The following is a 69,736-nucleotide window of genomic DNA, read 5'->3' on the forward strand; positions in this document are numbered from 1 at the left end:
GAGATCATAAAATAATATAATATGTATAAATGGTGTAAATATATATATATATATATATATATATATATATATATATATATATATATATATATTCATACTTTACTTTTTAAACTTTTATAATTATATAAATTTATTCAATATTTATTTATTATAAGGTACAAAAATAATAAGCATCCGTTTGATGGATAAAATAAAGAACATATATTTATTATATCATATATAAATCAAGTATTTGATAAATCAACAAGATAAAATAAAATATTTTTAAATTTTATCATATTATATCTTAATTTGTAATTATAATTATTATCTTGAATATGCGTAAGATTAAAAGCCAACATCTTATAAGAATAATAATTTACTTAATTGTCTTATTAAATATAACTTAAAACATACAAATTTTGATATTAAATTTAAAATTAAAATATTAAAAATTAATTTTAAAAAATATATTTGATTTATTACAAGAGTAGTTTTGTCATTATATATTATCTAATAAATTATTGTTCAAAATTATAAAATTTTGCATATTAATTTAAATTTTAAAAATGAATATCATTATTTACAAGAGTAGTTTTTTCATTTACATATAATATATATATCATATCTTTATTGAGCTTATCCAACAAATAAAAGATAATTATTTATTTATCCATGATATTTATTATTAAATTAAAATTATTTATTTAGTAGAGTCAATGTATTTTTTAAAAAAAAATAAAATTCATTCACTAGTTATTTAATTTTTTTAAATTGTTAATTTATAATTTTTAAAGTATTGTGTAAGTTTATTTGAAAAAAATAGTATATAATTGTTTCAAATAATGATAACTTTTTTGAACTAATTCACACTAATAATTTTATCATTTAAATATAATATATTATATCATGTCATGTCATGATGGTGTATGTTCTAAATACATGACTTGATAAAATAATATTAGACTATTTGTTATCACGTGAGCATCAAATACATAATAAGATAATGTTTATCTTGTTTATATCTTGCATATTTAACGGGGCTTGCGGTAGTCCATCAAGACTAGATGCTTTAAAATTTTCTATTTTACATTAAAGTAATGTTAACACAACATCTAGTATTCTCTATGATTTATTTATGAGACTAAAATTTTAAGAGAAGTATAATAAGAGAAAAATGATACACCAATTGATATATTTATATAAAAATACTTGATTTTTGTACAATTCATATATTATTTATGGAACAATGTTATATATAACTATTACTTAAATTGAAAGAAGTTATTCAAAATTAAGATTAATAAAATATTATTTAAGACTAATAATGTATCAACAAAGATTAAACAAACTAACTTTCATATCAAAAAGTTAAGCGAACTCAATTACAATAATTTATAAAATAATTTTGCATGGCAAAAAGCCCAAAAATAAACAGATTAAATATATAAAATTTATTGAAATATTACTATTATATTAAAAAAATCTTCATTGAAATATAATAGTAACATGTTCTTCACTCAACCAATAGTCATTTTATGACCCACATTTAAATTTCTAATAAAATGTGTTAAATTAACTTATTTTATGGTGATTTTGTGAATTACTTTATGAAAAAGTTACTTAAAGATAAAAACCATAGTTACAAAAATAAACATACTTTCACATGTTCCAAATTTAAAGTGAAGATCCTACATGATGATAAACTAAACATTGTTGTATAGAAGAATCCCTTTAAAATAGTTATATAGGATTTTTATCCAAATTTCTATTTGTCTTCATAGGTAGCAACAAAACTCAAAGAGAGGTCACAAAACTCAAAGAGAGGTCACAAGGAAGGTTGAGTGTAAGGAGACATTTACCGGGCTGCTTGTTAGGTCATGCCCCCTACTTGACAACACAATATATAGATACCTGCCCTTATTTCTCCAAGAAAAGAAGAGGGTATATATACTATAAATTCTTTTATTATTTTTTATAGGAAAAATATTACTAAGTTATTGGTTAGGTTAGTTTCTTTAAGTTTAAATTCGAGATATCTTTTAAAATTCGTTTGATTAAAAAAAATATTATATCGATTTTAATTAGTCTATCAATCGAATTATTTATGAACACTTAATTAGTCGATGTTAATGTGCATATATTATTATGGTCTCAAATAAAAATAAAAATAAATAAATCATTGATGTATTTAGTTTAAATGTTAGACTAAATATATTAATTCTCTTTGATGAATTTTTGTTTATATTTGAGATCGAATGAAATATTATTAAATAGACTTTGGTTTAATTTTTAATAGCTAACTTAAATTAATGATGATGGTTTCCAAGCATGTACATTATTTGACAATGTGAGACTTAAATACAACTTTATTAATAATAAATAGTGTTAAATTTTGTATTAGGTCTAGCTCTATTTGTAAAATGAAGAATGCATATGTTTATAAATTTATTTTAAACTTCATTTATTTTCAACAATGAACTTGTTTTTTTCTTCAGAATATATTTCTTCAATTTTATTTTTACAAAACCTATTTATATGGTAGAATGTTCAATTCTATATGGACTTTTTTCATGTTTTATATTTTTCAAAGTGAGATTTTTTTTCTTCTTTCGAAATACACCTCTCACACAGGTTTGGTGCATGAATAAACGAATGATAAATCAATAGATATTTTTTTTGACAACAATGGATTATCTTTGGTTTGGACCTTACTCATCTTTTGAAAATAGAGTTGTAAAGTGATAATTATAATTTTTATGAACATTTTTGAAACACTATCTCGTGTAACTTACCTTGAATGTCACTCAAGTTAAGATGCAAATTAATTGCCTTAAAACCGTAAAAGATAGATACAAATTAATTAGCTGGATTAATTTCCAAGAAAGATTTGGTAAAATAAGGAATCACCCCTTACTTGCAATTCTTTATTTTGGAGATTGCTTCTTTTCTTTATTTTAATCCGGTGAATATTACCTTTAAAGATAGGTACATCTATTCTATTAATTATATCAAACTTAAAATTCTAAATAATAATAATAATAATAATAATAATAATAATAATAATAATAATAATAATAATAAAGATGATTCGTTTAGGATCATTGGAGGCAACTACACAAAGACGGTTTTTGGTCATGATGTATGATTGTTGATAGTGACTCCACTCCCGATGAGAGTATCGATTTACACTCTGACATTCAAGTCAGTAAGAGTTGAAGGAAATGAGAAGTAATGAATGAATACACACTTTATTTATGAATGTGTGACTCTTTATATAGTAGTTCCTCGTAGATGAGTAACATTGGTGCAATTATGCTATTGTGGGTTGTCCGATGCAAAAAAGCGGATCACTTTCTGATTACCAATGAAACGCAAAAAAAACGGATTAGCTTTTGATTACCAATGAGCCATTATGATTGAATAGGGATAATTTGACACTTAAAATTGATGTTCGACCCCCAAAAATGCAAATACTTCAATATTTTTAATGAGTTGAATTAAAACCTAATAAGAGGCACTTGATAGACTACACAGCCGAAAAAAATTAACATAACTAATTTTAATTAATTGTGGACAAATTATTCATAATTTTCTAATAACAACCTAGAAATTACCTTCAAAATAACAAATTTTGCAAGGGAAGTTAGAAGGAAGAAGCAATGGGATATATAGTTTATGCTAATGAAAACACATGTGTCTTACATAATAACATTGTGAAACTTAATTATAAACAATTTCCATAACCAAAAATCCATTTCTTTTTTTTTTACTAATAGCCAAAACACCTATAAGGTCTAATTCAGCCACACTGTTCAATAGACGATAGGAGACAAGCAACATAGAAAAATGTTCACTTTTTTATATATTTTTTAAACAGTCAAAGCTAATTATATTTAGTTATTATATTAATATTTTCCTCCTTTACATATTTATGAATTTAGATTTGTAAGTTATATTAGCGAACCTATATAAAGATGTATTTTACATTAATTATGTTATAATTTTTCACATTATTATTTTAAGTTATATATATATATATATTTTATAATTATTTATCTCTTTTTTAAAGTCAACCATGATTCTCAACATGATAAAAAAGGAGATGATTATAATTATTACTTAAAGAAAATTTCAATATCCAATGACTCTCTTTCTTTCAATTTTTTTTTTCATAAGAAAATTTTAATAGTCTTTTATACATTTTGCACAATATTAAAAGAGAAACATTCTAATTTGCGGAAGTGGTGATATTTTTTATAATTGTAATATTTGAAAATGAAATTTACAAAAGAATTTAAATGATACGTTGTGTTACTTTAAAGAGTGGAAATTTTTGTGTCTCAGTTTGGTACTCACAATATATTTATGTTTTGTATTATCCTTTGGTGTATTATTGGTTTAGTGCTCAAACACACATAATTAGTTCTTTTCAAATGATGTAAGATACCAAATATTTGTTCAAGGTTATTATGCTCCCTCAAATTTAGGGGTATGCTTCTTTGATATTTAGTTATTATTGGATTTTTTATATGTTTCTACCATATGGTAGTTCAACATTTTATCTTTGTTTGTATGCTTGGTTAAACATTATTAATTTTTTGTGCTTTTACCTATGGTAATAAATCAATTATCATTCTCTTTGATTTTCTATTCTATGTCTCTTATAAATTTCTCTTAGTACTTCCATCTTAAGGTGGTTAAGCTTTTTTAGCTAAATTTGACATTTGAAGATCAACTTTCTTGTTTAGCCAATTTTTATTCTTTATTGTAATTTTTTCCATTAGTTACATTGTATTTTCTTCTTTCTTTCTTGTATTGTATTGTTCTTCTCAAATTGAAAATATTATTACGAATTTCCAACTTACAGAGACATATATATTGTTATATTTAGTTAAATATGATTTAAGATAATCATAAGTTAATTATGATTAGATAAAATGTATTTATAAAATTAACTTAAGATACTATATCGGTATCCTATATCATAACTTCACACTACCGTGTCAAATTTTTATATTTTCTTTGATTATTTTTCTCTTTTTTAAACTAAACCATAACTCTTAATAAATTTCTCCAATTTTTTAACCATTAACTTAAACCGGTTGAACTATCCACTCTCGTGTACCCTTTTATCATTATAAATAATATCCATGTTGATATATGGAGAATAAAATAAAATAAATACAAAACAATTCAATCATTGTTGATGCCATTGGACTTAGAATCCTATGCAAATTTTGTGGTGCACGCATACGATAAATTCGTGTTGTACAACACTTCATACTTAAGTTTTTTGTTTTTTTTTACAGTTCATAGTTAATGGAAAAGGAGACAAATAAAATAAAATAAAATAAAATAAAATAAAATAAAATAAAATAAATCGATGAATTCCAAAACTATTCTCTCTCCGTAATTTATTATTTTATCATTGTGATATTAAGAAAAATGAAGTATGAATAAATTTGTTAAAAAAATAGATTACTTTTACATAATTGCCTTTGTAATTATTAATATAATAAGAGAGAAAAAACATTCTATTTTCTAATGATAAATTAAGTATTTTTGTAAGAAAAATATTAATACATATTAAATTTTGTGACAAATATTATATTAAGAGACAAAAAATAAAAAAATCTTATAATGAGAGACGAAATACTACTATCTACTATACAAACTATAGGAGTAAAATATATTATGATAAAAATAATGACAATGTTACAAGGCTAGTCTTCTTCGAACAGTAACATTGCCACCATGTGACTTAGCAGTGGTAAAATTGGAAACATATATAATATAGCACTTCAAAATATTATATTAAGGTTGATGCATAAACATTTTATAAAAGAATTCGTATTATGTAGTTGTATTTTATTTATTTATTGTAATGCATAGAGGATGGGCCATTAAGAAATCCATCACTTGAAGCCAATATAATGTGACCCAAAAATCCTCGTAAATATGGGCTTCAATCCAAATTCACATATTTAGATGACAATTACAATAATTGAGAAAAAAAAAAAAAAAACAAAGATGGCACTTGCAATAATTAAGCATAATTTCAAATGATCTTGATTTTGTAGAATAAGATTCACGGTGGAGTAATTATGTTTAATTTTTTCTTACTCCAAAGACAAGTATGATGTAAAAAATTTACCAATAACTTTAAAACTTAATTTTAGTAAAAAAGAAAAATTCAAAAATTAATGTAAAGTTTTTTTGGGTCATATGTACAAACATGGTTGCCGATAACAATTGGTGTGGTTTGAAGCTGATGTATATTGTGTATTATATGTATGCTTAGATAATTTACTTGGCAAATGAAATTAAAATAATCCTAGGGGATGAAATCTAAACTAGTTTGTGTTTTTAAATTATGTTTATTAATTAAATGCCACATGAAATTAAAATAAATCTAAAATAATAAAATAATTCACCTTAGCATGTCATGTCAATAAATTCACATGAACAAAGTTAAATGAGAGATCAAAAATTGAAAAATATGATATTATACGATAAAATCCAAACCTTTTTACAGGAATTAGAACAAAATAATCGACCTATAATACAAAGTTCTCAACAATTTATTATCAACATAAAAATGGACAATATAGGTCATTAAGTTTTGACCATGAACAAAGATATGTATTCTCATATGCCGTTGCACTATAGGCATGGGCTTTGTTAATTCAACCCCCTAATTTTGACATTGTCACCCCCTAGCTAAAGTTTTATTTAGCAACAGATCACTACAAAGAAATTCCTTTTTTGCCATGGTATAATAATCACAACTATGTGATCTGTAAAGTCTAACTCAATTGATAAATGTCAAAATTATTAGATTGAATATCATGTTTCGAATTCGAATCATAGATTTCGCAGTTCTATACAAATTTATTTACCATTTTATCTATAGAAAAAAAAAACTAACCACAACTATGTGAAGAATAAGGATTTTAAATACACCACCATGTCTATGTCTAAATACAAAATATACCAAGACACCAAAAGTATATAACTAGGTAAAAAAGTCAATCATTATTCGACGAGTGAACTAATTAATGTTATGATCAAATTTTTTAATGGAGATAATATGACATTATTATCTTGCTCAAGAAGGTAGATTCTCTTGAAATACAATTCAATAATATTAAAAATAGTGCTTCAAAGCGGTTTCTCGAAACAAAAACTCTTGATGTTGTGATTTTGTTGTTTGAGTGCAATATTTTTCAGTTTTTCCGTCTTGGTCTATTGCAGATTTCATTTAATGACTTTGACGTTGTCACTGTTATGAATTCAGATGCATAAATATTTCAGACACTTAAATTTTATCATATTTATAGACATATTGTCGTTTTACGCTATTAATTTGAATGTTGTAAATTTATTCATAAATTCATCATTTTTACTTTTAGTAAATTTGAGTTTATATTGTATGGATGCATTCTACAATATACAATATATAAGAATAAATAAAGATCATTCTTTTAATAAAAAAAATACTATGAATTAATATTCAAGTTGAGTGACTCAACCAACTTTTCTATGATAGGTTGGACCTATTTGAAGTTTCTTGTGTAATGCCACAACAAACATTTATATTACACCTACATATTTTTTATTTTAACCCTTCAATTAATTTTTCAGAGAAATAGACTCTAATAATATGAAGTTCAATTAAGAAGAAATCAAAATCTAATAAACGGTCATCTCAATTTGGATTCAAACTCGAATACTATCAATATTTTAACTAAGAGTACATTTAAAGGTTGAGACTCACCATAAATATTATAGTTGAATTAATTATGGAATCATGATTATTTGTCCCTCATTATTGAAAGTTTTGGCCACATGATCTAAATTGGTAAATTAAATAATTGTTAAATTGTAATTTTTTTTTGACCTTGTACTTGAAGTATATAGAGCAAGCTCTTGTTTGACATGCCAACCAAAAACAAATTAAAGTATTAGATTTATATAGACCAACTAAAGAAAGTGTAAAGAAATGAGTACATTCTTCTTTTGTATCAACATATGGAAAATCTGAAAAAGTGAAGAAGTAATAAGAAAGATATGATGTGCTAGCTTGATGATCTTGATCAAAGACATAACATTAATAAAGCAATGAGAAAACATATATAAAAGAGGGCTTAGAATCAATCCAAGTAGAAAAGGGACAATAGGAGTAACAAAAGTAAACTCTCACCAAATATATAGATATTGTTGATGAGTAATAATTACGTAGAAAGTTAGGTTATAAAGCAAAAGCTCAAGGTGGAAAAAAAAAACGTATAAGATGGCAACAATAAAAAAAAAAAGAGAAAAGAAAAGAAAAGAGGGAAGAAAAGGAAAAGTTCTATTGAGCCAATTGAATGAATAGTTTTATGTATCTTGACTTTATCTTGTAGATTTTCCTTTTACGGTTTGTTAATCTTTATTTTCAGTTATTGTCCCTCGTCTTTATTATATTTCAAATTAAGAGATTATTATATATTCATTAGAGGATGGATTAAATAATTAAAATTATTGTAATATTATGAAGGAAACAACAAAGACAATACATAACCTAAAATTTTAAGTGTTTCTTGAATTTAATCCATCAAAATTTATTTTAAAATAAGAAAAATATTGAAAAGTCCTTAAAAATAGAAAATATTAAAAAAATTATATTTGAAATCAAATTTTGAGTTCGGAAGTCGATTATGCGTAGGGAAGATATTAACACCTACGACATCCGTTAAAATAAGGTTACCTAAAATTAGTTGTGCAAAAATAATGTTGGCTTATATAAATTAATTTTTCCTTTTTAAAATACAAATATAATTTTTTATGAAAAGAATTTAATCATAAAAGTATATTTAAATCATGGAGGAAAAAAGAAAATTTTATTATTATGCTTGACAACATTACAATCTTACTCCTACGTATCTCCCGATGCGATGGAGAAATCAAAACTATATAGTTTTTAGATAGAAAATGCTGATGTGTTGATTGACTTTAAATAAATTGTGTTTTATTGTTGATAAAAAAAATATCGTTTTGATAAAAAAAAAAAGAAGAGTTGTTTGATTTGAATAATTATTTAAAAAAAAAAGAGTGTTAAGACTATAAGTTGTACAACTTGTGTCTCAAAAACTCAAAGAGTTAAAAGATGTTCCGTCTAGTTAATCCTTTAAAGAATATCTTTTACTATTTTCGATTTTAGAATTGAGTTTTAAAGCCACCAAGTGGTACAACTTGTGCCTTAACAACTCAAAGATTAAAAAGATGTCACATATAATTAATCTAATATTTATTTATTGTGAATTTTTTAATTATAAAAAATAAACAAACACACAAATAGAGAAGTAAGTTTCATTGTTAAGATAGAGAGAGTGAGAGAGAACAAACACACAAAAAATAATCACGAAAGAGGAGTTGCCAACGGTGGTGGTTCGTCAAGGGTCAAAGTTGACGATGGTGGCTGAGTGGAATCACTAGCACTCGTGGTGGAGGTTCGTCGGAGGTCAAAGTTAATAGGGGTGATTGTGTGAACGCTCTAACGATAGTGCTCGTGGTGGTGGTTTACGGAGATTGATTTGATGATGGTTTCTTAAGGATTTGCAAAGGATGATGAATATGGTGATGTGTGGCTCATGTTCTCTCTAACTCTCTACATTTTAAGAAGCTGGTGGTTTTCTTTGTTGATCTTAGAAGTAAAGAAGAACTCTCTTTCCTCTATTCTAATTTTTTAGGAAAATAAAACTCTCTCTAACTCTTTATTTTTTATTCTCAATTTATAGACTACAAGGATGAATCGTTGCGTCAATGAGATAAATTGAGTTCCGGTTTCTTCTATTGTTTTGCATAAATTATAGAGTGACAAGTGAAGATGAGACTTCTATTTTTTTGGTGGAGTGCAAAGTTGGTGAAGATGCGACTTTTACTTTTTGATGGAGTACAAATTTTTATTTGTTTGTTATTTATTGTTACTTTTTTTATATTTTTATTTTTTATATTTTTATGATGTAAATTGGACACTTTGTTAAAACATCAATGAGAATGTGAACTCAATTATTGGAATAGTTTTGAGTTTAATTTTTATTTATTTTTTTGAAAACTTTTTAGTACAATAAAATGTGATCGTAAGTATATAAGATTAAAGACATTATTACGACGTATTATTTTTTGAATTTTTTTAAATGGCCGGACAAAATTGAAATACTACAATAACGTTGTTATTAATATTGAAGTTTCTCTAAATCTAACGGGTGAAATAATCAATAGGTAGACAATATTCTAGAAACATAGCTTACTTTTGAGGATGATGAATATGTGAATGAAAAAATTGAGGTTGAACAAAATGATTTCCCAAGTTCCTGATAACAATGTTCTTCGGGTTGTGCATAATGATATTGAGAATTTAAATTCTAATTGAGTTAACATTTGCGATCTATGTTCTTCTCATCTTGACCCCCACATTATTAAAAGTTTGGATCAATATATTTCTTTCACCGTGCAACACAATGATGTAGATTTTGGTATGACCTTTGTTTATGTGTCCACAAATTGCATTGCTAGGAGATCTTTGTGGTCTCAAATTACTAAAGAACAAAGTCAATACAATATTTCTTGGTCTTTCATTAGTGATTTCAATACTATTTTGGGAGTTCAGGAGTTTAGAGAATATAATTCCCCTTCTAGGTTGTCTATAGAAGATTTTCAAAATTGGACTAATGTCAACTCTCACATTCATTTTCCAACTAATGGTCATTTTCCAACTAATGGTGCTCAATATACTTGGTCTAATGGTAGAAGAAGTCGCACTCATACTGAAAAGAGATTAGATAGAGTGGTTTGCAATCATATATGGTTGGATTTTTGGTATATTAGCTCTTGTCTTATTCTCAAGAAAGCTAATTCTAATCATTATCCCATAATATTAGAATTTCATAACAATGAAACTAAAGATATATTTTAGGATTGAGGCAGTACTTCGTGTATACTTAGGATTGTTCCCCAAATATATTTTATTTTATTTTTAATATTATTTTAGAGTGTTGTAAATGATAGATGATTAACTTAAGGATCAATATAGTTGTGATGTCAGGTTAATCATGTGATATTTTTACACTCTATTTTTAATTAAAACAAAATTATATATACTCACTTCATCTAATATACAGCCTCATTTGACCATATTTTATAGATTAAAAAAAGATAATCAATTAAGGGAATACATATTTATTTTATTCAATAATCTTTATTACCTATTGATGTATTTCATTATCATAAATATAAAACTGAGACTAATAAACTGAAAATAATATCCATATAATATTATCACTTAATGTTTTGTTGGAATAATGTTTTGTTGTTGCAAATGTAATATTTATTAATTATAGGACAAAAATAGTATCACTTAATCTCTTCGTCTCATTTTAAAAATTTTATTTATTAATTTTATTTGTCTTAAATTATTTGTTATTTTATAATACTAATATAATATTAATTAATTATTTTAATAATATATTTTTATTTACTGTATCTCAACTCATCAAACGTCTTAACTAACTGCAATTAATGAGGATATTTGGATAAATAAAACAAATTTATCAATGAAATCAACAAAATGATATTTAAAAAAAAATTACAAATAACTTCAATTAAATATTTAATAGTGAGGCGGTTGAAGTAATAACTTTTTTCAGATATATCTATTACAAAATTTATCATTGGATTTTTGTTGTTGATAAATGACATTAATTTTAACCTTTTATTTCTAGTGATATATCAAATGCTTTTAAATTTACATAAAAAATTTCTGAAATGATATATATGTATATATAAAGTAAAAAATTATTAAGAAATGTAATTTTAAAATACAATAACATTAATGTTATCCTTTGTGATATATATATCAAGTAAAAAGTTACTAAACAATGTAATTTTAAGATAAAATAACATTAGTGTCATCCTTTTCAGAAGTAACTAAAATAATTTTATCACTATGCTATGGTATTTAATATGCTTATAATAAAATTTGTTTTGAAGTAAAAACTACTACTCATAAATTCAAGATAGTCTATAAACTATGGAAAGTCATTAAGGATCACAAACTAATGTTGAATACTAAGTAGAGGCCATTCTAAATCAAAATTCTACATATTCCTCTAGTTGATTTCTTTCTCCACAAGATTGGTACAAATTAATATTGATGTTATTAGTCCGAATAATAATTTTTGGAGAATTAGTGCATGTTGAGGTGTTGTCTTAACTATTTATGCCTAGCACTTCAATTTGCTCTTAAAATTAGTTTTTGCAATATTGTGGTTGAAAGAGATTCCCTTCAAATGGTTGGAACAATGAATAACTCTTGTTGGTTGTTTACTTAGTTTTAACCGTGTGATAGTATCCAAAATGGAACTCTAAATCTCATAAAACTCGCAAGTGTCACAACTCATACTACTAGCTATCACACGAAACTTAATGATCTATGTCTATGTCATTAAAGAACAATACAACTAGGATGTTGATCACGAATACATGTTAACTCATAAATTTAGTCACCCAAATCAATCAAATCTACATTTTGGTCTGACATATTTAAGTTCAGGTCCAATTCAGATCAACCAATTCAAATCTAACAAAGTTTAGTTCAGATAGCAGATTTAACATTTTTGAATATACGAATCCAACCTGTTAACATGATATATATACAATTTTTATTAGTTGTTGTATTTAATTTAGTGATTAGTTATTAATTTAGTTGTTTTATGTTTTTTTTAAATGTATTTTAAGTATTTAATGATTTGTTGTGAATATTAATTTATTCAACTATATTAAAATTTTAATTACGTTATTTAAAAATTAAAAAACTACTTTTTCTAAAGACTCGCGAACTCAACACAGTTAATGATCAAGTGATTTAATTCAAGTTTCGTATAAAAATTACACTGAAAATTCAACTTGATCATTTCAGACTTAATTAGATCAAAATCAATCTAAATTGTGTAAATCCCTAAGCAACAATGTTATCTTTATTCACGTGGTGTGATTAGCTTAATCGGCAAAGAGATTCTAGACATATATATTGACCCACGCACAACATATTGAAAGTAAATCATAAATTTGACAAATTACATGCTCCCACGAACAAATGTGATTGACAAATGTTCCTTGTGTTTATTCCAATTTCCCAAAATAGAAACAAAACCGATTTAACAATTTTTTATTTTTACTTTTTTTTAGTGAAAACTTGTTTTAATCTTGCTTTAATTGCAGTTTTGGTCTTTCTATTTTAGCTGAATCGCAAAAGTAGCTTCTCATTTTGTTTCTCCTCAGTTTTGGTCCCTAAAATTCTATTTTGGTCTAAAACTTGATGAAATTTCATTTTTTAAAGCTGTACTACACCATTTATATATGATCATAGATTTCACGTACAATTGTTGCAAATGAGATATTGAGACATAGTGTGACTTAAATAAATGCAAAAACAATGAAATTTCATCAAGTTTTGGATCAAAATTTTGTTTGAGGGACCAAAACTGGAGAGAAACAAAATGAGGGGACTACTTTCGCGATTCAACTAAAATAGAGGGACAAAAACTGCAATTAAGCCTTGAATCTTTGAAAAAAATTGAGACATCTAATTTAATTTATGAGAAAAAAATGTATTTTTTTATTTTTTGAAAAAATTAAATAGAAAAAAGAAAAAAATAAAAAATAAGATTATTATTTTATACAGCTTCTTTGTGAAAAAAAGAAATTAATTTATATGTATCGATAATGTGAAATCATTTTCTACTGTTATCCAATAAAAATAATCGATTTTTACATATCAATTTAAATCCTGATTATTACAGCTTCTTTGTGAAAAGAAACAGTTTTTTTTTAAAGTTTTCATTTAGAGAAATTTGATTTTTAAATTTTTTTATGTAGGTTTTTAATTTTAATTTAATTAAAATGTATTAAGATGATGTATAAAAAATGTCAATTCTTATTGGACGACAATATAAAATAATTTTTCAATGTTAGATTATATAAATTAAACTCTATGTATATTTATAAATTGACATAAATGTTATTGACTGAAACTTAGAAAATATAAAGAGGATAAAAATATAGTATTTGTAGTTTATTAAATTGAAACATTTTCTTTGATTGACACAAAATTTACTTTATATATTTATTATCTTTACTTTTATTTTAATATTTTATAATATTTTATTGATTGCAAATGTTTATTTTAATTTATTTTCATTCTTTTTATTATTTTTTAATTGTTTTCTTAATGTCGTTTTATAAATACACATATGTCTTTTTTATCATAATTTCTTTTTATTTTCTCTTATACCACACTACTCCATAATCAACTATTTTTTTAATTATTTTTCTCTCCTTTGTTTTTTTTCTTCTTTCCTCCTTCTCGAGATTAAAGTGTCCTTGTTTAATCTTTTTAGAGACTAAAAAATTATAGTTATTTTTCTCAACAACAAAAATTGTATTTTACGTTTTTTTTCTGAGACGAAATTGAGTTTTTGCTTTTTCTTTTGTTATTTTACAATGAACTTAGATAAACTTATACATAATTTTTAACAATGTTTTTACTTTTATTTTTTTCATCTTGATTTTTGCATTTACATTCCTTTTCTTAGTTGTTAGTTTTATTTTGTTCATGTTAGATTTTATCCTTATAAAATTGAGTTGAAATTTTAAATTATTAATGCATTTATTGTATTATACAAATTTATAAATCATAATTTTTCAAATATTATTTTAATATAAAATAAACTCATACTAGTTACGAGTCGAACTTACGAGTTAAATTTACATAAACAAAATTTACATAAAGTCTCCATTTGTCCAACCTTGAATCCAACTACATAACTCTCTATTTATGGAAGAATAATCTTAACTAAACACATAAGTCGTAACCAATAGTAACTAATTACCCTTCTAATCTAAATTTAACAAATTGACCACAGCATAATCTGTGCATATGAAGTATCTTACCAACCATTCTCCTCCTAGCAAATATACTCCTCTTAAAATAAATTATTAAATACAGTATTAATCATATTAGTTAATTAAATTGATTAAACTAATTTATTAGTTAAACTAATTTATTATTAGTTAAACTAATTCATCTAACTAACTAGTATAATTAATATTGTATCTAACAAATTCTAATTAAGTAGTTTAATGTGTGAATGGGTGTGTTTATATAATAAAAATTTAACTTAACAGCAATCATTCATAAAATTAAACACATCAATTAATTAAGCACATTTTTCTTAAGACACATCATTATAATAAAATAAACAATGACCAGAAAAGAATGTCCAAAGTAAGCTACCTATAGCTAGTATAGTAGTATTAAATTGCCATGATTAATATCTTAGATTAATTAAATATAACTTGTGCTTCTAAAAAGTGTTATGTCTTCTTGTATTACTCATTGGGTGATACAACTTATTATAGGATCTATTGCTTTGCTGGCTTATGGTTTCCTACTTTTGTTCCAAAATGTTCCTACAAAACATAAAGATAAGGGCCATCAAATTAAATTCTAAAGAAAGCAAGGGATTATATACGGTACATTTATCTTTTTGTTTCATATTTATTTATTTATTTCAGATTAGCAATTTTTTCACTAATATACCATTATTTATTCTTAACTATAAGATGCTCTTCATATTTTTTTTTTGGTTCTTTTTTATAAAATTTATTTTAAAATTTTAACTGTATTAATTATTTTTTTATTAATTTACCTTTAATTATGTGACGTTTTTGCTGTAATATATAATAAGCATTACAATAAAAACATAAACTAATTATCTCTCTTCAACTTTCTTAATTCTTGTGGGTTAATTATTCGATAAAATTTTATATATAGAAACATAGATAATATATTTTAATTTATCTAATTACTTCCGTATTTACTATATTTATAAGATAATTTTTTTTATCAAATAATCAAATGATTAGACTCACACACTTAAGTACGGAGAATCTTGAGTTCAAATTCAATCACCTACATATTAATGTTCATACTATTTATAAAAATATTTTAGTAAATGAAGTTAACTTTATTATATAAACTAATACACAAATCAGTAATATTTAGAATAAATTTTCATTTTAGTCTTAAAAAATCTGTGAGACCAAATTCACTTTCCAATACAAATAAATCAACTTTTAGTCAAGGAGAAAAGTAATTCGAAACAACTTAATTCATGCTTCAAACAACTTATTTTTAGAAACAAAATTTATGAACTAAATTGTCTCCATTGATTTTTTTCAAAGACTAAAAATCATTTTTATTTTCTCAAAAATTAATAAAATTGGATCTTGCATTTTTTTCTTAGAGACTAAAACGAATCTTAATATAAACTAAGTCTTAATATGAATATTTTTTTTAATAAATGTGCACTTAATATAAATAAAGAGAGTACTTACTAGTTAATTAGAATTTAGAACTATATGTTGATGTTGATAGAAAGAAGTATATCATTAGTGATAGGAAAAGGCTTGTATCAAACGTTATGCCATAGAATCTACAATTCTGTTAAAGAAAAAGAAGAAAAAAGAGAGAGAACTAAAGAGAGAGAAAAAAATACTCAAAGATAAGGAACTTTGGTTCTTTTTTTGGTGTATTTATAAGCAATGATGGTTGTGATGAGTGAAAACACTTTTACAGAAACTAGAAGAAGAAGAAGAAGAAGAAGAAGAGAGAAAGAAAATGTCACCAGTTGGATTACCACCAGGTTTCAGATTTCATCCTACTGATGAAGAGCTTGTCAACTATTATCTAAAGAGAAAAATCAGTGGTCAAGAAATTGAACTTGATATCATTCCTGAAGTTGATCTTTACAAATGTGAACCTTGGGAATTAGCAGGTATTTTTTTTTTGAATATTAGGTTTTAGTCTCTGAAAATATAGGACGATGTCACTTTCATCTGTCTCAACCGAAAACTTAAATTAGTCATTGAAACGTCAAAATAGTTCTTGAAAGATAAAACTTATTATCATAAAAATTCTTGAAATATACAACTTACTGTCAAAATAGTATATGACCATTATAACGTCAGGAACTAAACTGATTGAAGTTTTGATATTTCGAGGACTAATTTGAATTTTCGAATGAGTTAGGGACTAAAGTGACAGTGTCCTACACTTTTAGAGACTAAAATGATAGTTTACCTATTAATTAATGCATTCAAACAATTTTTATTTTTTATGTTTTTAATATCATGCTAATAATCTAGTTATGAAATAAGAAGTTCTTATATCAAAGACCTAGGTGCAAGTTCTTTTATTAAACATGGATTTAGAGTCTTATTTACAAACTTGAAAATTTTGTCAAATTTCATAGTCATAAACTTTAAGGCTTCGTTAGCTTTACCCTTGTGCCGCTCCCATGGTTTTAAATTGCAGTTACATTACAAATTTTGATATTATAGTAAAATGTAGACAAATGCAGTCGATACATCGACAATTACACTTGCGATGTTGTTACAGAGACCTGCAAAATCTTTATACATATTTCTTTTTTGGTATGTATAGAGAAATCATTTTTACCAAGTAGAGATCCAGAGTGGTACTTTTTTGGACCAAGAGACAGAAAATACCCTAATGGATTCAGAACAAATAGAGCAACAAGAGCAGGATACTGGAAATCTACTGGAAAAGATAGAAGAGTTTCATGCCAAAGTAGACCTATTGGTATGAAGAAGACTTTGGTTTACTATAGAGGTAGAGCTCCTCAAGGAATTAGAACTGATTGGGTTATGCATGAATATCGCCTCGACGACAAAGATTGTGAAGACAACTCCGGATTACAGGTATATTAGTATTACAACCTATGCATATATACTTTGTGTGTGACTTGGATCCTTTGCAGTCAGCTTTACGGTGCAGTTGGACGTTAGATTGGAGAAATTTCTCTTTTTTAATCTAACAGTCAATAGTTGACTTGAACGTAAAGCTAACTGCATAAAATCCGTTTTGGTGTGTGGTGTGTGATGCTCTTAATGCTTAAACAACCAAATATGATTGAGAAAAGACAGAATATGGGAGAGATGAACAATTGCCCTTAGCTATGGTTGTAAATTGCAGTTACAACGTGATTTTTTTGAAGATCTCTGCAACTGCATTGCAACTGTAACTGTGATCTTATTGATTGCATTTATCCGAATTTACATAATATTAAATGCACGCAATGCAACCACAATTTAAAATTATGTTCATAAAAATTCTTGTGTGAATGCAAAAAGTTAAACATAACCAATAAAAACGTCAAACAAATCACATTGTTAATTGAAAAAGACTATTAAAGTCCTTGTTGAAATTATTATTTTAGTATTGTTGCAAATATTTCATCAGTTATGTATAATGAGTATATTATGATCACATACTGTAGTTGCATTGTGTTTGTTTTTTCCAAGATATGTGACTAGCTTTTCTCTTGTAATTCTTAAATTGTTAGTTACTCAATGATTAAGTGTTAGATTTATATAGTTGATAGCTATGATTATGAAACACCGACGTTTCAGATTAAATGTGTATTTAGTGTCCAACATAATCAGTTTCTTAACCGACACATGTAGTTACATTCAATCACTTCTATTTTGTTAATTTATTGTCGGTCTACATATCAGTGTCAGTGCTAATGCCGTGTTAGGTTAGTGATTCATATGTTGATACACTTTAACAGTTTTAGCAACTAATGCAGGAATGTAAGTTAAGAATTGTAGGTGATGAAAAATCATGAATATGAGGAATTAATTAAGGTTCCAAAAGCTTTACAATTCACATTCACGTTCACATTACATTCACATCTTATATATAAAAGCAAATGTTTTTGTTGTACTTGTACTTAAAACTAGTCTTTGGTGCCCACCAGACCCTTTACCTACTTTCAGAACACTCTTCTGTTTTTGTGTATATGCACACTTGTCACCATGATCTGAAAAAGCATCCAAACAAAAGCAATTGTCATTATTGTTTTCAGCTTCCTCTTTCATGCATTAGTTTCCACATTCCATGATCACTTATAATCAGACTCACACAACTATAGAAACACAACTAAAGAGCCTCTTTGTATTGACTTATTTGAACTTATTTACTAGCATAAGCACGTGTGAGACTATTTTAAAAAGTTTATAAAACAGATTATGACATGTTCATAAATAGAATTCGAAACTAGAGAATTTAAATCTTATTTGGATTGACTAAGTTGAGTTTATGTATTGACATAAAGACTTACACGAGACTATTTTGAAGAACTTTCGTTATTGAAATTTCCATTAGTTGTTTTCAGTTTATTTTCATAATCTCGAATACAATTTATAGCTTATATGAAATCAAAGGGACTTTATTTTATCTTTCGTTATTGAAACAGCTTATACATAGATACTTAAATAATAAGCAATTATACTATAACTGCTTAATTAAGCTATTTATCAAAATATGACTTTAATAAACTATGAAAGAGTTTGTTATAACTTGAACAATAGAAGAACGTGGAAACTGCATGGTGTGCATGTAAAGCCTCAACTTTTTTAAGTACTAGTTTTTTATATTCCTTCTTTTTCTCTGTTTCTCTCTGTCTCTCTCTCTTCTATCATGCATATTACTTTATATTTTTTTTTATTATAAGGTACTCTATAAACGTATGTCTGACATATTCTTTACTTGTGTTCCTCTAATATCTCTAAATGACAAAGTTCTATATATTCTTTTTGTTAATGTAATAATGAGACAAAAGTCTTATCCTCCTTATGATCCAAATATATCACTTTCTTAATTAAAATTCTTATAGTTATATTGGTCTTTTGTCAATTGTGATTGTTACTATTCTTGATCCAGAATTATTAGATTCTTCTAACAAACCATGAAGGCTTGTACATCCTCATAAAGCAGCTGCTATAGCAATTCTCCTATTCTATCACTTTCATTTTGTGTCGGTTACTTTTTACTTTATTCTTCAACACAAAAATAGACCAATAGATACTATACTCCAAAAATTTAAAGTATAAGGATATTGGAAAAACCATTCAATACCAACCAAATAATGTTTTAATAGTCTGAAAAAAGTGTTAATAAGTGATGAATAGTTCAAAGTCTTCTATCAAGCCAATTTTCGATTTTGTAAGGTTGAGTTAGATCTAACTCAAATTTTGAGATAATAGATAGAGTATATTTGAGTAACTTAAAAGTGTCTTAAAGTTTCCACTTAATTACAAGCATAGTAGTAACATCAATGATGCTCTTAAATAGGAAACATGGACAAAACATTTAGCACCCTTTGAATCTTTATACTATAGACTTGTTTAGAGATTGTCTTATATGGTTTTAACACATTGTGTAGATTTATTTAGGCCTCAATTGTTGCACTATACTTTATTAGTTTAATACATGTTTGGATTAACAATGATTTTAACAGAATCACAATTTGTCATTATAATGGACAATCTTACCGTGAAAACAAACATGTGTTTTGAAGCTTAAATAAAATTACAATGACACTATAATTTCATCAAATTCACTGTGATTCCAAATATACACTATGATTATGATACTTTAGCACTACTTAATGAGCTCAATTTTTCCTTGTAGGATACTTATGCTTTGTGTCGCGTGTTCAAGAAAAATGGAATCTGTTCTGATATGGAAGAGCAACAAGGACAATGTAGCATGTCACTAATTGAGTGCTCTCAAACCATAATCAATGAGTGTGAAACAATGTCACCAGACATACTAGGAACATCATCGTCATGCTTAGAAGAGGACGACAAAGATGATTCATGGATGCAATTCATTACAGACGATGCATGGTATTCTTCTAATGCAGCAATGGTTGGTGGTGAAGAACTTTCACATGTTACATTTACAAATTAATATTTTGAAGACTTTTAATATGGAAATCAAGATTGGTGGTGAATAACTTGAAAGCTGGATATATAATTAAATATATATACATTTCATCATATAATATATATTTATACCCTTATACCATATAACTGTTAGTAAGAGATTTAATTAACTTTTGATTTTCTGATTATTATACTTGTAATTGGTGATTATGGTTTGGTTTGGTTGGTGGACTTTGTTTAGGGTCATATTAATTATATGGCATTGGTTTTTATGCATTTTTGTACTAACCTCTATATTGAGGTCATATTGGTGTTACTTGTGGAAAAAAAGATAAATCACACAAGTGTTAGTCTCATTGTATTTCTCTATGAGAAAGGAATTATAACATTGAAGGGCATAGCAATTTGACAATATATATTTTGTTGTTTCAATTTTTAAATAATTTTTGTAACACGTCTAAAATATTGAGTACGAAACGTTTAGAAGAATCTGAGTACGAATCATGATTGATTGTTGAATTTTACTTATTCCCTGGCCAAATTTCAGATCATCAAAATCGTTTTTTCTTGGGAATTGAAAGATTAAGACAAAATAAACAGACGATTAATAGAAATCTTATGATAATTAAAGATGCCATTAAAACATGATTAATTTAATTTACATTGAAAATTGAAACTACAAAAAATAGTTCAAAAAAATTGTTTATATAGTCATAGAGAGCTACCAAAACATTCACATTGATTTATAAAGTAAAAAAGGTTTCAGATTGAACCAGCATACATAACATCAAGTGTAAACTCTGTTTGATATCTCCATGTCAAGAGCAAGTTAACATCTCTAATCACACCTTCCATTGTGTGAATTCTTTGGACTTTAACAAGAAAGAGCTAGCGTTTCGATGTCCGCCGCCTCCAAATTCCTAAATGAAGATTCTCAAAAGAAGTTAGATACAAGTCCAACTACAAGAATATATCGCTTGAAGTTGTGTTATTTTGACATACAAATGTGAATGGTTAACACAATTTAAATACATTGTTAGTTATAATTAATATTTAGTAGATGGTTAATGAATACAACAAAATATCATAGTTAATATATTGTGTATATTTAAACACCTAAAAATCATGTATATTTTAACACAATGAGATAGTTAATTGATATCATGTATATTTGAACACCTGAAAGTCGCAATTAATAAAGATCAAAACTGTGGTTAATCAAGTTTAGTTGATGGTTAATGAGTTGCCACTTGTGATACCTTGTTATATTTCATTAATCATTCACTAAACATAATTAACCACATTTGAACTATGTTAACCATCCAAATTTGCCAAAATATCATTTCTCTGTCACATGTTAACTAAGTCACATATAAAATGCAATTAGCTAAAGGAATCACCTGAGAGATGGGAGTTGTATCTTCATTGTCCAAACTCCTCAGACTTATTTTTAGCTTCTGGTCATTTTCAAGCTCTGGAACATTATATACTACAGCTCCAATACCCCTAAAAGTAGAAAAGAATTTCATAAAAAATAATATATCAATGAGAAAACAGCAAACTGGTTACATAGTAAACATGTAAAAACAAGTCTCAAATCACCAAGTTCAAAAATAGCGTTGGCAGGAAATTTTATGTTTGAGTTCCATCAGTATGGTATATAAAATTTTGACAAGGAGTATGACAAAACTGGATCCATACATAGCGGAAACCAGAAAACATAATAAATACCCGACCGGTCCCTGCTTTACCAACTCGAGCATCTTCCTGTTCACTCTTTTCAATTTCTACCCTTACCTTTGTAATCTCGTTCTAATGTTCTTAAGTCTTTTGCACCAAATCATTACGGTTCTTTGAAATTTCTACTTATCTGATCAGTGTTGTAAAACAACGGCTATATCAGTGCTATAGCACTATTGTGTAGTGGAATTTGGACAAAATACTATTGTTCTAGATACAGTATTTAGTACAAAATGTTGTCAAATAACGATTATTGTAACGTTATAGCATTATCGTATAGCAGAATTTGAACAATCCACTACTTCCTGTTACCTGCCAACACTGCTTCATGTACAAGAAGCAATCCCTCACTCCTGTGCTTCAACATTAACAGTTCTAATTCAGCTTCTTCATTCCCATCCCAAACTAGCCCTAATCGAAATCGAACTCGGATTAAGATAGTTTGATCAGCCCTTTAAAGAAGATTCACCATGTCATGCTCGATTTGCGCCACTCCCACTTAGGATCCGAATGACAATGCAACCTCTCAAAGCACCCATAGAAGCGCAACCTCTTATTATTTATATGCTTTACATCTTCCTCTCTAACTAAATATTTCAACTAACTACAGCTGTCTAATCCTAACTGTTGAAGAGAAGAAAAATGTAGGAAAAGTGTTCTATAGTATTATACCCTCCACAATACTACAACTAGGATATATCACTACATATTAAGAAAAAAGGATCTTGCAGGCGCTCAAATGAAGAATAGCATTCATATGAACAAGGAAACAAAATAAACAAACCTCAATTTCAATTTCTGGCTTTTAGTAGCTAGTTGATGTCCTAGTTCACTCCTTAACTCTGAAAGAGCAGCATCTGCATTAACAGCCTACAATACAAACACAAATAGTTGAAAGCAACAATTTTTTTTATTAGCTACCTCCTAGTTAAGAAAAGGTGTAAAAACCACAACAAAGTCTCAATATGCGTATATAAGAAAATCGGGATAGTTTGTATACACAAAAGGAGGGGCGAGGGGCTACAAGCATACAATATTGTAACACGAACTATTTAGAATTAGAAGTTGACATTAAATGTTGTCAACCGCAGAATGCATAAAATCGCAATTCGTTTAAATTCTGCTATGATATATATCCGCTATTTGAGAACAGTTTCTGCAAAATAGTGTATTGCAAAACAAAAGCAATTTGTTCGAATTCCGCTACACTATAGCGTTATAGCGCTGCTTTAGCCGTTATTTGACAACACTAGATGAAATTAATTGAATTGCAAAAGGATGGCCATGACAAATGGGGCTACAAAAGCAAATGAATAGAAGGAAACAGAAAGAGGTTCAAAGAAGGAAATATCAGCCATACCAGGCAGCGACCATATGCACCATTCCCAAGGGCGATTTCATATGATTTGCTGAGACAATCATCAATTAATTTTTGCTTATGTGACAAGCTCACCATGCCTTGACTAATAACAGAATCCAAGTCCAATGAAAGCAACTGCCATATTAAGAAAAATATCAGTTAACTCAAGTATCTCATATGTATTTGGATACACAGCAGCCACACTCAAACGTGACAGGCGCGAACGTGGATTTGACAAAACATTCATACAAAAGAAAAAGCATAAAATTTGGAAAGGAAATGCAACACAAATCAAGTCACCTGGTCAAACAAGGAAGGGTTTATCCGGGCATCAAATTCAATGTTCAAATCCTTCAAACCGCTGCTAAAAGCTTTGCTATTTTGGAGTCTCCACCTCCAAAGGTCCACATCTTCAATGTACTTAAAAAGTTGCCTCGCACGCTCGAATTCACCAAGCACCGAAGGTTGGTTCACCACCACACCAACATCGGGATTCACAAGTTTTTCTTTGAAGTAATCAAAAGCAATAGTAGCCCCACTTCTCTCCATGTCAATAACCTTAATCACATTCTCACCAAGTGAAGTATCGCTACTAAGGCTCTCAAGTGCAGTTTTGTGATGGTCCAAAACAATCACTCTAGACACAACAAAACAATCTCAGTTGATGCTAACAAGGATTCCTCAATTCTTAAATAATCTTTTTAAAACTTTAATTCTTAAATAATCCCAACTAATATATAAGTTTTTGCTTTAAGTCTCTACTAAAAGTTGTCTACATTAAGTCCAGAAAGATAGAAAGTTTTGCTTTTGATCCTTCTTGTTTTGGTATTAGGGCATGCTTGAATTGACTTATTTAAAGTTATCTACTACTATAAGGATGTTGTCCAGGAGAGCTTATGGAAGCAATTTTGACATGTCCACAGAATATCTTATCAAAACAAGCACTACTAGTGTTTTAAATAAAGGTCCACAATCTAGACTGCTTGACATAGCTGTTTTTTATGTCGCAAAAACCACACCACGACCACAATTGAGGTTGTATCAGACACATTTGACCTGAATTCAATTCTCTACAATATCAAATATCGCCAGTGATTGCAACCATTACCACAACCACTATTTACCGATACAGACTAATTTGTAAAAAAAAATATTACAAGGACCAAAGTGAAAATTTCTATATTTTTCAGGGACTAAAATCGAAAGAAAGTTAAACCTAAAATTGAAACAAAAGAAAAGAATGCAGCATGAAGAAACAAGGAAAGTGAAAAAGAAAGTACCTTGGAACTTTGGTTGAGATTTCCTGAACAAATCCAGGTGGGCCAACAAAATCAAGAAGATAAAGATCAGTAATTTCACTCAATGGAAGGTCTTCAATTCTGAAAAGGGTAAATAATTAAAAACAGTTTATTCAAATTACTAATAATTAAAAAAAAAAGATGATGATGATAAGAATGATGAACGATAAAAGAGTGTAACCTGAGAGGATTATATACAGTATTGGGAAAGAAGAGAGGAGAGAATAAGGAAGTGGCTTTGAAGTAAAGATGTGCGGCGAGAGCGGAAAAAACACCATCAGGACATGGGTAGTGATAAAGTATAGCAGCTGAATTCTCAATTTTCTTCATCTTTCTTCTTAGCAAAATTATTTTTTAAAAACGTTATATTCATCATTATTTTTTGTTAGCAAAAATAAATAAATAAATAATTGAATTTTAATACCTTATTATAACATAATCGATCCAAAAACCTATGTTCGCATCTCATTAAATAAAACTAGTGTTGGCTGACGTGGCAGAAGAATAACTGAAAGTTCACATGGCAACACTTTCACTGTGAAATGAAATTTAAGATTTCAGAGACACCGAATTTTTTATTCGCATAAGCACTTTTCCACCGCGATTTCCAATTCCCACTTTCTCTCTTCCTCAATGCCCTCACTTTCCATTTCCCTTCTTCTCACCCTCTTCTTCACCCTCTCGCTTATAACCACTTCTTTCTCCGAAAGGTAAAATTGCATAAATACCCTTCCCTAATTTCTCTCTAATTAATTTTTTTAGTATTTTTTAACATTAAATATTTGTTAATTTTGTATTAGCAGTAGGAAAGAATTAAGGAACAAACATGAAAGTGTGTTACGGCGGTTAGATCATTCTGTTTATTATTCCAACAGAATTGATCCTTCAAATGTTGTCCAAATCTCTTGGCAACCAAGGTCAGGTACTTTCTTCAACTTTCCCTTAATAATTCCTTTATGATTTTGTTAATTACCCCTTAAAACACATGCAACTCTTCAATTATCTATGTTTTTAATTTGTTTGTTTATTATTGAGTAAATATAATCATAGAATTCAAGCTGGATGGTTGAAAATTTAAATGGAGGAGTGTTTTATGTGATAAAAAAGTATTACTCAAATTGAAGGGGAAATTCTATGTTAGACCGACAATGTTATTTGGGACGGAGTGTTGGATAGTAAAAAAACAACGTGAGGATAAAATAAGTGTAGCAGAGATGCGAATGCTGTGTTGGATGTGTCGAAAGACTAGATGAGATAGGGTTATGAATGACATCATTAGAGAGAGAGTTGGAGTAGCATCTATAGTAGAAAAGATGGTAGAAACTTGGTTTGGGTGGTTTGGGCTTGTGGATAGGAGACATGTAGATTATGTAGTGAGGAAAGTAGATCAAATGGAGGATAGTCAAATCGTTGTAGGCAGGGGAAGACCTAGGAAAACTATAAGGGAAACTATTAGGAAATACTTAGAGATGAATGAATTGAAATGAGATATGTTATATGATAGAACGCTATGGCGTCGTTTGATCCATGTAGCTGACCTTGCTTAGTGGGAAAAGGTTTGGCTGTTGTTGTTGTTGATTATTGAGTAAATATACAAATTAGTACTTAAAATTGTGAGCATATTTCAAACTAGTCCAAAGTGACAAATACATTTGTGAAATTGTACCACAATCAAAATGGTCTGTCTGCTCACATATGCTATTGGAGGTTATGAAATGATACATTAAATGAATACATGGTTTATGGGTCTTACTTTGGGGTTTTTTGGGTTTTCAATTTAGGGATTTTTAGGTTTTGCTGGTGAAGATGTTGATTATTGAAAGTAGGTGTTGTTGGAAGGGGTGATTGGTGGATTGAATCTTTGATTCTTTGGGTTAAAGATGAAGAGGGAAGATGGAAGAAGATGAAGATTGTTACAGTTCATTTTTTTTTTGTCTTGCTTTTATTTTTTCAGACTTTGATGTTTTGTTGTTCCTTTTGCTGTAGGGTCTTTCTATACAAAGGATTTTTGTCAGATAAGGAGTGTGACTACCTCATTGCTTTGGTATGTTGCAGTCTCATTGGTTTGGATTTTATGTATTTCTTTTTTTCACTGATAATTATAAAAGTGTCATCCTATATATCTACTATAGAGAGTTTCATTGAAATACAGTATAAGTGTAAATTAGTTTTATACTGTCATCTAATAGAAGTCCTTCATTTTTCTATATCATATTATCATTTTTAAAATACAGTTAAAAATATGGAGTGATGTGGTAAAATAGTAATTTTTCATTGGAGGTCATTGTAAAACTGATTTACACAGATGGGGCATATTCTTTAAATCTCTTGTTTCTAAATATATTATGTCACCATTGCCTATATATGTCTTAAAAAACTAGTGAACTAGTGAAAAAAAAAAACAGTGAATTTTATGTAGTTATTGTAGAAAGTATAATTTTTTTTCTCAAATAAAAACAGCACTTGTGTATTGAACTTGACTCTATTGTTTTTGCTAAGGCACGTGATGTAAGAGAAAAATCATCAGGAAATGGTGGCCATTCAGAGGAAGATGACACTTCATTGGATATGAATGTGAGTCTGAACTTTTTCTATTACATACTTTTGATGAACTAGGCACTAGTAAATTAGGTTATGTTCAGTGTTCAACTTCATAGTTATAGTTTAGACAATGCTTTTAAAGTTGTTTGCATGTGGAGAACTTTTTATTTTTCGTTGTTCTGATGTTGTTCATTGTTTTTACTGGTGTGAAGTGTTTCTGAATGATATATAGTATAGAACATTTATCCAAATGTTATTTCAAAGATAATTAGAGTACACTCGCTAAACTGTTTAAATAAATTATGATATACCTTGCAGGGGCCATTTACTTTGTGAAAACATTTTTTTGTTTTTATTTTCTAGAATTTGTGTTAATTTTACTCATTAATAAGGAAGTAAGAGACTTTTGAAGTGAATAATTGTCTATATATTTAGAAACAATGAAAATGTCAAAAAACTGTTTCCATTATTTCCAGAAATGCATCTTTGTATACTAGCATTTCATCTTATCTCCATAACAATAGTTCACTACAAGAGCCGCTCATCAAAGTAAAATGAACACACATTTTAGAAAATAAAAACAGGAAATGTTTTCACAAGATGGTCCTTTTGTTAACACATCTGCTAGCTTATGTCTAGAAGGTATATAGGTTGGAGTTATCAATCCGCTATCTATGTTATCTTTAAAGAGATGTTTGTCTATCTCAATGTGTTTTGTCCTGTCATGTTGAACAAGATTATGAGCAATACTAATGGCCGATTTATTGTCACAAAATAGCTTCATAAGGCCTGCACACTATCAGCAAATCTTATAGCACAGTTTTCATCCACAATAGCTCTAAATTTTCTTGTGCCATAGCTCTAAATTTTGACGCGTGACTGGGCCATTGCACTTTGTTTCTTACTCCTCCAAGCAACAATGTTCCCACACAAGAAAGTACAATAGCCTAAAGTAGATCTTCTTTGTTTCACTAAATCTGCATAATAAACATCAGTATACGTCTCCATACTTAGACTTCCACCTCTTTTAAACAAGAGTTCTCTCTCCAGACTGACTTTGATGTCTATGAAATAATGGAGACTTTTTTCATCAACGTTTCTTGATTATAATCTTGAAAACTTATCATTTTTGCGATCATCTTATCACTGTGATAAGCAAGGATTTAAAATCTGACTTGCAACCACAATTATGGCCACATTGTCAAAGTTTTTTATGTTTCTTCAACCATATCATTGTGGTCGCATCAGTCATATTTGGCTATAATTTTATGAAATATAAATGATCACAGCCTGACCATGATCACAATTTTAAAAATTGATATAAAATGCTTGACCTTGAACAGTTTATTTCTATTATAATTTATAGGAATCATGTTATGAACATTGTTGTGACGATATTCTACACTTTTTTTTTCTAGGATGATATTGTCAAGAGGATTGAAGAAAGACTTTCAGTTTGGACATTCCTTCCTAAAGGTATCTATTTGATCAATCTACACCAACATTTGCCTGTCTTCCTATTCTCCGTGATACAAAGTCTAATAATTTATATCGGTCTTGTTTGTCGATATTCATTTCCACTAGAGAACAGCAAACCTTTAGACATAATGCATTATGGGCTTGAAAAGGATAGACAGAACATAGATTATTTCACAAACAAAACCAAACTGGATTCAAATGGACCTTTGATGGCAACAATTGTTCTATATCTCTCAAATTCTACTCAAGGGGGTCAAGTTTTGTTTCCTGAATCAGTGGTAAGCCATTCATGTTTGTCTTGTGTACTACTATTTATTCCTAAATATAAGCATCTTTTGGAAACCAGGTTTGATACATGTATTATTATTTTTATATATATACTCTACTGCCAAGTACTTTGACAGAAATAAAAATCAAAATTGAACACATCTATATACAAATGATACTTTAAGAACACATTTAAAAACTGTATAATATAATGTGGCAGCTTGAATGATTATGATTGGACTGCAGTATAAAGTTTTACACTGTCAGTGCACTACCTTTAAACTCTTCTTAATATATTTGTAAAAAAAATTTAAAGGTGCTTGTAAATAGAGACGGATGTATTATTTATCTCTTTGCCTTGGTTTGGACTTCTCTTTACTATTTAATCATATTGGATGTATTCCACAGCCTAAGAGTAGCAGTTGGTCAAATTGCGGAAATACTAGCGATATTCTCCAACCGGTAAAAGGGAATGCAATTCTGTTTTTCTCTCTTAACCTAAATGCATCTCCTGACAAGACTAGCTTCCATGCTAGATGCCCTGTTCTTAAAGGGGATATGTGGTCTGCAATAAAATTCTTCTATGCAAGACCTATCAGTGGAGGGAAAGTCTCAGCCACACCAGATGTTGAGGAATGTACTGATGAGGATGATAATTGTTCAGCTTGGGCTGCATTGGGAGAATGTCAACGAAATCCAGTCTACATGATTGGATCTCCTGATTATTATGGTACATGTAGGAAAAGTTGTAATGTGTGTTGATCAGAAGCTATGTAGCACCGACACGTGTTCGTGTCTGACACTGACATGACACCGACACCTTGATTAAATTAAATTCATTCATTTTCTCAAGTTATACCTAGTGTCGACGTGTCAGTGTTGTGTCTGTGTCAGTATTCGTACTTCTTAGATCAGAAGTTGATTTTCCTAAAAAATTATGCTATGTTTGTTTTTCGAATTGATTAGAGAATTGAAAGATTTAGCAGAGTGAATTAAATATTATTCTTAGGATGCTCTTTAGCATCTATGATTTAATGGAGTTGTGCATTTCTCAGAAGTCGTGTTAAGACATTTCTCAGAAGTAGTGTTAAGATCTTCTTAGCTTCACAACAAAAGGTACTCAATATTGTATTAGGATTGACACAATTAGATTTTCAATTTGATGGACTGTTGTTGTAAAGATTAATAACGTGTTAGATGCATTATTTTTTTTTCTCTAAAAATACTAGAGTTCTTAAGTATTAGTATTCAATATCAATTTTATCTATTGATTTGAGATCAGATTGTTTAGATTATACAATTAAAAAAAATTATTGTAAACAATTTTGATCATTGATTAAAGTTTTGTAATTGCATGACACAGTTACAACATAGAATTCATTTTCGATTCAAATCTAGAGTTGCTAATATTTATTTTTTGATGACCCTTCCAACATAATTGCTTTTTATAGTTTTTTATAGGATGAGACTTACGGGTTCAACCAAAAAACATGTTCCAGTCAAATATTTTCTTGTCAAATATTTTTTACAAGAAAGACACTGGCAGCAAAATATTTTATCAGTTTCATAATATAGTGATTTATATATATATATATATATATATATTTATTTAAATATATTTTATCATAATAATATTATTATTTAATTGGTTCCACCATATAAAATACTGACCCTAATGTCTTATTAGAATTGTAAAGATGATTTATATGATATAAATTTTTAATTCAACGATTGATTTTTGTAAATTCTGTATTAGTTAAACTATTATTAAGGAGTGTAACATTGGTGTAATTTGATATTTTTTGTATATATATATCAATAAAGGATATTATAATAAAAATTACTTTATAACATATCAAATAAAGTGCAATATAAAAATGTGCATGGACCATCAAATACAATGAAGTATAAAAAGTTAGTTGTTTTGTAAATCAAACTCTCACTCAATTTAACAACCTGATTTTCATTAACTTGAGCATACACCGTGTTTATAAATTAATTTAATATCTCATTTTTGAAGGCCCAATTTATAGCCCATATAAACAACAACGTTACTGTTTGTCTCAGTTTTGGTTGCATTGCAGAGGAAAAATGGTTACTCTTTCTTCTGCTACTTCTATGGCTAACATTGTTATTGGAATAGCTTCTCTTCCTCTACCTTCATTACCCTCAACAAATTCAAACTCTTACACTCTCAACCATAAAATTAAGACCCAAAAACATAATCTTTATCTGAATTTTTCAGAAACCAACAACACAACAACCTTATTTCCTTCTACCTTATCATCATCATCGTCATCACTTAGAAACAAAAGTAGTTGTTCTGTGTTGGCTTGTCTCCCTTCATCTTCTAGTTCTCCTTCAACTAAGCTATATGTTAGTGGTTAGTTACTTTTTACCCTTTTATTATTTTTTATCATTTAATTAATCTAGAATTTGGATATAATTGATAAAGATTGAAACTTTTTGTTTTTTTGCTTTCATGGGTCTTGCCCCATTTGGGTGGTGATGGTTTTAATTAATATCAACTATTTAACTTTTTGATACAAATGGGAAATTTTGGAGCGGGCATTTAGGTAAACTACCATTTTAGTAGTGGAAAGTGTAGAACATTGTCATTTTATTCCTAAATAAGTCTAATACACAAATTAGTCTTCGATTGATCAAAATGCTAGTCAGTTTAGTTTGTGAAGATATAACTATTAGAGAGTATTTATTTTGACATTTCAAAGACTAATTTGAGTTTTTGACCGAGTCAAAAACTAAAGTGACAACACCCTACAGTTTCAAGGACTAAAATGATAGTTTATTTTTATTTTGCTTTTAGATATGGACTAATTTAACTGTAGTAATTTTGATGTTAGAAACCTTTAAAATTTCTTCAGAGGTTGAAATGGTATTGCCCTGTTTGCTTGGTAGCTTTGATTAGGAGGAAAGTGATCTTGTGATGGTCTTGATTTGAAGAGTAGAAGTGAAAAGCTAGTATTTTGGCTTGGATTATAGTGAATTTGATTTTGGGCATAATTCAGTTCTAGTAAATTAAAGCAGTGTTATTTGGACACAAATTTATGGACACCTTACAAAAATATAAGTAGATAAGTGTATGTAGAAACCAAGATGCAAACTGAGAAGAGAAAAAAAAATTACTAAAATATGAAAACCATATAAAAATATGGTGTCCGATATCAATTGTGATGGCCAAATATTTTTTCCAATTCTTGGACCATTGGTTGTAAGGCAAACACTGGTACACTCTGGAGTCGACCTAGTGCTCCTAGGTTCGATTCCGTGCGGTGTCAATAAAATGGTTGGCCAACGACAACCTCATATCACAATATTGATTAATCCTTAGTTGAAAGCTTTGGCATACAATGGAACTTGAACAAAAAAGGCAAGACGTAGACGTAGTTTAACTTAATTTAAAATTTCAGATAGGTTCTTTGTCTTTTTCGTGTGAAATTAGTCGCTTATCTTTAAAAATGATTACATCTTTGAACCAACTTTGATTCTTAGTCCACTTCTGTTACAAATTTGTGTACTTGGTTACTGAATGATATACCATGAAGAATGTTTCACCATAATTTGACTCTCATTGACAACGAAGTCACAATCTTAGATGAAAACTAAAAATTGATGGATTAGATATTACAACAGTTATTATACTGAAATTTAGATGTTATCTTAGTGAATTGAATATGTAATCTACCTGTTTGAATATGAATAGTATTTACCTGTCTGAATTGAATATTACAACAGTTATTATACTTAAATTTAGATGTTATCTTAATGAATTGAATATGAATAGTCAAGTAAGACTTCTGGTAACAGATATAGATGAAAAATGAAGTTTGGTTCAACATAAGCTTCAATTTGTTGCTTCTAAAATTCACGTCAATTATAGCATCAGGACATGGAATCCTTTAAATGGACGCAGAACCAAACACTATGATAGCCTATTCTTTTAGGATTGAAACTTGTTTTGGATTTCTTTTGATATTTGAGTGTCTATATGCATATTTTTTACCATTAACTTAACACATGTTATTTCATGTTTCTTTAAGGGCTATCATTTCGAACAACTGAAGAGAGCTTGCGAAATGCATTTAAGAATTTCGGTCAACTTGTAGAAGGTAAGAACATAAAATTTTGACGTGTTCCTCTGTGTCTATATTGTAATTTGATAATTCAAAATTTAAGGTTTATTAAACATCATTCATAATTTGTTGGTAACTTTTTTTATTTATAAAGTATTCATTTAACTATGAACAGTCAATCTGGTGATGGATAAAGTTGCGAATAGACCAAGAGGGTTCGGTTTCCTTCGTTATGAAACGGAAGAGGAATCGAAGAAGGCTATTGAGGGTATGCATGGAAAGGTATGATTTTGATGTTTCTTCTTGTGGTGTTTTTATGACAAGAGTGGATTGTTAGTAGAATGAGCAAGTATATTATCATGGTTATATCTATGATGCAAATTAATCAAGAAACTAATCATAGGTGTGAAAATGTGTAACTCTCAGTGAAGCTTGGGGCAATCAATTACTTTCAGCATTGTGCATACTGTTTACTTTGATAGTTCAAAGGATCAATAGAAAACTTCCCTTAAACTTGTCTTGAAATTTTATGCACCTTGAGATTTTGTTTAAAAGTGCACCTGTGTAATCATACCAGCACTAATTCACCTTCCGACTGAACTCTGCATTACTGATTTCCTATTCTCCAGAAGGTTTAAACCAAAAAGTGCATTTCTAAACAATAAGTATTGTTTGAAAGTGCACTTCCAAGTTCGAAAAACATCGGGTATTTTTAGAATCGGGTTTGAGTGCAGTCAGGGACCTTGTGCAATCACAGTCAGGGATCCGTGACCATCTGATCAAGAGGGGATGGTCCAAAATTCAAAGTCGATAGTTTTAGTTTAAAAAAAAAAATCAAAATATATCTTTTTCTAGATTGTTTGATCTCAATCAGACAATCATAGTGAACTATTATGAGATTGCACAGAATCCAAATTCCTTTTCTTAGTAGTGAGGATGGAAAAAAATCAACACCCTTAGAATACAGTATTATCTTGATGTTCTAAGGCTTCCAATTTGAATATTTTTGTTCCTTCATAATTACTACAGTACTACATTAGTTAGTATGGTTATGAACTTATGATTAAGCTATGTTTGACAAGTTTGGAAACACTTTTGCAGTTCTTGGATGGTAGGGTCATATTTGTGGAAGTTGCCAAACCAAGATCAAAGATACAGCAGAGATTCAACCAAAACACTTTGTAGTAATAATGAAGTTCCATACTACATTTTATATATTCATCTTGTCAATGTAATATGCAGAATACAGTAGAATTTGTCTTAATACTTTCTGCATTGTACTCTGATACTATATATGATGGTTCTTTCCATATGATAGTAACATTGTTCTTATTAAATTATTATTAGGAAACATAATGTATAATAGAAGTGGACTACAATCTTTTGGTTCCAATCATCCAGCAAATTCAACAAGGAAGAAACAGATCGATCCATCATGGACTAGTATTTAAAAAAATTTAAAATTTCAACAATTATAAACATATATGGTCATCTTCATAATTTTCATGACTGAAATAATGACTTAAAATATTAGTGTTAATAAAAATAAAATAAAAATATATATTTTGTATGAAATCAACATTAATTAAATCGTTTTATTTATAATGACAAAAAGGATCATGAACTAATTCTTCTGAAAAGTATTGATGAATGTCGTTAAAATTTACCGATAAAATGATTGGATATAGAAGAAAATCCAGGCATTCAAGTTTTTGAGATTAATGATCCAATTATGTTATGTGACATGGTTTGCTTATCCATGCTTCCTTTATGTGCCTCAATCATTGATCCAATCATGCGACTATAAAGAATAGATTCCAAAAATGGAGGGAAAAGAAAGATATAGAAATTAACAAAAGATTTGCTGGTATGTGTCCCTATTTGGTTAAACTGTAAAATGATACAGCAGAAGAATTATAGGACATCAAAGTGTGGAAGAAGGTATTACAGAAGATCAAAGATCATGTAGAAAACATTGCAAAAAGAATTGACAATCAAATACTTGACAATTAGATCACAGCTACCTAAACCAGTTCCTTATTTCTATGGAAGTTTTTTTTAACAAACACAATGAAACCATGTAAACAAAAAATTGGAACAGAAAAGCTATTATGAACAGAATCGGATTTCCTGCAGTTATTCATGATGATGTAACCGACTTAAGTCGTCTGAATTCACATCAACCGTCGAGATCATTTTAATTGACACAGTTTTCGATCTAAACCGTCTGATCTCAGATTAATGATTGAGATTAACAACTGCGCAAAATTTCGTGAGTGAACTTCTTACTGCAGGGAATCCGGGTCCATTATGAACAAACGCGAGCTCTTTGTCCCTCTCTCTCTTCAAAAGCAACAATTAAAGAATTTTCATCTCTTTCAGCTAAACATCTTTTATATGGTACAAACCCTCTCCCTGATTTCTGATGATGTTTTTGAGTTTGAGAATCAACAGTGTTATCACAAACTGATTCAGTATTAGAACCAGTGCAAGAACTTTCTTCTTCTCTTGTTCTTACCTTCAAAAATGGCCTAAGTGGCACAGGATTAAGAATCTGATGATTGCAGGATGTCTTGAAGTTGACAGCTGGAAGGCCTTGGTACAAACTCCACCTCGATACATCAGCTGCACACTCGCCTACGCACTGATTTTCATTCGGGTTTTCCATACCATTACACATGGTTAGCGATAATTGTGTTTCAAGTTGCCCTGATATCCCTTCTTGACCAACTTTCTCATTCTCAACATTGTTCGTTTCATCATCAGATTTGATAGTTATCGGCTTAGTATTATCATCATCATCTTCCTTCATCGGTTTCTGATTATCAATCATGGAGACTGTTCTACCAAACAGCTTGATACTAGTGATGTGTTGTTTATTCGCAGCATCTTCTTTGAAACATTGAGTTTCCTGAGAGGAACTAATCTCGGACTTCTGCGATAACACGAGAAAATTTCAAAATCAGTAAAACTGTAACTGTGATAGACTAAATGCATGTTTGTTTTCCGTCTACATTAGCAAAAATAGTAATTAAAATTTGATATATTTGATCTTAAATTAAGATCAGATACATTAACTTTTCAATTATCATTTTCACTTATATTTCATTATGGAGGGAGTAGTATATTGGAGTGTTCGTTTCAATGCACGGTTAGCATTTTTCCACCTTGAAAACAAACATATAGTAAGGGTTCTATGAACTATGAAGATATATTGTAGAATATCATGAAGTTTACCATACCATGCAAATAAGTGGCTTTGAGTCGGTAGATAAAGGAACTGTGGCTAGAGATTCTTTCTCTCCCTCCTCAGATGGTTTGGATGTCATGCAATCATTTTCTTTTTCAACAGGCGACAAGTTGATCGGGTGAGTCTCGGTGGTGCAAGAATTTGGAGAAAGGCATCTGTTAGTCTGCTCAGAAAATGTTGCCGACCCAAATGCTTCGGAAGCAAATGCAGATAGTACAGAGGTTGGAGATTGAGTGTCATTTTCTGCAACTGACAGATTAACTGATGGAGATGTTTCTGATTTGTTTGGAACGGGCTGTCCTTTGATAGAGTCAACTGATTTGCGGGGGTACGGATGAAGGGGTTTTCTCTTAGGCCGAGGAGGAGGTATGACAATCGGTTGAATAGAACTTTCGGCGCTGCCATCATGTTCGCGCACAACCTGTAACCAAGTAGATATTACGATACATGGAATGTTGAAACTTGAAATAGAATAATACATCTCCGCTTTTATTATGTTATTAAAGTGCCAATTATCATAATCCTAGAAGAATTTAATTGATATACACCGACGGTGTAAAGGTTTTTAACATTGTCAATCAATCACAGTTGTTCGATCACTAAAAATATTTGATTTTAATAATATATACTTTAAAAGTCAAACAGACGAACTACGATTAATTGACAGAGTAAAAAGTTTTACACTGACACTGTATCAAAATCAATCTCTTTCTTGAAAGTCCAATTAAAATCAACTCTATGTTTGTAACCTTCAGTTTAGAGACACGAATTATGTACTGAAAATTAAAATATAAACCTTAGAGAAAAACTTTTGAGCATGGCTTCGAATCTGAACCGCGGTTTTGGTTCCTATGTGTTCTGCATGAAGATTAAGAGGACTTTATCTAACTTGAAGAAATGGAAAATCATTTATTGTAAAATTAGTTCAACCAATATAGTACATAAATTTTACCTTCAATTTGACGCCAGCCACGACCATACAATTTCAAAGCATCGACGAACTTTTGATGCTCTTTGTCAGTCCACTTCTCCCTTTGTTTAGTGATGGTATACGGTTTCCTCACCTGTTTAAAATCGAAACAAGTTTCCGAACAAAACGTTAAATTGGAACAAAAGGGTAGTTCTTCAATTGGAAAAACAATATTTCAAAATGGATTGTGGAAAGTAAAATTACCTTGGGAGTAAGGTTGTTTCCATTTCCAACAGAAGGTATATCCTGCGATTTCGCAACATTTTCCGGCTGTTCTCCACCTTCGGAATGACACTTACTTTCTGTCTCGATTATAGTCGATTTCGTGCCTTCTACTTGGTTCTACATTCAAAAGTAACTAATGAATTAAAAACTGTTCAAGAACAAAAAAAAAACCGAAAAACAAAAGACGAAGAGAGGGACTAATTTCATGATGAAAGAAATTGATGCTCACTAGAATATGTTTCGATATAAGAAATAAAGTCACTGGATGAATTCATATTGAAACCCTCTTTTACTATGAAAAGAGAAGAAAAGTCTCCGGAAGAGTGGAGGATTGAATGTAAGACGGATGAAACCTGCTTCCAACCAAGCAGCAGCATGTTAAATAGACCTAAGCTTAATCGCCATCCCTTTCAAATCTCACAAGCTAACTCATGCAAATACATACACTCACAAAAACCAAAAAATGCAGTGATATTTCAGTAAGAACACTATGTCAAATAATGTTTATACATGAAAATTATCAACTGAGGTGTTTACAAGGTTCAATGTTACATCTTCTTCGTAACCTCACTCCAACATTCAAGGGGATTTACACAGAATCAAAAGATATACTCCATCTGGAATGAAATATAAACAAAACTGGCATATAAAAAGTTGTTGTATCTGGTCCGAAAATTTAGACCAAATACAACAACTTTTAAGATGCCATTTTTGCTTATATAGATTGATCTAATTAAGCTACCTTTCCCCACATAAGAATAAGGATAAATCTTAGGTCAAATTCGTCATATTCTTCACTAAAAAATGCAAAAAATACTTAAAATATCCGATAAAAAGATACATCCTCAAAAAATAGGTGAAAGTAGTTGGTGATTATATTAGCCTATTATTAGTGAAGAACACGGCGAACTTAACTAAATCAACTCGACCTAAGTTTTATCCTAAGAATAAAATCTCACAACATCACTAGAAGTATGAATCAAATTGACCTGATTGAGATAGTCCTAAGCTGTACTCTAAACAATAAGAAACACATAAACAAAATGATTGACCAGAAAATTTCAACTTTATTTTTTATAAACCGGCTAATGTTAGTAATTAGTATTAGAAAATTTCAGCTTCTTAACCTTAGATGCTGATCAAGTTATAACTCAACTACCATGTCAATTTATTATTTCAGAATCTAACTAATGAATCCATTCAGAAATCTTCCAATTCATTCTTAATAAAACTTTTTTAGCTCTCCTATGGAATTTGCATACTCCACACACAACACATAGCTTCTAAAACACATATTTTGGTTTAAACCATCGAGTTCCCAGGGAATGGGACCCTACTAATCTAGAATTTCTCTAAAAGGTAAGTAAAGTCTGACAAAAAATTGTTTCAGCTAAAACGCTTCTAAAACACATGTTTCTTCACAAAAAAGAACAAACTCAAATAAATACTCTACAAACAAAAAATCACTACATAAAATTCAGCAAAATAAAAATCAACCTTTTTTTTTTCTTCTTTCAAACAATGAAATTATAAGATAAAAAACATAAAAGGGTATTCAAAAAAGGTTGAAGTTTGAACTTTTCCTTGTTATATACCTTAATCTCCATTGTAGCAAAATCAGAGTCAAAGACCAGAACACCTTAATCTTCACTGCCACCAATAAAAAATAACCAAAATTAAAAGTGAATCTTAAATCTTTTAGCAAAATAAAAAGAAAATCACAATCACATAACATTTTTCACAATCTTTTTTTATATAATAAAAGCTCATAGAACATTCTAAAAATAGAAACTAACAAAAAAACAACACAAAAGTACCCTTTTACAAATCAGATCAATCAAATTCTGAATCTTAAATACATGTTTTGAACTAAATCCAAAAAGAAATTTGTTTTTATGAAACACATAAAAATTTGGAACAAATAAATAAAAATAAAAATACCTTGTGATTTCAGTGGAATCAACCGATTTATTTTAGTATCAATTTTGAAGTAAAAAAGTGAACTTTCTCGGAAAAAAGAGATTTTCCGAGAAAATGAAAGAGACCCAGATGAAGAATTTGGAGAGAAAAGAGAGATTGAGGCTAAAGAAGAAGGTTTGAGCAGAGAAGGGGAGAAAAAGAAGAACAGAAAAAGAGATTATAAATAAATAAATAAATAATTAAAATTAAAATAAATAAGAAAAAATAAGAGCTTGACACGTCAGATTGAGAAATTTTCGAATAAATAAAAATGAAAATAAAAAGAAATTTCAATGGAGGGTTCGAGAAAGGGTTTGAGTTTTGTGGCTGAAAATGTTCTGAGACAAACGACACGTGGCGCGTAACTGTGATGTCTGATTTTTTTATTGAAAAAAATTAAAAAGTAAAATAATTGGTTAAATATTTTGTAGTGTTTCAGATAATATTTGTGGAAGGCATTAGTTGAGAGAAGATAACTGATAAGATATTTTTTTCTTGTTTTTTAGTGTTTCTTTTTTGACTTATTGTCATTTTTTTTATTTTTTTATTCCACTCGCAGTCATAGCATGTGAATCTCACTTGCTGTTCTAATTAGATTTAGGGTTTGAGTCCAAGTGCTATTTTTTATTATTATTTAAACAAAGTGATTATATTTTTAACAAAAAAGTATATATTATAATAGTTTAGATTAATTATTTTAAATGGGTATTATAAAATATGGCAACTTATCAATTATGACCAAAGTTTAATATTATTAAAAGTTTAATTTTCTTTCACTATTAGTATAAAAAAGTTTATATAGCCGGCAAATTATAACCTATCACATGGTTCATTTTATAAATAGTTATGATAAAATTAAAATATTGTTAATAATTGTGATTGATTGACATTTAAAAAACTTTTTATATTAGAAATGTATATTAATTAAATTATTTGTGATTGATTAATGATATGATTTTTTTTAAAGTGACAATGCATATATATTAAATTCTATTAACTATTCACAGATCATAATTAATTACGATTTTGACACTCATTCATCATAATTTTTATGTGTATATTTGAACATAAATATACAATTAATTGACATTATGCATATTTGAACACCTACAAATAATTAATAGTTATCAAAATTTTGGATCACTACAATCATTATTAATTATGTTAAGTGGATAATAAATAGGCAATTATAAAATAGTGACTACCTAAAAGAATTGTGTTATTTTGACACAAATTTCGACAATCAATTAGATTGCTAATGGAGTTTAAATACATAATTAATTATATTTACCGAATCATTGATATGGATATTACAAGGTGACATACTTATATAATCATCTACTAAATATAATCAATCACGATTTTAAACATCATTAATCATAATCTTCATGTATATATTTAAATATAAATTGTGGTTAATAGATAACATGTATATTTGAACATCCTAAAATCATATATATTTGAAACATTATTTGAATGAGTAATAGACATCACATATATTTGATCCACTTGAAATTAATTATGGTTGACGACTTTCAAAATCATTATTAATTACATTCAATATATGAGTAATAAATTATCATACATTATTATATTCATTAAACATCATTATACATTTAAATTTTTGTTAAGTATTCAAACTATTGTCGATTATGTGTGTCAAAAATGATAGTGTGCAAAAAGATGACCTAAATTTACAAAGATGCTTGAAAAACGTGTTACAATATCTAAAAGTAATAAACCAATAATTTGGTTCATGAACTATCACTTTCCCTTCAGATGGGTTCTAAATTATTAAATTTTATTAAAAGGTCGCTAAACTATTATCTAATCCAACTATTTAGTCCTTCATTCAGTTTTTCATGTTTGGATGTTTGTTAATTTTACTATTTTTAATTATTTAGACATTAAACTATAAAAATACATTAATATATTCTCTAAAATATCATAAGAAATAATTATTAAGTCCTTCAAATAAATAAATAATCGATTAGCACATGCAAACAAGTAAACCATTAAAATCAATCCACTACTAATTATTCTCTCATATTCACGCATGATTAAAGTTACTCCTACTGTATACACATAATGTAAATAAATATTATGTTAAACTTTGCTTAAATCACTATGAAAATTGGAAAATTAATAAATTAACAAGTGAAGTATAAAGTAGTACACTATAAGAGTTCATTAAACTAAAAAATCAAAATTAATTATGCGTTGGCTGAAAATTCGAAAATAGGTTTCAAATAAAAGTGAGATGTGAAGTGAGTGTTGACCCCAATAAAATTACTCGAAAGAGTAGTTGATATATGAGTTTGATTGGTTTTTTGGTTTCACGTGTTTGGTTTACTTCTTTAATTGATGAAATATAAATTATTTGTTATGATACTTTATAGATTATATTAATTTATTTTCATAGTTTTATGCGGAGTTTTAAACTGCAGAACACAATTATGTTATACAATTGTAACATTTCGATGGCAACATTGCAACAACCACAAAGCCTACAGTCGCATTGGATTTATCTGCGACTGCAATTTGAAGTCATGGTTTAAGGACTAAACAATCAAAAATATATTCAATTGTCAAACATCTAAATGAGAAAATTGATGGAGAGACTAAACAATTGAATTGAGACCTTTTAGTAGAGATTAATCTATGGAGGGAGGAAAGAAAGACAAAGAGAGAAGGATACTAATCTAGATATCGCTTATTATTTATAATATTAAATAGATAATTTAATATTATTGTCAATACTACAAAAATCTACAAAGTCGCATATGTGAAAATAAATTAACAAGAGATTAAAATAAATACGTAGACTTATTTTATAAAATGGTAAACTATGGTGCACTAGGTTAATATAAATGAGTCATGATCATCATAAGTAAGCATCCATGGAAGTGAAATATTTTAATTTCCGCTGCATTTTTTATCTGAATTTAATTCGTGATTTCCCTTAAAAAATGTGCACTCGTGCGTCACACATATATACTAGTGCATACCAAATGAGATTACTACTCATGAGTCATGACAATGAGTATCCAAAAATAGTAGTAATTTGTCACTCATTTTGTTGGATTAAAATTGTAATTATACCCAATTCATATTTGAATTAATATCCACTAAACAAACATTTAATAGATTTTGATGTATCAAGTATTTTCAGATATCCGCCAAATCATATTTTTATTAAAAATAATTATATATGTACAAAAATCATTATTTTATTGTAATTATTTAGAATTTTTTCTTCTCATTTGAGAATTTTAAAAAATTAGCATATAAAAATATTAATATATTGATACTCCCTTAACCTTAAATATAGATAACTTTAGATCAATAAAAATTGATATATATATATATATATATATATATATATATATATATATACTTTATTCTATCTCTTCAATGTACTCTATCCATTCTTTTTATATTAATATGTAACATAATTAGGAGTAGATATATTGCAATAAAAATATTAATACTCCCTCTAATTATATTACTAGAATAAAAACATAAATCAATTTTCCCTCTTCAAGGGTAAACTAATAAAACAATTTAAATTAACAAGAAATTTAATATTATAATTAATTTTTTTAAATTATGTGATTTTTTCAAAAGGATCTTATATGTAGAGACATAAATAGTATTTAAGGTCAGAGGAAGTACTTAAATATAATGCATCACAAAATTCAATCATAAAAAGTATTAATATACTAACACATAAACAAAACAAAGTATATTACAAAGTATATCCGTTCTTTTTAATTTTCATATTTATTGGAAATATTTTTCTTATTTATCTATCATTTTCAAATAAACGCAACATTAATTTGTTAGTAATACTCTTAGTTATTAATTAAATAGAAATAAATATATGAAATGAGATAATGATTAAAGATATTATTAAAAAAATATAATGACATCAAAAGTAGCAAATTTTATTGAGTAGTCAAAAGATAACAATTTAAAAAGAACAAAATGAGTAGTACTCTTTTTAATTTATAAACAAATACCATTATATGTGGATACATATATCATTACATTAATCTCTAAAGACATAAGCTAACATGTAATTTAAATATCCGTAAAGCTACATTTCACTCATAGATTTTAGGTAAAATACATTTTACTATGAGTTTTGTTATCGGTCATATAAAAAACAATATAATAAATGTTCATGTGATTTTATGATTTGAATTAAAAAAACTTCACATATAATTTCAAAAAATCTAGTATGTATTTCACTCAAAAAAAATTTTGTACGCTTATTTTTATTAAAGTTGATTAAAAATTTATGTACTTAAGAATTATATAAGTTTATTAAAAAAAAATTAAAAAATTTTAGATTTTAATTTTAATGATTTAAAATTAAGACTATCAATGCAAAAATTCTATAAAAAATATATTTTAGGTAAAATCGTAAAATATATTTTAGGTAGGTATATCCAATATTTTTTTATCCAATCCTAGTGATTACTTGTCATGGGCCCCACCACATCCTCTTACAAGCTTTATGGCCACCTCAGCTTCCACTTCCCTTTAGTTTACTCCTTATTGCTTCCTATCCTCATTTCATTCCTCTTATTTATTAACATCACAAATATTCTCATAATTTTTAAGATATTCTTGTCCTAGTTTTAATATAATTTGGCACTCTAATTCTGATCACTCATCTAAATGTTTTTGTTACAACTATATCCCTTTAAAGAGGTAATTGTCGAATACAACAACAAATATAAGACCATCCTTAAATTAACATCATAAGACTGTGTATCAAATTACCTAAGAAATAAAATAAATGAGTACTTATATAAAAGAAGTGCTTTATAAAAACTTTTAAATATAATTATTACAAAAAATTTATATACAACTATAAAATTTTGAGTTCAATTTAACAAAATTGACATTTTATCAGTTAAGCTAGAATTTAAATGTATTTTTTTTCTAAAAAAATCACATTTTTATGTTAAAATATTAAAAACAAAAGAGATTAAATGACATGACACAATCATATTTTTTATTGTTGAAATATTTTTCTTTCAAAAAGGAATTTTAAAACACCTCATCCTAATTAAATAGGCAAAATACAAGTTATTTAGCTGTACGTACTAGATTCATCATATTTTGTATGTACTAAATAGGTCATTGAAATCACAAAATACTTGCAATGTTACTTTTATTTTATTTTATTAAATAAAATCTCTTTTTAGAACATATAATTTAATTATTGAAAATTCTTACATGCACTTATATTTATTTATTTTATTCAGGCGTTTATATACTTGCTTTTAATATTTTTTAGAGTAATTTTAGAATATATGTAAGTAATTATTTATTATGTTTTAACAAATGAGTTTCAGTAATTCGCAACTGAATCAAAATACAAGTAAAGCATGAACCATCAATAAAGTATGGCAAAAATTTGTCCGACCAAATTGCATAATCCTAGTTAATTCAATTCTAATAAAGTTTATTAATCATTTGATTCTCATTATTTTAATATGAAATTAATTTATATACAGTAATTAATAGTTAATTTTTTTAACACATACATTCTATCAAATCATTTATTCTAGATTTTTATGGACTTCAGTGCATAGAATTTAATATCTTTTAATATATATTATTATGATATTAAATATAAACAAAAATAAGTCAAAACAGTTTATCTTAATTTTAGGTTAAATGAGTTAACTTTTTTTGGTTTTTGTTAGAACATAGAGTGAATTTAATTTTTTTTGGAAGTCTTACGTTGAAAAATTATCATATTTTAAGTAGTTTTCAACTCTATAAATACTAAAGTTTCACAATAAATAGAAAATATATGTGAGTTTGCTTCCATTATTATATAATGAATTTCAAACTCTTGTGAAAAGTACACCAAAGTTGAACTCCATCGATTTTTGAGTGGTTCTAATACCATTGTCCTTTTAGAGCGGTTTTTATGTCGTAGTTCTGTCGATTTTTAAGTGGTCCTATACCACTATCCTTTTAGTGCGGTTTTTTTTATGTCGTAGTCCCGTCGATTTTTTAGTTGTCATAATACCACTATGAGCGGAGTTTTTGTATCGTAATCTTTTATAGCAGTTTGTGCGCCGTAGTCTTTTAGAATGACTTTTTGTGTCGTAGCCTTTTTGATTTAAGAGTGATCATATTATCATATTATGAGTGATTTTAATCGTCATATTGAGAGTGACTTTAACCGCAATATTAAAGATGTAATTCTAGAACAGTTTTCTACGGTGTAGTTGAACTCCAATACAGTGAATCTGAGTTGTTTTATCCTAGAGACTTCGTGATTGATAGTGTGACTTACACAATTTTTCAGTGGTATAAATTGTAACTTTTAAATAGTTTTTTAAACACAAAAATAACAGTTTTTATAGAGAAATAATTATAAAAAAACAACAAAATTAATTAAGAGATGAATTAGGCAACGTGTAATAGTATTTTCTCAAAAAAAAAAAAAAAAGAATCTCATCTAGACGTTGTTGCTTACAAGATATATACAATTAAAAAAAAAAGGATTTGCTTTCAAATATACTAATAGTAACTACTTCCCTATATAAAAAATCATAAAAAATTGTGAGCCACAAATTCACTAGAGTTTGGGACAACTTGTTTGTTTATTAGTTGGATAAATGGAACAATGTTAAAGCTCTATACGACACGTACCCTTGATAACACTTTCAATTCAATAGCCAAAAAAAAAAAAAAAAATTCACAAATCTAAGGCTGATTTTTCTTAGTTAATAAACCCTTTCAAGTTGGCCTATCAATTGAGACATGTCTTCCAAAATTCTCTATCTTTCCTTTTCCTCTCAATTTTTGTAATTAATATTAATAATCACTTACATATTTTTTTTTATCAGAATAATCTGTTTACACATATAAAAATATTTATTAAAATACATGTATTTTCTTTAACAACATATTAAAAAACATTTGGTAAAAAAAATTAAAAGTTCTATATTTTTTTAAAAAAAGAAACATATTGAAAGTTATATTGTTATTTTTAATATGTATTCCAGTTAAAATATTTGATTTTTAGAAAAAAAGTTTAGAAATGATAATTTATTATTAATAACAATGAATATTTTACAACTATTTCATAGGAGATATGAATTTTGTCCCTTAATATTAAAATATCAAAATTCCGAATCTTTAAAATATTAGATTTAATTATATACCTGGTTAATATTTTTTTTATATTGTTAAAATCATAGCCGTGATATCATAAATATATTTTATTTTAAAATAATTTTTTTTCTATCTAAAATTACACCTAATTAACGGTGATTTTGTTGATAATATGATTTTCTTTACACTAATAATATACGAAAATTAATTTTTAAAATATTAAAAAGTAGAATTTAATTTAACCATCAATTAATTACAATTATCAATTTATTAATAATGTTTTATTTTATTATAATTAACTATTTTTAGAGTCATACACATAATTGATAATAATATATTAATTATATAAAACTTTTTATATTATGGATAATAATATATCAATTATATAAAACTTTTTATATATGCATACATAAACATTAAATTCTAACAATATAATGTTTATTTATCTAGACATGCTCCCATAGGCTATAACTTTTTTGTAATTAGGATTTCATGGCCATAAAAATGACCTTGTAGATACAATGGATGAATTGAGACCTCGAGTTTTTGGGTTTGTGAACAAACTTCACATGTTGTGTGGGTGGAAAAATAAAATATTCACAAAATTGAAAGTCAAATATTGGATTTTGCATTAAACTTGTATATTTGGGAAGAAGAAAAAAACCCAAATTTTATCTCAATAAATTGGAGTGGGTTTCCAATCAAACGTTCCTAAGATTTTGACCTTTATCTTTACTTAATTAAGCTTAGTCCTCGGATTTATAAAAAGAAGAAGAAAAAACATATGGATCTGGACCTTCCTAATCGTAATCTAAACTTCATTTGATTTCTATTAATTTTCTTTATTTTATTTTTCTTCTTCAATTATTTTGGTTTGAATTAAAAGTTTATATAATAAAGATCATATGCATGTAAAATATTACAAAAATTTAAAATAATTTGATATGTGAATCGGTTGATAAATCCCTCAAATTTTCTTTATGATGTTTTTTTTTACTAAAAAAAAGTAATTCATTTAAATTAATACATCAATCGAGAATAATACAAATTCAAAGTTACTAAAATTAAAGTAGATGAATGTATAAACAAACTCATAGCTTGTAAGTTAATAATATAAAACGACAGGATACTTACAAATATATATGACAAAATTAAAATGTTTAAAATAACCATGTTTCTGGATCTATAATGTCGAAAATATCAAAGTCATCAATTAAATTTGTAAAGGTCAAAGCTAAAAAGTCATTTGACACTACAATAAGACAAAAAAACAAATAACTCTGAACCAAAACATCAAACAAAATAACGTCGCAATTAAACGACGAAATAATAGATAAAATACAAAAAATAATTAAATTTATGTAAAAATCACTTATTTAGATAAAAAGAAAGAACATGTGTAATTTGTATGAATAAATATAAATACCGTGGAATCTCAAGATAAAGCTATTAACAATGTGTGAAAAACATTCTATAGTTGAAATATAACTCATATTTACTAACCTTCAAAGAGTGTCTTTTAACTCATATTTACTAAAAGAAGATGTAAGCATATAGTTAATGTTATCAACATCACTGACACAAGGAGATAAAAGATGACAAAATTGGGCTACAAACACTTTTGCCTTGTCAACAATGTGTATCTCTGACTTTTAAAAGTGGTTACACAATAGTAGTAATTTTTGTATTTAAATTTATGTATTATATGGTTAATATTCAATCCCCATACATAAGAACTTTTGTACTTATTCCCTATGTCTCTTATAATAAGGCATACTTACAAAATTTATGGGTATAATTAAGAAAAATTGTTACAACAATACATTTAGAAAAAATGAATTACTTTTTTCTAACTAGTTTTATAATTATTAAATTTAGAAAAAATGTATTACTTTTCTCAAACTAGTTTTATAATTATTGATATCAAAATAGAGAAAAAAAAATAAAATTACATTTCTTAACTATAAATTAAATAGGAGTATTTTATAAAAACGATTAAAGCAAGGGGAATTTTGAAAAAGGTATTATATTAAAGGACAATGAAATCTCAAAAGATAGTCTTGTAATAATATGTTTTTCACAACTTGATAGATATCATCTAGGTCAAATTTTTGATATCTCATTATGAACATTTTTTGTGTTGAGAAGTTTTTCATTTGAATCTTAGAAAGACCTCAAAAGAAGGTGGATTGTTTTAGAAGAAATGTTGTTCGTGTGTAAGTCAAGAAATTTAGCTTAGCTAGCAAGAAGCTGGATTTTTTTAGAAGAAATGTTTTTCATATATGTTAATTTTTATTTCAAAGATTAATAATAATCCGTTCCACTTCCAAAAGCCTCCCTTGTTGCATAAGAAAACAAGCTATAAAAACCTTGTTGCATCAATTATTATACATTAGGTTAGTTATTTGTCCGACCTAACATCAGATGTTGTAACAAATAATTAATTATAAAATTGACTAAAATGATATATATAATAAGTTAAAATTAAAAATTGATTTATTTCATGTTGATATCTTGACCTCGAAATAACAGAGAATATATCAGTTTTAGTTACCAAATTAATCAGTATCAAGTGCACAGCGGAATTTAAATTTTGAGGCATGCAAAGTTAGCAATATAGAAAATTAAAGAGAGAGAGTTAGAGAAGAAAACACAGAGATTTATCCTGGTTCGGTTGTCAACAACAACCTACGTCCAGTCCTGAAAATCCAATCGGATTTCAGATTTTCTTCTCCTTCAATAGAAAGAATCAATTACAGATTGTCCAGTTTCCTCCCTGAAACCTATCTATCTTAATGATCTCTTTCCTATTGAATACCCTCTGATCCTTGTAGATACTCGTCAACCTATCACAGAATCACAGTGCGACTCTTTCTTGTTGAACACTCTTCACCCAAGAAAGTAGCCACCAGTTTCTAGCTGGCTTTCTATCAACCCTTTGATCCTTGTAGACAATCGGCAGCCTAACACAAAATCAAAGTACGACTCTTTCTTGTTGAGACCTCTCATCCAAGAAAGTAGCCACCAGTTTCTAGCTGGATTTTCAACGTTCGTTTTGGTTCAAAGATTTATTACAGAAAGAATAAAAGACGTAAAACAAAAGGGTCTTCAATCTTTATAAATGTTGCTCTTCACAAATCTGGATATTCATGGATTGTTCTTGAGCACATTATCATTTCTTTCTCATACTTGTCTCATTTCACGTGTCTTGAGCATCCACTTTCAAATATCAATCTTGCTTGGTGGATGTCAAGTACACCTGCAAAAACATAATTAATTTTTGGATCTAGGTACCCAATTCAGATTGGGTCCTGGGGGGTCAGTCTTAAACACAGATTCTTTTGCTATCCAAACTTGCTTCCATCCTTGATTGGCTAATTTTTTAAATTTGCAGTTAGACACAAAATGTCCCTTTCTACAACAGAAATGACATTTGCCATCAAAGGATGAATGGTGATTTGGCTTAGTAAAGATATCATACATATTCTTAGCAATAAAAGATTTTTGACCATGTTTGACATTTCTGGTTTGCATATAACCAATACCAGATCTGTTTTTATTTTTTCTTTTGACATGCATATTTGGTGTATATCCTAAACCAGATTTTTCATAAACATGTCTTTGATTGCTAAGTATGACATTTAGCTTATCTTTACTATTTGCAAAATTTAATAAATCAGATTTTAAAGATGCAACTGTATTTTCAAGTTCAATGCACTTTGCAGATTTTTCTTGTGAATCCTTTTTCAGTTGTTCACATAAATTTTCAATTTCTTTATGCTCAACATTCATTTGTTCAAGCATTTTCTTTGTGCTTAACAACTGTTTTATGGAGTTCACATAATCATCATGCAATTCATTGAAAGCTTCTTGAAGCTCATCATATGTTGGATTAAATTGCGAACTAACCTCACTGTCAGATTCTGAATTAGTGTGAGCCATGAGACATAAATTCACTTTTTCTTCATCCGAAGAGGCAGAGGACTCATCGTTATCGTTGTCACTCCATGCAATATATGCTCTTTTGGCTTTGTGAGCTCTATTCTTGTTCTTCAGTTTGTAGCATTCCGACTTTGTGTGACCAATCTTACCACATTCGTAGCATGTAACTGTCTTGATGTCACTAGTCTTAGAGCTGGATGGTTTTCTGAATTTGTTATCTTTCTTCTTCAGAAACTTCTTAAATTTCTTGACAAGTGATTCGATTTCAGTCTCTTCTTTTTCACTGCTGGATCCATCTGAGTAGCTATCGGATTCAGGTTTAGATTGCTTGGTTTGTACTTTCAAGCATAATCCTTTCTTTTTCCTGCTTTCCATTTCGGATTCATCCAGTCGTTGTAATTCCATTTCATGTTCCCTTAATTTTCCAAATAATGTTGCTGTCGTCATCTTTGCTAGATCCTTAGACTCAGCTATTGCGGTAATTTTGGGCTGCCATTCTCTGGTTAAACATCTCATGATCTTTCCAATCTGCTGTTCATTATCCACATCTTTTCCTAGTGCATGCAGGTTGTTGACTATGTGTGTGAATCTGGTTTGCAAATCGCTGATTGACTCTTCTTTCTTCATGCTAAATAATTCATATTCGTGCATGAGCGTATTCACACGAGCTCTCTTAACATCAGTAGTACCTTCGTGCGTTTCTTGGAGGATGTCCCACATCTCTTTTGCTGACTTGCAATTGGACACTCTAAAGAACTCTTCTGCACATAGGGCGGACGTGATGATGTTCTTAGCCTTCGCATTGAAACCAACCTTCTTCTTGTCATCATCTGACCAGTCGGCTCTAGGCTTGATAATCATTGAGTTGTCAGTTCCTGCAATCTTGGGAATGTACGGACCGTTTTCAACAGCATCAAGGATATCTATGCCACTTGCTTCCAGAAATATGAGCATTCTTTGCTTCCAGTACATGTAGGCTGTACCGTTGAAAGCTGGTGGTCGAGCTAACGAAGCGCCTTCTCCCAGAACGTCAGTTGAGGCCATCTTCTTATAAGTTTTACCTCTCAAGAAGTTAGCTCTGATACCAATTGTTGGTATCTTGACCTCGAAATAACAGAAAATATATCAGTTTTCTTTACCAAATTAATCAGTATCAAGTGCACAGCGGAATTTAAATTTTGAGGCATGCAAAGTTAGCAATATAGAAAATTAAAGAGAGAGAGTTAGAGAAGAAAACACAGAGATTTATCCTGGTTCGGTTGTCAACAACAACCTACGTCCAGTCCTGAAAATCCAATCGGATTTCAGATTTTCTTCTCCTTCAATAGAAAGAATCAATTACAGATTGTCCAGTTTCCTCCCTGAAACCTATCTATCTTAATGATCTCTTTCCTATTGAATACCCTCTGATCCTTGTAGATACTCGTCAACCTATCACAGAATCACAGTGCGACTCTTTCTTGTTGAACACTCTTCACCCAAGAAAGTAGCCACCAGTTTCTAGCTGGCTTTCTATCAACCCTTTGATCCTTGTAGACAATCGGCAGCCTAACACAAAATCAAAGTACGACTCTTTCTTGTTGAGACCTCTCATCCAAGAAAGTAGCCACCAGTTTCTAGCTGGATTTTCAACGTTCGTTTTGGTTCAAAGATTTATTACAGAAAGAATAAAAGACGTAAAACAAAAGGGTCTTCAATCTTTATGAATGTTGCTCTTCACAAATCTGGATATTCATGGATTGTTCTTGAGCACATTATCATTTCTCTTAGATTGTCAACAAACTGTATTGAGATCTGTAATCACAATTATGAAGTTGTTAGTTTGTTGCCATGAACCGTTTTTGAGAACATAAGAGAAATTATGAAAGTTATGAAAAAGTTATGTAAAAGTTCTGTCAAGTTATGAGAATAAAGATTGAAAGACATCTTATATAGTTTCTGAAAAACCAACTACTAAATCGATTCCTCAATCGACTTATTAAAGTTAAAAAAGTGCTAAATCGATTTGCCAATCGATTATCGCGAGTCTTGGTTTTCTTTAATCTTGAAACTATACAAGCTAATCGATTTACCAATCGATTCTTTAAAACAACACTTTTCAGTAGAACATGTCCAGACCTGCATAAATCGATTTCCTAATCGATTGCTTGTGTAAAACCAACTTCAATCGATTTGTCAAATCTCAGAGTTCACTGTGTTTTCAAAAAGTTTATTTCAATCGATTTGCCAATCGATTGTTTTCAAAACAGTGGCTCAGGTTTTTGATGTCAATCGATTTGCCAATCGATTTAATAGCATGTTCCTGAAAAGTTTTTACCTGGTGTTTAGTTCAATCGATTACCCAATCGATTGCGACCAAACTTTATCAAAAAGAAAGTGTTAACAATTGATTGTCCAATCGATTGTATTTGTCACAGGTGAGGTTATTTTTCAAATGAAACTTTGTCAATCGATTTGCCAATCGATTTCCTCAGCACTGGAGTGCCACTGTGACTCATCCAATCGATTTACCAATCGATGTGTTACCATCAGGTTTGATTTGTGAAATGTTCAATCGATTGCTCAATCGATTACGTTCCAAATCAGAGGCTACTGACTTGTGCAGTTTTCATTTTTAATTGATCTAATCGATTGCCTAATCGATTGTACATTTACAAACACTTAAGATTTCTTACACCCTTGTTATGCAATCGATTTACCAATCGATTTACATAGTCAGAATTCAACTTTTGTTGATTTCTTGTGTTCCAAGCAATTGATCCAAGTGTGTAGGATTGAATTGGTGTTCCTGAAATTGTGCTCAATTGAAATATTAGATTTATCATATTTAAGTATGAACATTGTTGAATTATTAATTATGTCAAAATTAGGAATCAAAGGATCAAAATCCAACATTTCATCCATTAAATTTGAACCGATGTAACAAGTTAAATTTAAAATTGATTTATTACATCAATGAGCCAATCGATTTAAATAATATTTTTTTTCATTTCTCACATATGCATAATTAGAGTTTCACATATTACTATGTTAACTATAATTTCTCATACAACCATAATTTCGTACACAAATATTTTATAATTAAAATATCACTATAAAACACAAAACTTCATATGAAGTTTTACATTCAAAATCAATGATAATGAGTCATAAATTTTTTACAAAATCAGAGTTATTAAATTCAGAGCTACATAATCATCTACTACTTGTTCAAAAAAAAAAAAACATAATGTTCTATTAATAGCCTAAAGAAACTAAAGTAATACAAGTGTTTCAATTATTTTCATTTAGTTCAAGAATCAAACTTGCATAATGTTGTCAGACGTTCATCATTTCAATATTTCGAATGGTTTTGAATCTCAAAATATCTAAAATATGAACATTGAAATAACAAGATTATCTTAATCACGTGGCCATAAAAATCGTAAGTTATTAATAAATAGTTTAAATATGTCTTTGATTCCTACAAATATACAATTTTTTGATTTTAGTCCTTGTAAGTTTTTTTTTTTTGATTTAATCCCCGTAAAATCAGAGACAATCGGTTTTGGTCCTTAAAAAAGGAGTTGATATACCGCTATGACACATAGGTCTATAAATACACGTTATTAAAAATTAAAATGTTTTATATTATTAATTAATAAATTTATTTATTGATCATTTTATAATTAGTGTTATTTTATAAAGAAAACGTGAATAAAAATTAAAAGAAGGGTTTATGGGTTTTTGGAATTTTTTTCATTCTTTTAATGTTGATTGAACGTTATGGACCAAAATTGATGTCTCTGATTTTACAAGAACTAAATCAAAACAAAAATACTTACAGTGACTAAAATCAAAAAGTGGTATATTTGCAAGAACCAAATACATATTAAAATCTTAATTAATACAACTTTGAGAAAAAATCTATCACATACCTGCATCCATGAATCAACAAGACCACTAGATGCAATATTCAACATATGTATTTAGCCACACTCATAACCTTTAGGTTGTCTTTGGCACTAAAATTGAATATTTATGTGAAATTATAGCAGATAAAGATACATATAAATTATATTTGCAATTTTATATATATAATCTAAACAACTTACAGTGGAAATGATCAATGTGGACATATTCTTTCTTAATCTTTGCAATTTATTATATTTATCCAAAATTCTACAAAAATAAAATATTCATTAAACTTGTATCATAAAACATATCAAAAAGTCTATGTACGTATACATATCCAAGAAATAAATTAAACACTTAGACAATGTAAATATCATTTTTTATTGGTTTTCACCCCAACGAACATAGGAAGACTACAATATTCTTTTTAAGACAAATATGTTAAGTACATTTATGTTATAATAGATAAATTATGATAAAATTTTACTTACTTGTTGAGATAAGGTACTAGATAACGCTTTTTTTTATCATGCTGCAACTTATTTTGTATTTGAGCCCGAGTAGAATCATATCCACTCTAAATGAAACATGGATCAATGAATCAATACATGTCACTCTTGCTCTTGCTCAAGTCAATACAAAAGCGATGCATATATAAAAAATATTGAAATAAATAAATTAAAATAATTTTTTGTTATAAATGAAATTAATGACTTGACTAATTTTTTAAATTAAATGTACTTACGTCGCTCGATTATTTCACTTGTCCCATGTTCCAATTTTAGTTTTATAGACAATGATATACTCATCGACTTTAACAACAATTGTTGAATATAATCTAGTTGATATTCAAACTTTTTGAGTGGAATCCTAAATAATTAAAGATAAATTATTAGTCAATTAAAATATTTCAAGTGTAAATAGAAAAAGACGTATGTAATGAATGCCATATGAGAAATAAAAAGCATGACCAAGGATAGGTACTACGAGTGTTTGCATCTAAAACCATTATCTAACAACTAGTTGTGTAAGGTGGATCTCAACTTATACACATCAACATATACTACTACAAAATCATATTATCAACATATAATTTACACTGGTATGAGATATTCTCGTCCTCATCTTCTGATTGTGATTGTTATGAGATATCCTCGTCCTCATCTTTTGATTGTTATGTTGTTATGAGATATCCTCATCTTCTGATTTAGAGATACTTTATTTTTAATATTTTAATCACATTAGTAAGCTCCTTTATTTTCCATATACCACTATAGAATCATGATGATATGAGTCTCATCATCTATTTTCCATCTTCTTGATTTAGAGACACTTTATTAGTAAGCTCCTCTATTTGCTCTATTTGCCATATACCATTGTCCTCTACTTCTGATGTCCTGCACTTCTGATTTAGCTCCTTATATCCCCGTCTCCGTCTTCTTGATTTAGAGACACTTTATTAGTAAGCTCCTCTATTTTCCATATATCATTATGATATTATAGTCCTCCATTTCTGATTTAGCTTCTCATATACTCGTCCTCATCTTCTTGATTTAGAGACACTTTATTAGTAAACTCCTCTATTTGCCATATACCATTATGATATCACTGTCCTCTACTTCTGATGTCCTCCACTTCTGATTTAGCTCTTCATATCCTTTTCTTCTTCTTCTTGATTTAGAGACACTTTATTAATAAGCTCTTCTATTTGCCATATACTATTATGATATCCTCTTCTAGTAAGCTCCTCTATTTGCCATATACCCCAAAATGTTTACAAACTTATTAATCAAAATGCTCTATCTCCCTATAAAAATGGTGTTTTCTGGTTGCCATATCCTGGAAAGCAATAGCCAAATAAATGATGTAAAACTTTCAACATTTTGATAAGTCACTAATTATTATTTGTATGATTTTTAAAATAGATATGATTACTATCAAATATTTATAAGGATCCAAAGTATAATTGATAATATAAAATTATTTACACAACTAGAACATATAAATAAAATTCAAACTATAATATCTTGAATATATATAAATAATAATAATAATAATAATAATAATAACAATAATAATAATAATTACCTTTAAAAATAAGGCAACACCACCTCTTCTTTTAGGCACACGATTTTATCCATATTAATCAAAGAAATCACAGTCGAAGAAATTTACGTCAGACAATACCAGAACGAACAATATAACAAAGTATGAAAAATACATGGTAAACAGTCGCCCTGGCCTGGTCACTGCGACCTCCTTTGTGAGGAGGCACCCCTTCTCCCGAAGTTATGGGGCTATGTTGTCGAGTTCCTTAGGGAAAGTTGTCTCGCGCCCCTAGGTATTCTCTACCTACCCACCTGTGTCGGTTTCGGAAAAGACCAGATTTTGTTGTCTCGCTTATAGATCTAACTGAGAAAAACAACACAAAGTTTAATACAATAAAAGAAGATACAAAAGTTTATGTGCAATCAATGACATGACATGAGAAATAATCTAAAATTTTCCATATATATAGTACCAATTTGAGTAGAATGAAGCCACGATTGAATATGTATCAATCCATAATCAATCACGACTAATATTCAATTTAGTCATACAAGTATATATGTGGGAATATATCTTGCAAGTGATAGAGGTAGTGAATGGTTACTTTTGAAAGCCTATGCAAATGCAAGATAACAAGGGTTGAGAAATATATAGACCCAAGAAGTTTTGGGAATGCGCCGTTAGGGTTATGCTATCAAAGTGAACACAACTAAAAATTTATAACAAGGAGACTAGGAGTTGGTGTTAGGTTAAACTTTTATGTTTTCTATATAGGTTTTACATAATGGGCTGCCCATTTAATTGAACCAATAGGCTAACCGTCTGATTAAGGTTGGGCCGATGTTAAATTGGTATAGTAACCAAATAATATATTTTTATTGATTTGTAATGTTTTATATACCACATAAAATAAAAATATGAAACTAAAAATATTATATTATTAAGTATAATATTTATTTTTAAAATGAATATAATATTAAAATTCAAAATAATAACTTTTCAATTCTAGTCCTTATGAAAAAAGAGAGAATTATATATAATTCTAATTCAATGTTCTTGATTTTTACATTTTATTTATTTATTTATTAAAATAACAATATTTGTTGGTCCAAATTATATAGTATAATGATGTAATACAAATTCAAATTTGTTAAAAAAAAAAAAATGAATCTATAAACAAATTCACAACACCCAAGTTTATAACACAAAATAACATGTCTACAAATATGATAAAATTCAAGTGTTCAGAATACCTATGCTTCTGAATCTGTAACATTGACGATATTGAAGTCATTGACCAGAATTTATAATTGATTAAAACTACTTTGTCAATCACAATCTGAACCAAAATGAACACCATACGAAGACGGAAAAACCAAAAAGCGCCAAAGGTACATGACAAAATCATGAAGAAAAAAAATACAAAAGAAAAATTAAATTTGTGTGAAAATACCATTTCCTTTAAAAGAGAAAACTACTCCTTTAAACTACTGACAAACTTTTTGATATAAATGATTTTTTTTTTAAATGAGTAATATACTTGTTAAAGTCCCATCGCTTAAAAGAGAGAAATAATAGAAGACTTTGTACTATAAAACAAAACTTTCTAGGTCAATATTATAAAATAAATGAATAAACTACCATTTTAGTCTTTAAAAGTATAGAGCGTTATTACTTTAGTTCGCGACTCAATTAAAAACTCAAATTAGTACACGAATCATCAAAACGTCAATTAATTTAATTTTTAACGTTATAATAGTCATATACTATTTTGAAAATTATATCATTTAGAGACTTTTAGGATACTAAGTTGTTTCTTCAAAGACTATTTTAATTATTTAATTAATAATTTGAATTTTTGATAGAATCAAAGATTAAAATAACAGTATCTATTTTAGGAATTAAAATGATAGTTTATCTTAAAATAAATATAAATCAAATAGAAAAAAAAAATAGTGGGAAAAACAACATTGTTTTTAATTTTATTTCAAAAGAGTAAAAGAGTCAGGTCCAACCCCTCGAACTTGGTCAGTTGTCGGTTTTCACGGGTCTTCGTGATGGGCTAAAACAGGTAGTTAATAATGATGCTAATAATTTGTAACTTAATTCTATTGGAGAGTCTTTTATGGAGAATCATTATACTATCACATTTTTAAGGAAATGATTTTTAAGATAACGAAAAAAATACAAAATAAAACTATAATATATAATTTTCGTTAAATGGTTAAAAAATCTACATAATTTAGGAATTAGTTTTTGCACTTTGGGTTTTTTATTTTTTTATTGAGTTAGGTTTATGTCTTTCAATTTTTAATTTTTTTTCTTTTAATAAATTTTTAGTTTAAAAAAGTAGTCGATAAACATTATCAACTATATACATTCCTAGATCAAAATGATTTTTTGGGTAAGCGATATAGAATATAATTAATATGCTAAAGACAAGAATATGGGTTGAATTTGTTGGAACATAATTTGTTTTGATATAATGTTTACTCTGGGTGTTTTAATGATTACAAAACAATGTATAACAAAAGAATAATTTATCCTCTAATGAATTTTTTAAGTGTGCAGAGAATACATTCAACAAAGCAAAGTTTAGAAGATTCAAATTCATCTAATGACATTAAGCTCTAAAGCATGTTGGAAACCATGAACTTAACATAATCTGATTATTGAAGATAGTTATATCAACAAAAGAGGCAAAAAATGTGTGCATTTGGCAGTGACATCAGTTGATATGAGTAAAATATCAGATAATTGGAATATCATATATACTTTTGAAAGTATGAGTCGAAGCTCTAAAGTAAAATCACTAATAAATAATTTGATTTAGTTGATCGTAAGTGACAACTTGTAAAGTAGAACTAGATATGCAACTCTAGTGACATGACGTCAACAATAACATGACTATGGTTTCAATGGTTATATCTCAATGACGCTTTTCTCAAGTGCTATTAAGAGAACTTGAAATCGAATGTTTAAGTTGATAAACATTCATACATCAACTAAATTATCGTTGGTCGGAGTAACATCTGCACCATAATAAGATCTCAACAAGAGTCCTTATGAGACAATTATAAATGAATGTCCATGAAGATGGGGAAAAAAAATTCGTAGAATCCAATATCATAAAAAGAGAAAAGAAAAAAAAAAACAATGTTCAAATTGAATAGAATATACTTAGAAAAAGTGTTTCAACAAGATGAGCGAATAGAAAATCCTTTCTAGTGAGAGTTTAGATCTTATTGTAAATCAACCAATCAAAATAAATTTATATCCTTTGTAATGGAGTTATAAAACTTGGATTTATATATGATTGAGTTGTAATATATTCTCTTATGAGAGTTAGAATTATAGATGAATTTATATCACAACATATACAAACTAAAACATTCACAATTGACATGATAGTGGTAACAATCCTTGAGAGTATACCTCACTTGAAAGTACACTATTTCAAGAATTTCTTAAACTCCTCCATGAAGAGTATATTCACTTGAAGTTAAACTACTCTAAGAATTTCTCATACTCTGTTCATCATTAAGAATATACTTCATTTGAAATTAAATCACTCCAAAATTACTTTAGTAACTCTATGCAAATGCATTACATCGAGGGTTGAGAAATAGAGAAATGTTGTAGAAGTTTTGGGAAAGCGCCGTCAGGGTTATGCCATCAAAGTGAATGTAAGACCCATAAATTTAAAGTACCATATATGTATTTTTGGTGTATTTTGGATTTTGGCTCGGAGGCTTTTAAGCCAAAGTTAATAATATTTTGGAGTTTTATAATCAAAAAGATATTTTGATGTCAATTAAAATTTCTCGTCGATAAATAAATTGAATTTAACTGCGGAAAATCCTTTACGGAGAATTTAAGGCGTTTCGGGTGAAACGGTAATTTAATAAATATCTAGATTTTGAGATATTTGTTAAGTTATATTTATTATATTTTTATATGTTTGTTTGGAGGGAAAAAGAAAGGAAAACTAGAAGGAAGGAAAAGGAAAAGAAAATAGTATATAAAGGAAGGAAGGAAAAAGGAAGAAAGGAAAAACAAAGGAAAGAAAAAGAAAGGAAGGAAATTCATAAAATTTCCATCTCCTTCCTCTGAACCTCACGCGAGAAACCAAAATCCCTCCTCCTCCCATTTTTCATTTTCGTTGCTTTCTTTTCTTCAAAACTAGTAACCCAAGGTTGGGTGAGAGTTAGATCAAGGTTTTTGCAACTCCACTCTTCCTCTTTGATTCGAAAACGAAGAAAAACGGTTTTTGAGATCCAAACACAAACCCCTCCGTTTCTTCTAGATCCAAGTTTCTTTTCTCGAATTATGGTTTGAATGTGAAAGTATGTTTGAATTTGTTTCTGTGGAATTTGAAAACCATTAGAGTTAAACGAGTATTAAAAATGGGGAATCTTTTAATACCTCGGTTTACTTAATGTGTATTTGAGGAAAATGTTTAAGTTAACTGGGCGTTGAGAATGGGGAATCTCTTAATGTCTCGGTTACTTAACTATCGTTTTTGAAAATCGTTTCGGTAAATGAGTATTAAGAATGGGGAATCTCTTAATGACTCGTTTACTGAATGTTTTGCGAGAAAATCGTTTAAGTCAAAAGTATATTAAGAATGGGGAATCTCTTAATATGACTGTTTGCTTAACGTTTTGTTTTGAAAATCATTAAGTTAAATCGGTATTAAGAACGGGGAATCTCTTAATGACTTATTTAATTAATGTTGTTTGAAAGTCGTTTAAGTTAAATGGGTATTAAAAATGGGGAATCTTTTAATATCTGCATTTGCTTAACGATTGTTGTGAATGGGGTCTGTGTATGCTCATGCATTTCATTTGGTAAATTGTGTCGACCCGTGATAGGTGACACCTTGGTAAACTGTACTGACCCGTGATAGGTTGTACGTTTACGATTTACTATTTAGTAATTCGTGTTGACCCGTGATAGGTGACACCTTGGTAAACTGTACTGACCCGTGATAGGTTGTACGTTTACGATTTACTATTTAGTAATTCGTGTTGACCCGTGATAGGTGACACCTTGGTAAACTGTACTGACCCGTGATAGGTTGTACGTTTACGATTTACTATTTAGTAATTCGTGTCGACCCGCGATAGGTGACACCTTGGTAAACTGTACTGACCCGTGATAGGTGGTACGTTTACGATTTACTTTTTAGTAAATCGTGTTGACCCGTGATAGGTGACACCATGGTAACTGTACTGACCCGTGATAGGTGGTACATTTACGATTTACATTTTTGGTGAATTGTGCTGACCCGTGATAGGTGGCACCTAGGTAAACAATACTGGTCTGTGATAGGCGGTACGTTTACGATTCCCGCTTTTTCTTTTAGTAAATCGTGTTGACCCGTGATAGGTGACACCTCGGTAAACTGTACTGACCCGTGATAGGTGGTACGTTTATGATTTACGCATTTTAGTAAATCGTGCTGACCCGTGATAGGTGGCACCTCGGTAATTGGTACCTTGGCCTGCGATAGGCGGTACAATTATGATTTACGGCCCTTCGAGGAGGGTTTTGGTTTGGAATTCTAAATCGTGTTGACCCGTGATAGGTGACACCTCGGTAAACTGTATTGACCCGTGATAGGTGGTATGTTTATGATTTACGCATTTTAGTAAATCGTGCTGACCCGTGATAGGTGGCACCTCGGTAATTGGTACTTTGGCCTGCGATAGGCGGTACAATTATGATTTACGGCCCTTCGAGGAGGGTTTTGGTTTGGAATTCCGAGTCCATGCATTTTGGCATATACGCATTGCATTAGGGTGCTTGGCACGCGAGTCGTATTTGATTTGAGTGTATGATTGAGTGATTTGGTTCTTGATTTATCGTGGTAATTGCGTTGAAAGTGCTAAGTGTTATGTGTTGAGTATGGTGTGTAAGTATGATGGTTTTCGAGATCCCAATTGCCGTGGTAATCGCGTAGGAATTGCTAAGTGTTAGGTTGTGAACTTGATTAGGAATGACTTGGGTTAATTCATGAAATTTTGGGAAAAGTGATCAGGGAAATCGATTTCCCAATCGATTTGAGGGAAGTTAGGGACTTGGCCATATGGACAAAATCAATTAGCCAATCGATTTTGTAATCAGTTTTTGAAAATCATTCACGAAATCGATTGCCCAAATCGATTGGGCCTAAGTCAGGGACTCATCCATATTCGACCAAATCGATTTGGAAATCCTGGCTTAAAAAACCTGGGGTCAGGGACTTGGCCAAATGGACAAAATCGATTAGCCAATCGATTTTGTAATCAGTTTTCGAAAATCATTTACGAAATCGATTGCCCAAATCGATTGGGCCTAAGTCAGGGACTCATCCATATTCGACCAAATCGATTTGGAAATCGACTGGCTTAAAACCTGGAGGGGCTCAGTACCCACTCAATCGATTGCCAAATCGATTGATCCAGTCCAGGACTCGGTTTCCTTTGAAAACCTTCACCCCAATCGATTTCCCAATCGATTGGCTCAGCGAAAATCCTCAGTTTTAGTTGTATGATTAATTGCTCATGAATCTATCCTTGTCTTGTTTTATTATGTGATAATTAAGAGATCGAGAACTGCATTTTACCTTCATTTTAATTGGCAATGTATGGTATGAACTTGTCACATATTGAAAATCCTGTTAAGGTGCATGCTTAGTTGAAAAGTTGTTTTGAGCATTAAAAACTTAATTGCTATGTGTTAACTGTTATTTTCTGGTTGGTGACCCTTTACAATTATTGTGGAAATCTGGGCTTTGCCCTCAGATGAGAGTCAGGACGGTCCTACCGGTTCGTACCCTACGGACGGGAATGGAGATGGGAACGCTTGACTGCAGTTACGTTAGGAGGATCTCACGGGGCGCGTGGAGATTACTCAGGGTGTATAGCTTTTTGGCAGGATGATCAGATTAGGATGGTGTATAGGGACTAGGGGTCCTTCTTTTTGGTTGGGAGTATTTTTAGTTTGGAAAACTGTACTTTTACTAATATTATCAGTTTGACATCATCTTTGGATGGGTTCCATGTACCATTTGATGTTGTGTAAATGTTTTGGATTTGTAATTGGAGAAACTTTTCCGCTGCTGTAAATTATAATGACTCAATTATTTATCCAGAGGCATTTCCTGATTTAATTCTTTGTTCGTTTTTAATCACTTTTGAAAAAAAAAAAATATACCCTCGCTTTGAAAAACGGAGTGTTACAGTGAACGTAACTACAAATTTATAAGGAGAGAAGTGGTTGTTATTAAGTTAAGTTTGTACATTAAATTTAAGGGTTTTACGTGATGGGCTGGACATTTAACTAACAAAATAGGCTAATAGGCTGATCAAGGTTAGACCGTTCGTAATCAAATAATATATTTGTATTAATTTTTAATATTTTTTTTACCAAAACAAATACATATATTAAACTAAAAATATAAATTTATAATTTCAAAATATTAAAAATCAAAACTATAACTTTTTATTATAATTCTTATGAAAGGAAAAAAAAAAGAGACAATTATTTTTAATTATAAATAAAATATTTTTAAGTGAGAAAATATACTTTTTAATAATAATAAAAAAATTGAAAATGTAATTATACATCATAGGAGAGAAACAAATGTAAATCCCTTATTATAAGTGTTTAATAAACCATAAAATATTTTCTACCTTAAAATGGAGAACCCTCTCTTTATCCTATTTCAACAAAAAACAAAAATCATATAACATAAAGAGAGAACTAGTAGAATAATTTTTGTTTTAAAACAAGATTTAATAATTGAATAGTATAAAAGGAAAAAGAAAAAGAAAAAGAAAAATTGCAAGAAAACAACGTTTGTTAACAATTTTTTAAAAGAAAAAAAAAGTATATTCATTATAATCAGGTCAACATTCAATTTTCTTAACTTTTAAGGTCTTTTGAATCGTAGACATGTTTAATTTCTCTCCAATTTCGATTATCTTGCTAACAACTAATTACTAAAATCTAGAAAATTATAGTTATGTGAATTAATTATAATTAAATTTTATTATTTTTTAAATAAAAAAATAAAAACAATTTATACAAATTGACAATACGACAGAACAATATCTTAAAAACTAAGATGAAATAAATAACTTTCCAACATAAAAGTATGCCATAAAACATCTTAGAATTTCTAGTGAGGTTGCGCTTCTTCAATATAATGATTTGTTTGTAATAAATTGTAAAAAAAAAGTGATATTGAAATTCAATATAGAAATTGTTTTTTAAAGATTGTAAAGAAAATGATTATTTATTGTATTTGTCATTTCTAATGAAAATAATTTTTTTTATGATGGTTTAAAAGTCAAAGTTAGATGCATTTCTTTGTGAATTGGAAGCAAATGACGACTTAAGGGTCAGAAGCAAACGATCTCTTTGTGAATTGCTTTGTAGATTCCATCACATGGTTGAATATTTTAGAAATTTCTCACTACAAATCAAAATCTTCCCTTTTAAAATAACTTGTAAATAACACAAGCTAAACTATTCATTTAGGATCGAATTATATAATTATCAAAATTATCGAGGGTTCACATATGTCAATCATTTGGGTTCAACATGACATTCTCACACATGTTTATATCTTTTCACTACCCTATAGTGTTTTTCTATATGATACTTCAAGTAGTATTTAAAATTATATCATACAATTTTATCTCATTTTTATCCTTTTTATATGAATTGAATAAATTTTAATATTAATTAAAAACAATATTTTTAAATATATCACTTTATATTTATCAATTAATTTTGACATCTAATTTTATCAAATACTTTGAATTTGATTTTTTTTATGTGAAATTGACAAGGTAAATTATTTTAATTGCGTTCGTTAAAGTAAGTTATATGTCTCTTATGATCACAAGAAAATGAGATCTTTGAAACAAAAAAATCTTTCAACTTCTCTAGTGCTCTACATACGTTTTTATGACATTCACAATCCATATAAGTCTAAGTCATGCTATGTGTCAACTCAATTGAAGTTATGTAGACAATTTCAAACAACAGAGGTCTATATAATTGTTAGTTTTGTATGTGCTATTTATTATCAATATAAAAGAAACATGTTTAACAAAGTGATGGAGTCTGAGTGCGTTCAAAATATATTCCTCACAACTTCAGAGTCTTCATGGGTCTTAGTCTAACAAGCATACTTCTCAAATATTAGTCATGTTATCCTTATCTTAATCTCTCAATGATGTTAAGATGTGCCTCAATGCAAGTTCGTCTAACAATCATACTTCTCAAATATTAGTCATGTTAGTTCGTTAGCATGTTTCTTATATTATACTTTTAAGCGGTCCATAAATGCATTATTATCAAATGTAACCACTAACTCATGGTTGTGAAATCCGCACAATACACTAATAATCCATCTTTTACTATTTTTCAATGGTCACAATCTAAGTTTAAATGAGAAGCCACTCTTTTTAATTGAAGTAATTGAAATATGTTTATTTGACATATCTTTTTCATATCTATTGTAACCTAAAATTAATTTTGACTTACTGCATCTCTTTGTCGAAACAAGTAATAATAACAACTATTCTATTTTGTTTATCACCCTCTTTTTATCCATGATATGACAATTTTTTATGAATCAAACAATTAAAATATATATATATATATATATATATATATATATATATATAAACTATATTTTTCAATATATTAAAAATAAAAAATATATACTTATCAAAAATTTTAAAATTTTAAAAATCCGATAAAATAAATATAGCAGAAATTTAGTACAAAAAATCCGATTAACAATATACATACTAGAAAATTGGTAATGAAATTTTCGATACCCAAATTTACGTATCAGAAATTATCATTTTCAAAAAAGGCAAATTCAAAATTTAAATTTATCAATACTAGATTTTTTGAAAATGCTTCTTTTCACAAAATATGATAACTCATGCAACTACTTTTTAAACTAAACTAATGCATGTGTGTATTTCGTCAAATACAAAATTGTTGAGTCGTACACTAACTAAATCATTACATGTTATCATTAGTGATTTTCACGAGGGAAGTTATTTGTGATAAATAATATTTCCCTTGAATAACAAAACCATTTTTGACATTTTTTTCTCTCTCTTCTTTCTTTGTGATAGATGAGTTTATCCACAAAGGGCACGAATTAGGTGGTAGTAGACAAGTCTCCACGTAAGGATAAGATTTACAGTCTTAACAAAATAACTTTTTCATCCGATTAAATAAGATTTAATTGCAATTTTAATACTTTTATTTTTATTGATTTATGAAATTGATCTTTTATTTTAAAAGTCGACAGTTTTGATTCTTTTCTCTGATTTTTTTAATCAAAAACTGATAATGTGAAATATTTTAAATAATGTGACATATAATAGGATGACGTAAAATAATTAATACCTATGAAATTGAAATAAAACATTAAAAAAATACTTTAATTTTTTTTATATTTTAAATTTAATTAATGAAATATGAAAAATTAATTCATCTAGATAATTCTATATTATATAATTGTATGTCACGTTATTAAAAATATGTCAAATCATTGTTTTTTAATTCAAATATACAAGAGAATGACCAAAATTATCTACTTTTAAAATAGAGAAATCAATTCCATAAATTAATAATAATAAATGGACCAAAAATATAATTAAAGCACTAAAACTATAAATAAAAATTTTTAAAAAATTACAAAATTAAAATATTTGACTGTATTTTTGACTGTGCGTCGTATCACGAAAAACTAGAAACAATATATACAACTGTGTCAGATGCGTTATGTCTTCTATAAGAAAACCAATTCAATAATTTTATTCAATTATATAAATATGAAATTATAGGTTTCATCTAATTCTCCTCATTCCTAAGAAAGATAATTCAATTACTCATGACAAAGAACAAAATATAGAAATTAAAAAAGAATTATTCATAAATGATCCTTGAGAATTTAAAGGTAATCAATTGATAAAAAGTATTAAGTAAAGAGATAAGAAAAAATTTCAACAGTTTATTCACTAATCCAAATTTCAAATGATTTATTCAGAGGTTTCATATAGTTTTATTCATCCATAACAAATATGATTTAGTTAGTTATGGTATGTAACATATCTCCATCAACTACACAAAACCATATCCAGAGTCGTTGGGCCCAAATCCAGTTCGGCCCATAGCAAGAGTTGGTCGGCCCAAATATGAAGATGACAAGGTGACATTTAATCCATTAATTGACACCGTTAACATTGATTTTATTATATTACTAATAATTATAATCGCTATAATTAAATAAAAAAAATCACCTACTCAACGATTTAAGATTGACTATCACTGTAGAATTTTTATACTTGAAGCTTATAAAAAAAAACTAAAATACTGAAAACAATAGTCCCAACCAACATGGTTCAATCACATTGAGTATGTAAAATAATATTAATAAATCATATTCATACAAACAACATTTAAGTAGAAATTTTACTAAATTTTTTAGAGTTTTCTAAAAAAAAATAGATTCTATTCCTAAAAAAGGAACGTTTAATTCAATGTGGTTAATGGATTTTTGGTTTATACAAAAGCCCTTAATATAAAAGGTGATGATCATGCTGCAAAAATAGAGTGAGATAATTGCTTTTACTTTATAATTTTTCACTGCCAATTTTTTGTAATCATATATGTTTGTTTTTATGAGCAAATAATTCTATTAACGGAGTATAATAGATACTTCAACCTCTCTCTAGTATAAATTGCAATTAGTTAGATTTCATTCATATCATTTTTTATATTATATAATAATATAATTCGAACAAAATAATATTTTTTTAATGTCAACAAAATACTGCTCCTTGTTTAGAAAATACTAAGTGATACAGCATTTTTTTTCTTTCGTACTATATAGATTACCAAAAATAAAATTGTACTTTTCTAATAAAATGATTTATGTTTCATTCATATTGGATTTATTTATCCTTTTTCTCCAATTGTTAATGATTTCAATCAGTTTGACCCTACCATAATTCAACAAAACTGTATATGATTATTTTTTTGAGGAATTTTTTTTAAAATAATAATAATAATAATAATAATAATAATAATAATAATAATAATAATAATAATAATAATTCACAAGGTTGGAACCAAATCTTAAAATGCCATGAATTGGCAATGAACTATGCAAAATTTTGCAAGATTTCTTTCTCAATACATAAGAAGACATATGAAGGTGGTGGAAATAATTAGATTGAAGAGGGACAACGTATGAACTTATGACTTTTTCATATGCATGTAGGAAAAGTTTTGGAAGTGAAACAAATTAGTATCAATCATTGGAATAAAAATGATGTTGGAGTTGGTTGAAATCATTAAAATAAGTCTTACATTGTCCAATATGGTAAAGCACGAGGGAGGTTAATAATATATATTAATTGGATCTAGCTCTTATATATTTTCTTAGATGGAGTGTCATGCACTTCTGAATTTTATTTTGGAAAATATAGATGTACCTGGTTCGTAAAGATTTTAAAGAAACTTATGTGTTGTAAAGATTTTTATATAATATTATTCTCTCATTTTCATTAGAGAACAATTATGATTTTTTATTTGGTATTATATTGAAGTTGTATGTTATATTTGAGTATAGCGTTGTGATTTAGTTTCTTTATT

The 69,736-nt window shown here is 28.3% G+C and overlaps 5 protein-coding genes across 7 annotated transcripts; 3 read left to right on the forward strand and 2 right to left on the reverse strand.

The window, feature by feature from the left end:
• The first annotated feature begins 16,637 nt into the window (after positions 1–16,637).
• On the forward strand, positions 16,638–21,263 carry NAC66 (NAC domain-containing protein). Its single transcript, XM_004515199.4, has 3 exons — positions 16,638–16,859; positions 17,528–17,805; positions 20,582–21,263. The coding sequence occupies exons 1-3, from the start codon at positions 16,703–16,705 to the stop codon at positions 20,861–20,863; spliced, it is 717 nt and encodes a 238-aa protein (XP_004515256.1). The 5' UTR covers positions 16,638–16,702; the 3' UTR covers positions 20,864–21,263.
• Positions 21,264–21,442: 179 nt separating this feature from the next.
• LOC101509715 (uncharacterized) lies at positions 21,443–25,801 on the reverse strand. 2 transcript variants are annotated; one of them, XM_004515196.4, is made up of 8 exons: positions 25,661–25,801; positions 25,418–25,570; positions 25,219–25,317; positions 24,239–24,575; positions 23,939–24,073; positions 23,363–23,448; positions 22,239–22,344; positions 21,443–21,758 (listed from the first exon to the last, which is right to left on the reverse strand). In XM_004515196.4, the coding sequence occupies exons 2-8, from the start codon at positions 25,564–25,566 to the stop codon at positions 21,681–21,683; spliced, it is 990 nt and encodes a 329-aa protein (XP_004515253.1). In that variant the 5' UTR covers positions 25,567–25,570; positions 25,661–25,801; the 3' UTR covers positions 21,443–21,680. The 2 variants fall into 2 exon arrangements, with proteins under 2 accessions (XP_004515253.1, XP_073220485.1); XM_073364384.1 differs by having other exon boundaries at positions 25,418–25,573; positions 25,661–25,798.
• A 9-nt stretch (positions 25,802–25,810) lies between these two features.
• Positions 25,811–30,703, forward strand: LOC101510244 (probable prolyl 4-hydroxylase 12). Of its 2 annotated transcripts, none has more exons than XM_004515198.4 (7): positions 25,811–25,946; positions 26,040–26,153; positions 27,223–27,280; positions 27,736–27,810; positions 29,196–29,253; positions 29,362–29,534; positions 29,932–30,703. In XM_004515198.4, the coding sequence occupies exons 1-7, from the start codon at positions 25,870–25,872 to the stop codon at positions 30,283–30,285; spliced, it is 909 nt and encodes a 302-aa protein (XP_004515255.1). In that variant the 5' UTR covers positions 25,811–25,869; the 3' UTR covers positions 30,286–30,703. The 2 variants fall into 2 exon arrangements, with proteins under 2 accessions (XP_004515255.1, XP_027186602.1); XM_027330801.2 differs by having other exon boundaries at positions 26,037–26,153; positions 29,932–30,558.
• An 861-nt stretch (positions 30,704–31,564) lies between these two features.
• LOC101509393 (organelle RRM domain-containing protein 2, mitochondrial) lies at positions 31,565–34,934 on the forward strand. The gene is made up of 4 exons (XM_004515194.3): positions 31,565–31,906; positions 33,585–33,653; positions 33,793–33,899; positions 34,719–34,934. Exons 1-4 carry the CDS (start codon positions 31,615–31,617, stop codon positions 34,800–34,802), a joined length of 552 nt encoding a protein of 183 aa, XP_004515251.1. The 5' UTR covers positions 31,565–31,614; the 3' UTR covers positions 34,803–34,934.
• Positions 34,935–35,441: 507 nt separating this feature from the next.
• LOC101509066 (protein REVEILLE 7-like) lies at positions 35,442–40,182 on the reverse strand. The gene is given in 9 exon segments (XM_073364363.1): positions 35,442–36,552; positions 36,860–37,288; positions 37,664–37,725; positions 37,820–37,931; positions 38,042–38,179; positions 38,292–38,307; positions 38,309–38,415; positions 39,658–39,712; positions 40,004–40,182. Coding segments are annotated over 8 exon segments (1,503 nt in total). The 5' UTR covers positions 39,670–39,712; positions 40,004–40,182; the 3' UTR covers positions 35,442–35,925.
• Between the last annotated feature and the right edge of the window lie 29,554 nt (positions 40,183–69,736).

This window comes from Cicer arietinum, chromosome 8, assembly GCF_000331145.2.
Source record: "Cicer arietinum cultivar CDC Frontier isolate Library 1 chromosome 8, Cicar.CDCFrontier_v2.0, whole genome shotgun sequence".
Taxonomy (NCBI): domain Eukaryota; kingdom Viridiplantae; phylum Streptophyta; class Magnoliopsida; order Fabales; family Fabaceae; genus Cicer; species Cicer arietinum.

Bases quoted from the DNA above. Each gene is read 5' to 3' on its own strand.
- NAC66 (XM_004515199.4), top strand. From the start codon at position 16,703: ATGTCACCAGTTGGATTACCACCAGGTTTCAGATTTCATCCTACTGAT. The intron at 16,860-17,527 runs GTATTTTTTTTT...TGGTATGTATAG, and splicing joins TGAACCTTGGGAATTAGCAG to AGAAATCATTTTTACCAAGT. The intron at 17,806-20,581 runs GTATATTAGTAT...TTTTCCTTGTAG, and splicing joins AAGACAACTCCGGATTACAG to GATACTTATGCTTTGTGTCG.
- LOC101509715 (XM_004515196.4), bottom strand. From the start codon at position 25,566: ATGAAGAAAATTGAGAATTCAGCTGCTATACTTTATCACTACCCATGT. The intron at 24,576-25,218 runs GTACTTTCTTTT...TGTTGTGTCTAG, and splicing joins ATCTCAACCAAAGTTCCAAG to AGTGATTGTTTTGGACCATC. The intron at 24,074-24,238 runs GTGACTTGATTT...TTAATATGGCAG, and splicing joins ACCCTTCCTTGTTTGACCAG to TTGCTTTCATTGGACTTGGA.
- LOC101510244 (XM_027330801.2), top strand. From the start codon at position 25,870: ATGCCCTCACTTTCCATTTCCCTTCTTCTCACCCTCTTCTTCACCCTC. The intron at 27,811-29,195 runs GTGAGTCTGAAC...TTTTTTTTCTAG, and splicing joins ACACTTCATTGGATATGAAT to GATGATATTGTCAAGAGGAT. The intron at 29,254-29,361 runs GTATCTATTTGA...CATTTCCACTAG, and splicing joins TTGGACATTCCTTCCTAAAG to AGAACAGCAAACCTTTAGAC.
- LOC101509393 (XM_004515194.3), top strand. From the start codon at position 31,615: ATGGTTACTCTTTCTTCTGCTACTTCTATGGCTAACATTGTTATTGGA. The intron at 31,907-33,584 runs GTTAGTTACTTT...TGTTTCTTTAAG, and splicing joins AACTAAGCTATATGTTAGTG to GGCTATCATTTCGAACAACT. The intron at 33,900-34,718 runs GTATGATTTTGA...ACACTTTTGCAG, and splicing joins TTGAGGGTATGCATGGAAAG to TTCTTGGATGGTAGGGTCAT.